General features: G+C 36.5%; 2 protein-coding genes, 1 non-coding gene and 1 pseudogene across 4 annotated transcripts; 2 read left to right on the plus strand and 2 right to left on the minus strand.

The window, feature by feature from the left end:
* Nucleotides 1-2774: 2774 nt before the first annotated feature.
* Nucleotides 2775-12361, minus strand: LOC121978631 (zinc finger MYM-type protein 1-like). The gene is made up of 5 exons (XM_042530951.1): nucleotides 12224-12361; nucleotides 6604-6664; nucleotides 5162-5265; nucleotides 2848-4845; nucleotides 2775-2789 (listed from the first exon to the last, which is right to left on the minus strand). Exons 1-5 carry the CDS (start codon nucleotides 12359-12361, stop codon nucleotides 2775-2777), a joined length of 2316 nt encoding a protein of 771 aa, XP_042386885.1.
* On the plus strand, nucleotides 6299-6370 carry TRNAQ-UUG. The gene has a single exon. It is a non-coding gene; the product is annotated as a tRNA-Gln (tRNA).
* Nucleotides 12362-22330: 9969 nt separating the features above from the next.
* Nucleotides 22331-35081, plus strand: LOC121978632 (annotated as a pseudogene).
* Nucleotides 35082-52104: 17023 nt separating this feature from the next.
* LOC121977912 lies at nucleotides 52105-53292 on the minus strand. 2 transcript variants are annotated; one of them, XM_042530315.1, is made up of 2 exons: nucleotides 52805-53292; nucleotides 52105-52542 (listed from the first exon to the last, which is right to left on the minus strand). In XM_042530315.1, the coding sequence occupies exon 1, from the start codon at nucleotides 53242-53244 to the stop codon at nucleotides 52852-52854; it is 393 nt and encodes a 130-aa protein (XP_042386249.1). In that variant the 5' UTR covers nucleotides 53245-53292; the 3' UTR covers nucleotides 52105-52542; nucleotides 52805-52851. The 2 variants fall into 2 exon arrangements, with proteins under 2 accessions (XP_042386249.1, XP_042386250.1); XM_042530316.1 differs by having other exon boundaries at nucleotides 52106-52537.
* Nucleotides 53293-72089: the final 18797 nt, after the last annotated feature.

Consider the following 72089-nt stretch of genomic DNA (forward strand, 5'->3'; position numbering starts at 1 on the left):
TTAGAGAAGGAGGAGGAGCTTTTGGGTGATGTTCATCTTGGATGATCGTCGCTCACACGACGTCCAAGAGGAGGCGAGGAATTCGGCAGAAGATCAAAAGGTCATTGTATACAAAGAAATGTATAACTAGTAATTATTTTCTGCATCATGCTAGTTTTTTCTTTGTATAAATTCTAAACACAAGAGACATATGATTCTAATTTTTCGAATTTGTAATTCGAGTTTGTATTTTTTTTATTTTTCGAATTTGTGATTCGATTGTTCATTTTGGTTAAACCTAGAGTTATATAAGGAAATTAAATATTAGATTTCTTTAAAAGGCTTTGTCTAGGCGGTGGTGGATGATCACATACCCAAGAAGGACTAGTGCCTCGCCATGCAGTCCTAGAAGTCAATTTTGGAAATTAATATTTAATTGAATTTATAACATATGTGGATTTGGATCAACAATGTTAAGCATCGTTTGCGATCCAAGTCTAAACCATTAAGAACAGATAAGTTAAATTTGGAATCAATAATGTTAAGTTCCGTTTGCGATTCCTAATTTAATTTCTAAAGAACACAATAGGTTATTAGGAAAGGTTCGATACTTGTATAAAAATTTTGTACAGTGGAATCTGTACGATCTTCCTAGGACTAACCAACACCATAATTCTTCGCCGCTTCTAAGCATGCCTTGCGCGCATGCCTATCTCAGACATTTGTCAAGTCTGTCTCTTACAGGACTTGGGCTTGGACAATGACCCATGCATGCACTGCCACATCCTTGTCTTTGCTTGGCATGGTTTGCGTCCATGCCTAACTTGGATGATTGCCAAGTATACCTCCTATATGACTTAAACTTTGGATAGCACCCCGCGCGCGGTTAGAATCCTCGCCATTACTTAGCTTGCCTTGCGTACATGGTCAGCTCAGATATTTGTCAAGTATACCTTCTATATTACTTGGGATTAGGCAGCACCCTGCCACTACCGCATCTGCTGCTTAACATGTTACGCGTTCTATGCACATACCCAATAAACTAGATCAAGGAGCAGTAGTGCACAATCCTAATGTCTAGCGGAGCTACCAAATTAGGGGTGTACCACTTAGCTAAGTGGCAGCGAAGGATTGGGTTTTGTTATTTACTTCATCCGCTCCAAGCAGATCCATTTACGGACAAGAATATTTCAATTTTACTACGGGCTAAGCCTAAGCAGTAACGAAGGGTTGGGTTTTGTTATTAACAATCCGGTTGCAGCCGGTCCATTTACAGGCTCAGCGACCCGGTTCATTTACATAAACGCTTGATCGTATCTAAGGTTGTAAACGAATTAAGATACTCGTGAGCCACTTGTGATCTACTCCGTCAAAGTTTGACTCAAGTTTGATTTTAACCTAGCTCGAGTCGAGCTCGTGCCGACTCATTTAATATTCGAGCTGAGTTTGAGCTCCTTTGTCTCCAAAATCGTCTATCCCTGTGTCCCACTCGTCATCCCAATCCACCGTCGGCGGCCTCCGACCGTTGTTCCGTTCGGCACTATAACTCTTGGAAAAGGTGAAGCAGTTTTGTCATTGGCACGATTGGCGTCGAAATCCGGTAGAATTTGAGAGGGGCTCAGATCGATGGTGGAGAAAAGTTTGCTCAGATCCGGCCGGATTTTGACATTGCTCGTGCCGAAGGTGACCTCTTGGATTCACCTTCTCCAAGGATTATAATGCTGATCGAAACAGAGGTCGGAGCTCACCGGTGATGAGTTGAAGCGATGAGTAAGACATAGGGACAGAGGATCCGATCTCTTATTTTTAAATATTTTTTTGAGATTTTTTTATGCGTATCATTGCTCGATAATAAATATTGAAAATTTGAAATCCACCAACAGTGTCAATCCACCATCAACTTTTCTCTCGTGCTATCAAAGTGATACCGATTTTAATTTAAAGTTGGCTGCTATGGTCATGCGGTCCGGAAGTATTACCTTCGCCATGCATAGTGTCTTATGCTCGTCGTGCCTTCCCGTGTACAACGCCCTGCAGGCTTCTCTACTTCTATTCAGTTTAAGGGTCATCTTAGATCGGGTTGATTTAATTATTAAGATAAAAATTATCTGGTCCTACTAAATCAGATAATACAATATTAAAATCTACATTTAGTCCTATATTCGACGGTTCTTATATATTAGATATCCCAGGGGCGTAGCCAGGATTCAAAGATACCTGGGGCTGACTATAATTGATATAAAAAATTAATCAATTCAAAAATACAAATAAAAGTATGTGAATATTATTTTTTCAAAAACATGACATAAAATATTTAATATTCAGTACATTCAAAAGCATAGAATAAAAATATTATTGAAGTTGTGCTCTTCGATTTTTCTTAGAATCAAACTCATTAATTATTATATCATTATCAATAGTTTCCGCTAACTCCCGTTCAATATAGATGACCATAGAATCTGTTAAAAACTCTTCTTCCATCTTGTTACGAAGAGCTGTTTTAACAAGTTTCATAGCTGAAAATGCTCGTTCCGTTGTTGCTGTAGAGACGGGAAGAGTTAAAACAAGACGAATCAACCTACCAATTAAATAATATACTGTATTCAATATATAAGTAAATGATATAATTATAATATATATAAACTAATAAATGAGAAAAAAATACCTGTCAATCAAATTGTAACTTCCTGATTTGTTTGTTTCAATTAATCTTCGACATAATTCAGAAATAGTTGATAAATTCTGAAATATTTCATGGCCAACAATATCAATCTTATAGTGCTCCAATTGCATTCTCAAGTGGTGTAAATCTTGTGTATCAAAATCAAGAGGATAGAATTTCTTAGCAAGTCGATAGATGTGATCAACATTAAAAAGCTTAAAGTTTTCTTTAGGTTCCAAAGCACAACTAAGCTTAAGAAGTTCCACTGCTTCATCCTTGAATCTACTATTAAGCTCTTCAACTTGAAAATCTATTGCAGCAGTAAATACATCAAATTGATAGTGATGCTCAACTGTGATTGAATCATTTTGTTGACAAGAACGACCTGTAGCAGATTTATAACGAGCTTCCATTTGAGGTATCTCAATGTCATACTTGGCACAAACTTCTTTCACATAAGTAAGTAGAATAGCAAATCCTTCTTCTCTCAAAGTCTGAAGCAAAGTTTTAGTAGTTGAAACATAGTCCATTGCATTTAAAATATCTAAAGATTTCTCTTGCAATGCTCGACAAAGCAGATTTGTTAACCCCATTATCTTTTGCATCAAATGTAATATGAATATGAAATCAAAAGACTTCATCGCTATCAGCAAACCACTAGCTTCACCACGGATGGAGTTAGAGGACCCATCATACACCATGTTTTCTAATACGGTAATCACAGAACTATACATATCAATCATGTTACAAATTGAGTCAAAATTAGAACTCCAGCGAGTCTTTCCAGGCCGTAGTAAATTTCTAATTTGATTACATCCTCTACTAGTATCACGTTCACCAATAGCTACCATATGCGCAACTTCATCTTTTTGAGCAGAAAGTAACTCAGCATGACGTTTAGGAGACGCATTAAAGAGATTACAAATGGAATTCAATTTTGAAAAGAATAACCAAATGGATACCTCTTTTTCAGCAGCTGCGGTTAATGCTAGTTGAAGTCGATGAGCGAAACAATGTACATAATATGCACATGAACAATCTTTCAAGAATAGAGCTTGTAATCCATTCCAAGAGCCACGCATATTGCTAGCACCATCATATCCTTGTCCCCGCATGTTGTGGATATGCAAGTCATAACAGCCAAGAGTATCAGATATTTTTTTCTTAAGTGTTGCAGCAGTTGTGTCAGTCACATGTACAATAGCAAAGAACCGCTCTCGTAAAAAACCATCAATATCCACAAATCTTAATACAATAGTCATCTGCTCTTTGTTAGATGTATCTCTTGCTTCATCAACTAAAATACAAAATTTTGCATCCCCGATTTCTTTACGAATCTTAGTTCTCACTTGATTGGCAAAAATATTCAAAATATCTTTCTGAATATCTGGTGAAGTATACTTTGCATTTTTTGGAGCTTTCTCTAAGACGATGTCCCCAATATTCTCATTCATTTTTCCCATAAATTTTATCATCTCAATAAAATTTCCACGATTATTAGAAGATGGAGATTCATCATGCCCTCTAAATGCGCATGCTTGTAAAGTAAGCCATCGAATGCTTTCAATAGTTGCTGTAAGCCGCAATCTGTTCTTCTGCTTTTCTTCTGAAAATTGTGCATTCATCATTTTATCAATATGATGAGGTATATTCATCAAATTATCAAGATGTTCCATAGCATTATTATGTGGTGAAGTATTGCATCCTATATGCATCAAAAATGCACATCTATCACCATCATTAACTCGCTTCCAATATTTGAATCCATCCGTCGTAAATGCAGGATTACGAGGATGCTTATGATCAAACAAGAAGCATGGAAAACAAAATGCAGCATCTTTTGAAGGAGAATACTCTAACCAAGTAAATTTTTTAAACCAATGACTTTGAAATCGTCGATTTTGACTTCCGAATTTGGTCGGTGGATACTCATTCTTAATAGGCTGATATGGCCCCATCTTAATATAAGCTCGTCTAATTTCATCCCTTTGATTAACAGGATATTTCCATATCGGAGTACGTAATCCTAGATCAGGTTCAAGAGAACTGATATCAATATCTGTTATAGGAGATTTGTTAGATTGTTGATCGCTTGAATTTGATATATCAATATTGGATGAAGAATTCCCTTGACTTGTCAATGTCTCCTCTTTTGCTTTAAAAAAAGAATTAATAGTTTTTCTTTTCTTCATTCCTTGAGTTTTCTGTATTAAAGTGAATAAATATAGAAATTATCATTATCCAATAATAAGAAAATATCCCTTAATAACAAATCAGATACAACATAATACGAAGTCATCTGTTGCTAATATCGAAACATTAATAACTAAAATAACCAAGTATATAAATAAAAGTAACCAACTTAATGATCTAATCTATATGTCATCGAATCATTTTATCTAACCGATTAAACTAAGTATTACTTATAAATCAATTAAACTGATTAATATTTAATTATCTAATTAAATTATCTTTAATTAATTAACTAATTAATTAATTAATTAAAATAAATTCAATTACCTGATTTGGCTGTAGTTCTTGGCAGTAAGATTGGGGCTTCACTTTCTCATCCCAAACATGTTCAGACTTGAAATATGTTACTCTATAGCAACCAAACAAAATTCCTGCAACAAATGATTTTAAATGATATATCGATTCTCGAATAATTTCATATTCATCAAAGTATCTTTCTTGTACCTCAGTTCTAAAATCTTCCCTCAATACAATATGTATATCACGATCCCAAAGAGCCCAAAACAACCAATTTGCAAAACGCAATACAAGCAAATTCTGAGCAAATTCCTTTCCCAGATATTTTGCGCGTTTAGGGAGAAGGGAGGACGCGTACGAGATGGGACAAGGAAAGTGGCGTCGGTGCTGGCGTAGGTTGTCACGCGGCAAGTAGAGAGTTGTGTGTGTTGTAGTTGTGGGCCTGTGGCTGTGGCAACGTCGTTGTGGAGGCAGCGACGTGAGATGGAGCAGTCGTTGTGGGTCTATAGCAGCGTCGTTGTGGAGGCGGTATCATGAGATGAAGGAGTCGTTGTGGAGGCGGTATCGTGAGATGAAGCAGACGTTGGTGTTGCGGCAGCGGCGGCGGCGTGAGATGAAGGTAAAAAAATAGATTTAATTTGATGAAAGCATACTAGCATAGGGCTAAATTTTTTTTTTTTTTGTTTTAATTGGGTGGGGCTGGAGCCCACCCTAGCCCAAGGGTGACTCCGCCCCTGAGATATCCGACGGGTTGTCAATTATTTGGATATTCGACCATATCCAATGAAATATAAAATATAAATATAAATAAAATAAAATAAAATATTTTAAAATGATAATAGACATTACTCATTATACGTTATAGCAGTTTATCGGCAGTAGCTGCTACAACGTGTAGCAACTTATTAACAGTAGTTGCTACAAGTAAGGATGTTCGCGGATCGGGTTACTTCGGTTATTGGAATAAAAAATTATCCGGCCATACTAGATCAGATAATGTAATATCAGGACCCTACATCCGGCTCTATATCTGGCGGATTATTTTTTTTCGGATCAATATAAGCGGGTTGATCGGTTTGACGGGTTGACTGCTCACCTCTAATTCAGCTGATGTCACATGGTTGGATGTACCTCAGAAATATCATAATACGGACAATGTATATCGTTGGTTCTATGGTGTAGTGGTTAGCACTTTGGACTTTGAATCCAGCGACCTGGGTTCGAATCCCGGTAGGACCTTTTTTTATATAAAAATAATTTTCCCATTTTTAAAATACATCTTTTGGCCACTATCTTCCAATTAATTAAAGAAGCTTACAAATCCACGGTGCACTTGTATAATTAATGCTCTCGCTAAAACTATTTTGTTATTTGATTTTCCCATATGGCAAATTGTTATTTAAACCTTCAGGGCTTGATGTTAAAAGTTTTAAGCACTCGTATAAACTATCTGAGATTCAAATAGGACTCACCGTGCGCATGAACAGTAGACCTATGTACATTATAGACTAATGGTGGCGAATCCAAACATATCTATAAAGAGATCACAAGTTAGATTACCGATTAAAGTATATTCTTCGCTAATATGCATTCTAAATATTCTCTCTTAGCATCTCTTTCCATATATTTTATAGATATTCTCCATGTCCTTCAAAATTTTATAAATGTAACTTGTTTAATTTTATGCACAACTTTAAGGCTAACAGCAGATAGAAATTCCTTTGTTGCTGTGGCACGTATCTTGTCGGGATAGAATTACATTGAGGCTAAATATATACACATATATTTAGTGGCCATTATATTTAATGATCGACGAATATTTTATTTTCATGGTTACTATCCATTGGTCTGATGTGCTGTGCGTGCATCTTTTTCATGCTTCCTTCTTTAAAATTATTTGTTCTTAAACGACATGATCCTGACCAAAATTAAAATTAATAAAGATGGTAAATTGCTGATATGACTGTGCAGTTGAACGATGGAGACTCCATATAGTTTTAAAAGATAAAAATATTAGTACCTGATTGGGAAAGGATTATCAGTGTTGACCCTCTAATATTTAAGTTAGTGTTTGATGATCTTAAGCAATGAAGAACTGTAGCAAGTAGATATAAAAGATGAAGTTGTACATATCTTTCGTTGTAGCTAGGAACCTCTTTTATAGTATCAACATGGTACTTGTGCACGTATCTCAAGATATAGATATATTTTCCTAGGTGTTTTGGGAAGAGATAGGTAAAAAAATATCTTTGATATCATTCTTTAAGCAGTCATACAATCCTTTGATGTGACAGTCTAGAAGCTTCTAACATACGATTGCCTGCTGGACATGTCCTATTGTCAGCGGCACAAACTCCCAAAATAATATGACTAAGGTCGTCTCAACTATTCTTAAGGCCCTAGGCGTAAAAAAAAGTAAGCCTTATTTTTTTAAAAAAAAATAAATATTAAAAATCTTATTAGTTGTAGCAAAAGGTGAAATTCACCATCCTATCGATCCACATAGCCGGCCCCATGACCATCTATGAGAAAGTAAATCGGGAAACTATAGTTGGTCACTCCGGGGATAACATTTTTCTTGACTTTGTTAAGATTCGATCCCTTGCCCACTTACAATAACTAAACTCAACCATGCCCCGGGGCGACATTTAATTTTATTAATAAAATTTAAAAGGATAATTTCATAAATTGTTAATGATTATTTTTACAATTGGAAACAGTGGCCAATTAAGTCATGTAACAATAACTTTATCTTGTGCCGGTCACTTTATGTTAACTAATTTGGCAACTAGTAATAAATTATTATAATACTATTAATATACATTTTAATTATTATTTTTTAAAAAATTATCAATCAATTTTAACTTCGATAAAGGAAGGTCTTAACTTAATAAAATTATTGTTATGTTGACCTAAAGGTAATATGTCTGAGTAGTAGATATAGTCACTACGTACAAGATACCCTTCCTCTAGATCTCACATTGACGAGAGATTCATGAAGAAAACTATCTTTTTATCAATTTTAACTTCGATAAATTATCAATCAAATTTATTTAGCTATTAAACATCAATGACGAATTATTAAAAATAAAAGAGTGTGCGTCATGGAAGAGTAAGGACACAATAATAATAATAGTATAAAAATTGATAATGTTGGAGAAGAAAGAAAGGACAATAAAATTTAGAGAAAATGATAATGCAATATTAAATATGTTTTGACTTCCAAAAGAATTTTTATAAGATAATATCAATTAAGTATAACCAATAAATATTTTAATTTATTAACCCAACTTAATTTTGATTAGTAATTTAAATTTTATTAGTTAAAAATTTAAAATTATGAATTAAATTTTAATAAAAAATAAAAATAAATTAACAACCAAATCTAACTTTAACAAATAAAAAAATAAAATTATCAATTAAATCTATCACGAGTAGAAAAAATAATCAAATTTAACTTTAATTTATAAAAAAAATAAAAATTATTAGTTAAATATAGAAAATTAAAAATTATTGATCAAATAAATCGGGCTATAAAAAATAAAAATAAATCTTGAGTAAATTTTATTTTAACTATAATTTTAAATATTTAATATTATATATATATATATATATATATATATATATATAATTTGGTGGACCCCAATATAATTAGGGCCCTAGGCATAGGCATAGGCAATGGCATATGCCTTGAGCCGGACTTGGATATGACAAGATACTTGATGGGGTCATACGTAGTCGATCAGGGTCCGCTCGGCTGGGCTACCTCCCTCGGCGATATTCTCAGGGCCTGCCTACTTGTCTCTTTCCTTGCTTTCTGATTGTCCACGGTTATCCTGTGCTGACCGAACACAAAGCTCGGTCGGCGATGCTGGCAGGCAAGTCCTGCTGGGATATGCTCGATGCAGGTGCGTGTTAGAATACGTTCGTAAACATGTGCAGCGGAAAATAAAACAATAATAATTTCTAATTATTACATCACACACACTACACGCATATAAGGATACAACATGTCAAACATGATCACATAACTAAAATTTTATGAAAACTAAATTTACGCTAGGTATACCTTACAAATGACCTGTAACGAGAAGAGCATCAACTGTAGCGACGTTGTCGAACCTCACCTCTATTCGTAGCCACGCTAAGCTTTTCAAGGCAACTCCTTGAGAACAAGCTTCTCTTTCGGAAGTTATTAGCCACGAGTGAAAAAGATTGATCAAGAGGAAGAAGAAGAGAAGCATACAAGGGAGAGTTTTTCTCCCTTGTGACGGTCACGGTAACAAGAGGGAGCACCCTCTTGTTGGCGGCGGGAGAGAGATAGGAGGGAGAGGAGAATTGGATTTCCAAAAGACAATCAACCAAATAATAAAACTTGTGTCTAATTTTCTCCTCATTACATCTATATATAATCTTTTTTAATGAGTTGGATTAGAAAACTCAAATCCAACCCATTATCTCTTAATAAAAAATTAGTCCATTAACCCCTTGGTTTGGTTCACAACTAAACTAAATTGGCTCATGATTAATTCATGATTAAACCAAATATGGTTCAACTCTACCATAAGAGATGTAGCTCATCCGCGCATCCATCATGACAAATATTTTCATATTTATCTTATGTATGGTCTAACCAAACATTTATCCCTTGATCTAAGAATCCTATTCTTTAACTTGTTTTACGTCTTTTAGAGACTTGTTAGTGTGTGTGACCCAATAGGTTCTCGATTTATCTTGGTCGTCCATAATTAACTACTTAATTATAGAACGATCATGAGTGACATATAGTAGTACATCATGATCCCCAATTAGCCAAAAAGTCATAGTTGATTTTAGAACTAATTCTAAATCTTTCAGCAATTACAATGAGTCTTGCCTTATTCCTTTCACTCGTCTTATACCTACTTGGTTCAAGACATGATCTATGTATTTGCCCCCACTAGACTGACTATGTCACACCTAACCAAAGTAATACTTCCTCGTTCTACGAATTCAAATTACTCGTATATGTGTATAAGAGTCTCGTTCTCTTAACATGTGATGCTTTGGCCAAAAACTTTAAGTAATAATCCTAACGAGTGACCATAGGGTATACGTCTCCTCGCAAGGAGCGATGAATCCTCTATAGGCTACCTAAACATCTTCGGACATTTTGATTTATACCCAATCATCCCGGTCCACACCTCAATAGGTGTCTGCTTAAGATGTTAAAGTATAAGTCTTCATGACCAAAATGACTTGTATACCTCAAGTCGAAGGAAACATGCACTCGAACTGCAGTAAGAGTTTCACAGACATATCCATATATATAGATAACCATATAAAGTCTTACAACGAGTCACTTCAATGAACTAGTTACCATAACTAGCATCTACATTTAACTCTCGACATCCCAATGTCTCCAGCCAGTGAGAAAACAGCTACTTGGCGAACCAAGAAGTATACCCCGTGCTAATCTTACAGAATTGATGATGCCTTAATGCATCAATTCGACGACTAGGGAAATTCCAATACGTTTATAATTGCACATATAGAGATAATCACTATTTGTGATCCAATCACAATTTTTCTCATTCTATAAATTGTATTGCAGACATTCAGTAATGAGTTTAAGATAATTAAACATATAATATGCACTCAAATAGTAAATCTATATTTAGTAAAAACTATAAGGTGATTGTCTTAGGACATCTCTAAAAATTTAACACTCTCATTTGGTCTAATACCAATCGCCATGGTGTCCTAAACCGTAAGCATGGATGTGACTCTCAAACTTACTTTGTGGTAATCTTTGTCAAAGGATCCGCTAGGTTCCTTTCAGTGAAAATTTTCTCGAGCTGTATTTCTTTCCTACTAATGATCTCCCTGATCAAATGATAGCGGCGAAACACGTGTTTTGATCACTGATGAGACCTAGGTTTCTTTGCTTGCGCAATAGCTCCGGTGTTGTCGCAGTAAACAAGTAATGCTTCAACAACGGACGAAACTACTCCAAGTTCAGCAACGAACTTCTTGATCTAAACTACTTCCTTTGCTGCTTCCGAAGCTACAATGTATTCCACCTCACAGGTAGAATTTGCAACAGTGTCTTGCTTGGAACTTTTCTAACTAACTGCACCTCTATTTAATATGAATATGAATCTAGACTGGGACTTGGAGTCATCCTTGTCTGTCTAGAAACTTGCATCTGTATATCCGCGTATAATCATATCATCATCTCCATATACCAAGAACATATCCTTAGTTCTTCTCAACTACTTAAGGATAGTCTTGACAACCGCCCAGTGATCCATTCCTGGATCAGACTAGTATCTGCTCTTAACGCTCAGAGTATACAATACTTCAAGCCTTGTACATAATATAGCATATATAATAGATCCTATTGCAGATGCATAAGATATCTTATCCATTAAAATCCTCTCATCTTATGTGCATGGGCACATAGACCTCGAAAGGTGAATTCCATGCCTCATAGGTATAAAACCTTTCTTAGATTCAGACATGCTAAACCGTTTTAGCACTTTGTCTATATATGTGACTGTTAAAGACCAAACAACCTTTTCGATCCATCTCTATTTATTTTCATCCCAAGGATGTAAGTTGCTTCTCCCATGTCTTTCATGGAGATTGTTTTGGACAACCAAACTTTAACTGACGTAGAACTAACTCATCGTTTCCTATAAGCAATATGTCATCAACATATAATATCAGAAATACGATCACACTCCCACTAACCTTTTGATACACACAAGGATCGTTTAGTTTTTGTAAGAAATTAAATTCTTTAATTGCCTCATTAAAATGGATATTCCAACTCCTAGATGCTTGCTTTAGTCCATAAATGGACTGTTGAAGCTTGCATATTTTATTTTTGTCAATAGATGTGAAACCTTTGAGCTGTATCATATACACGTCCTCGAGCATATTTTCATTAAGGCAAGTTGTTTTTACATCTATTTGTCATGTCTCATAATCATGATGAGCTGATATGGACGGGAGTATCTAAATGGATTTAAGCATGGCTACAGGTGAAAAAGTATCGTCATAGTCATTGCCTTACGTTTGACAATAGCTTTTTGCTACCAACCTTACCTTGTAGGTAATTACATTATCATCCATGTCAGTTTTCTTCTTAAAAATCCACTTGTACCCTATAGGCGTAATGCCCTCAAGTGGATCCACCAAATTCCAAACTTGATTTTCGTATATGGAATCCATTTCCAGCTTCATGGCTGTAAGTCACTTGTCCTTTTCTGAACTATTTAGAGCCTCTTTGTAATTAACAGGTTTCTCATTCTCAATGAGTAACACGTCATTCGATTCTCTTACAAGGGATCCATATCTCTCAGGAACATTGCGTGTCCTACCTGATCTACTAGGAGGTTGTGTCATAATTGGTTGTGGTTCTTGACTAGGTATCTCGTTGGTGTTTATTGGAGTCTCTCGAACTTCATCAAGTTCAACCATATTCCCACTTGCTTCTTGTAATAGAAATTCTTTCTCTAGGAAGGTAGCATGCTTGAAACAAACACCTTTTGTTTCAAAGGGTGATAGAATTGGTAACCCTTAGTTTTCTTAGGGTATCCAATAAATAAACATTTATCAGACTTAGCATCCAACTTGTCTAATATAGTCCTCTTCACATAAGTAGGACATCCCCATATGTTCAAATAAGATATGAGAGATTTCTTACTAGTCCATACCTCATATGGAGTAGTTGAGATTGCCTACGTTGGGACTCTATTTAACAAGTAAATAACTATCATGAGTGCATAACCCCAAAAAGTTCTGGAAAGATTTGCATGATCCATCATTGACCTAATCATGCCCAACAAGGTTCGGTTACGCTTTTTCGATACACCATTATGTTGTGACATATATGGCGGAGTCCATTGAGACAATATAATATTGTCCCTTAAATAATCTTGAAACTCTTGGCTTAAATACTCATCACCTCAATCAGATCGAAGTATCTTGATATTTTTACTAAGTTGTTTCTTTACTTCATTTCTGAATTCTCTAAACATTTCAAAGACTGTAAACTTGTGTTTCATTAGATACACATACCCATAACGAGAGTAATTATCAATGAAAGTAATGAAATAACTATAATCTCTAGTGCATGAGTTGACATTGGTCCACATACATCGGTATGTACGAAACCAAGTAACTTATCAACTCGTTCACCCTTTCCAAAAAAGGTAACTTTGTCATCTTACCTTTTAAACATGAATCGCATGTATCAAATGTATATAATTCAAATGATTCGAGAACTACAATCTTTTGCAATTCGGACATGCGTTTCTTGTTTATATAGCCAAGGCGACAATGCCACGAGTAAGAGGTTAATTGATTATCTAATCGGACGTGTTTATTGCTCGTATCGATATTGAATGCGTCACTAGATATATCTAACATGTAGATATTATTGCATAAAGTTCCAGTGTCATAAAGAACACCATTCAACATTATATAACAACAAGTGTTATTAAAAGTCAAATGAAAACCTTTTCTATTTAAGCAAGAAATAGAAATAATGTTCATTATTAATGCGGGAACAAAATAACAGTTATCTAGTTCTAAGACAAGTCCACTAGGAAGCTGTAACAAATATGTTTCGATGGTGACTACAACAACCTTTGCTCCATTCCCAACTCGCAGACTTGTTTCTCCCTTGACAAGTCTTCTGCTATTCTTTAGCCACTGTATGCCATTACATATATGTGAATCACACCCAATATCCAATATCCAATATCCAAGAGTCTGAGGAAATAGCATGACAATCAATAATGAAAATACCTAAAGAGGATGGAGCATTGGATGCCTTATTCTTATTTAAGGACTCAAGATAGATCTTACAGTTTCTTCGCTAGTGTCCCATCTTGCCACAATGATAGCATGAGCTCTTTTGTGTCAGTTCTACTGTCTTGACCTTTTTGCTCTTCCCTTTAGCCTGATATTTTAGTTTTCTCTTAGAACCTTTCTTGGAGGAGTCTATAACATCACAGTTTTCTATTCACCTTTAATAGAAGGCTCTACAGTATTGAGCATATTAATCATCTCCGGAATGATCGATTCCAAATTATTCATTTGATAGTTCATCATAAATTGTGAATGACTTTTCGATAAACTATGTAGAATTAAGTCAATACTTAACTCATGATATATTATAAAATCGAGTGATGCTAAACACTCTATGTAGTTATTCATCTTTAGTGCATATTGTGTTGCGGACGAACCCTCATGTATCTTTGAGTAAAAGAGAAGCTTAGAGACCTTGAACCTTTCGGATCTAGCTTGCTCATCAAATAGCTCACGAAGATGATAGATAATATCATAAGCATCCAAATGCTCATGTTCTAAAGGGCCAACAATTGGTCCGCAGTTGCATCGACATCAAGACTTGTGGGAAGAGGTTGATCAAGGACATAAGCTAGTTTCTCAGCTTTGAGAACAATTCTCAAATTTCGAAGTAACTGCTTGTATCAGATACTTCCACAGATAGCTACTACACATGTTGTAGTAGTTATATGGATAGGTAGCTGCTACAATGTTGTAGCAGCCACTTTGACACTTACTTGCTACACGTTGTAGTAGACACTTGGACAACTAGCTATTACAATGTGTTGCAGCCAGTTGGACAGTGGGCAGCTACATGGATAGGTAGCTACTACACCGTGTAGCAGCTACCCAATTGATAGCTACTACACGTTGTGGCAGCTACATGAATAGGTATTTGCTACATGTTGTAGTAACTATCCTATTGATAGCTGCTACATGTTGTGGTAGCTACCTATCCAGCAGCTACCCTATTGATAACTGCTACACATTGTGGCAACTACATGGACAAGTAGCTGCTACACATTGTGGCAGCTACATGGAATGATAGCACGTTGTGGCAGCTACATGGAATGATAGCTACTACATCATGTACCAGCTACCCTATTGATAGCAACTACATGGACAGGTAGCTACTACACGTTGTTGCAGTTACATGGAGATAAGGATACCCGTTAAAAAAAAACTTTTTAAAATAAAGGAAGAACAATAGGGGGATTTCTTTTAACATGAAATGGATATTACTATATCTTTCCTTTCTGTATAATTCTGACTCATAGTTATGAGATGATAAAAATATGACAAAAGTTATACCAAAAATTGATTAATGCACCAGCTAACACTTTGTGGCAATGACATGGACAAGTAGATGCTACACGTGATAATAGTGACCCTATTGATAGCTATTACACGTTGTGGCAGCTACATGGACAAGTAACTGTTATATGTTGTAGCAGCTACCCTATTGATAGCTACTACACCATTGTAGCAACTACCCTATTAATAGTTGTTATACGTTATGGCAGCTACATAGACATGTAGCTGCTACAACAACTATGCTATTGATAACTGTTACACGTACCAACTACATGGACAGATAGCTACTACAACATTATAGCAGCTACATGGATAGGTAGTTGCTATACGTTGTAGCAACTACATGGATAGGTAGCTACTGTTGGACCCCGTGGTAGTTTTGATGTGATCAACCAAGTTGGTTAGGTCCTGCTGTGTTTGATCCCTATGTCTGAGTGTGTAGGAGATTAGGAACACAGGAAGTCGAGCGGAAGACGCAGCTAGCGAGAAGGACGGCACGGGAAGGGAGCCGACGGGCTTGGTGCGTCCGAAGGACGAGAGAGCTGCGGAAGAGTACTCCGGTGGGCGTGAAGAGCGTGCGCGGCATTCGAGGGACGTTAAGCCGGAACGGAAGGCTGCTCGAGGAGAAGGCCGGGAATTGGGTTCGGGTGAGCCATATTCCGGTTGGCCGCAGCGTCGGAAGCTGGAGAAACCAAGCTGAAAAATGGAGCTGCCAGCTTGGAGGCGCCTCCATCATGAAGGCGCCTTCAACCCTGTTGAAGGCGCCTTCAACAGGTCAAATTTGACCGTTTATGCTGCGGATAAAGTTTTATCCGCTGACCGAGCTGAAGGCGCCTTGAACCTTGTTGGAGGCTCCTTGGACCCTCGGGATAGACTTTCCAGGAGCTATATAAAGGCCCCTGAAGCTAGGAATTCAACAACAACTCAAGTAATCAATCTGTAAGCAATTCCTAAGCAACTAGTGAGCTTCAAAAGTGTAAAAGGCTTCTCCGCTTTCAGAGAAGGAGATTTTTCTTACTGCACTCTTTTCTACTGTCCTGGATTAACAACCTCCTTGGTTGTAACCAGGTTAAATCCCTGAGTCTTTTCTGTTCCTATTTCTTCTTCTGTTTCATTAATTTAGTTGCTGTTATTTTTATTGCTGATTTAATTCTGAGTTGAAATCCGAGGAGGGTAGTTCTTGTTTTCTTGTTTTCAGCAATTCACCCCCCTCTTACCGGTCTCCGCTGCACCTACAAGTGGTATCAGAGCCTGATCGCCTCAGAAGGACTAACCGCCAACTGAAGCACTACGATCAAGACGATGGCCGGAGCGAACATCCATCCCCCGAAGTTCGACGGAGACTTCGCCACATGGAAGCGCAAAATGGAGGTATTTTTTAAAACCAAATTTGACATTCTTTTAATAATGAAATATGGCTATGCAGTTCCGAAAGATAAGGAGGAAAATACCTGGACGAAAAAGGAGCAAGCAGATTTCGTAGCCAACGGAAAGGCTGAGTTCCACCTACTCAGCGTTCTACCGCCGCAGGAGGTAAATCGGATCGGAAGCTACGACTCAGCGAAAGATCTCTGGGAGAAATTCCTGGAGCTTCACGAAGGTACTTCCGAAGCGAAGCGCGACATCCTCCGGAACCAGTTAACGAACCTCCGGATGAACCAAGGCGAGAAGGTAGCGCAACTCCAAGCGAGAATCAAGAAGCTGATAACGCAACTAACGAACCTTGGAGAAGAGGTAACCAACCGGGATTCTATCCGATACGCACTCAATACCTTCCCGAGAACTCCAGAGTGGGCCTCCTTAGTAGATGCATACTACATCTCTAAGGACCTCGAGGTAAGTACGTTAGAACAATTATTTTCGACTTTTGAACTTCATGAATCTTGAGTTTCAGAGCCAAATGGAGTAGAGAAGACCAGTCAGAACATAGCTCTAAAGGCAAAAGTAAACGGTTCTGACTCCGAAGCCTCAGTCGACGAATCTGAAGCGGCACTACTGGTAAGACGCTTCAATAAGTTTTTCAGTTCTAATAAATTTAAATCGTAGAGGCATCAGCGAAAGAGGAGGACGGTTCGTTGCTACAACTACAACGAAGAAGGGCACATCAAGGAGGACTGCCCAAAATTGAAGAGAAAGGAGAAAGAAAAGGAAAAGCCAAAATACAAGAAACCAGAAACCTCCAAGCACAAGAATCTGAAGGCTACTTGGTCAGATTCGTCAACCTCTGAGTCGGACATCGAAGAATTCTCAGGGTTAGCGCTATTGGCGAACCATCAACCGGAAGCAGACTCAAGCTCAGAGATGAGCATCGATGAAGGGGGAACAGAAGAAAGCAGCAGTGAAGGGGGAGCGTCACCAGATCAGGTAAGTAAGGTACGCAATCTAACCCCGTCTCAGTCATTTCGATTTATTAAATCGCTTTCTAAAGACTTATTCGAAGTAGAAAAAGAAAATAAAGAATTAAAAATGAAATTAGCAAAAGCATGTCCACTTGAAATGTATGTTAGTGTAAAATCAGAAAATGATAAATTAAAATTAGAAATTGAAAAACTGAAATTTGCTGCATACTTAAATCAATTTCCAAATTCAAAACTAAGAATTTATGGTAAATTAAATTGGTATATAAGGAAGCATCAAGGTCAACTTAGGAAAATACCAAGAAACTATGTACCCCCTAGATTTTTGAATAATCCTGTAGGAAGGAACCTCTATTGGGTTCCAAAATCTGTGCTTAATTAATTTTTCAAAAATTAAAAGCTTTCAGTGAGAAAATTAAACATTGAAATTCTTTATGGAAGCTTTGTCTAAGGAAGTGGTTGTTGCTCCAATAACCAAGAAGGCGTAGTGCCTCACCACGACCTGGAAGATAAAATATTGAAAGAAAATGTTTAGTTAACTTTCTGAAAAAGCATTAAACAAGAATTAAATAATGCTTTGAAAGTTTAGCAAATATTTGTTAAAATAAACAAAAATTCCTTAGATTTTTTTTTTTAAATTCTAACTTATTTTTTTTGGTTAGAAATCTTCTTCTGGAAAATTCTAAAAGTTCATTCACTTGACTTAGAAATTTTTGTTGGGAACATTTGAACATTTACTTAGAATTTTTTTTGGAAAATTCATTTTAACTTAGCAATTTTTTCAAAATTCATTTTTACCTTAGCAAATTTTCAAAAACATCAATCTTACTTGAAAATTTTTAAGACCCCATTTTTGCTGTGATCAAAGGGGAGAGAAAAATACAAGTTTAAGGAGAGTAAGAGAAAACTTAAATTATTTATTTTTTTTTTTACAAAAAGTGTTGCAATTTTACTAATTACAAAAATTATTCTTAACTTGTTAGTTTAGTAATTATTCTTTAAAATTACTGTTTATGTAGGGGTGTCAAAAATGAACCCGACCCGATGACCCAACCCGAGTCGACCCGAAAAAAATCGGGTTCGGGTTGGGCATTTTCGGGTTCGGGTCGGGTTCGGGTTGGAGGGTTGGAGAGTAAAAGAGTCTCGGGTTGGGTCGGGTTGGGTTCGGGTTGACCCGGGTTGACTTAAATATAGGGTTTTGTGGATTTTTTTGGGGTTAAATCAAATTTTATTTTAAAAATTTAGATGTTTTTATGTATATTAATATCATGTTTGTATGATAATGATGGAATATTGAGATAAAAGTGAAGAATTAAAGGAAAAATAGCCCAAAAAAATCGTTTTGAACCGGATTTTCGGGTTATATGGGTCGGGTTCGGGTTGATCGGGTTGGTCGGGTTCGGGTTCGGGTTGAGGTGTTTTGGGTTGAACTCGGGTTCGGGTCGGGTTCGGGTTGGGTTAAAAAAAAAAAAAAAAAAACTTAACCCGACCCAACCCGACCCGACCCACCCGAATTGACACCCCTATGTTTATGTCTATTTTTAACCCTAACTTGAACTTGGGTTGATGCACATCAAAAAGGGAGAGATTGTTGGACCCCGTGGTAGTTTTGATGTGACACTACAAAAAATAAGGTATTTTGGGACAAAATTAGGGACGAATTTTAAAAAAAAATTCGTTGCAAAAATTTTAGGGACAAAATTTGGGACGAAAATTTTTTCGTCCCAAAATGGTTGATGCCAACTTTTGGAACGAATTAGGGATTGTTGCAAATTTGGGAACGAATTTGGGGACGAATTTGGCGACGAATAAAATTTTCGTCCCCAAATTCGTTGCAAAAAAGTATACAAATTTGCAACGAAAATTATTTTTGTTGCAAACTTAGGAACAAATTTGGGGACGAATTCACATAAATGTTCTGCCAAATTGTCTCTATTTTTGCAACAAATTTGGGGACGAATTCGGTGACAAATTATATTTTGTTGCCAAATTTGTCCCTAATATTGCAACGAATTTGGGGACAAATTCGGTGACAAAATTTTTTTTGTTGCCATTTTTGTTCCTAAGTTTGCAACGAATAATAAATTTGTTGCAAAACTGGCAACGAATTTGGCAACAAAAACTTGCCAAATTCTTTGATAATCATAAGATCAATTTTCGTCCCAGAATTCGTCCCAGATTCTGGGACAAATTTTGGGACGAATTTTGTAGATTCGTCCCAGATTCTGGGACAAATTTTGGGACGAATTTTCCCAGAATTCGTCCCAGAATCTGGGACGAATTCTGGGACGAAAATAATTTTATCCCAAATTACGATAGAATTGGGACAAATCATTTTCGTTGCCAAATTCGTCCCTATATCAAATATTTTTTCCAGCTTCAATTTATTTCTGCAATACAATCCAAATACATAAAAACCAAATTCAAATAACAAATAATATGCATTCAACACATCCTAATTTAACATTCAACACATCCTAATTTAACATTCAACACATCAACTCATAATTCAAAAAATATAAAGATTTCAACAAAGTTTATAAAATCCATCTTGTTCAACAAAGTTTACAAGTTCAACAACCCAATGTTTTATAAGTCCATCATCCATCCAACAACACTAAGAATACATATAGTCATCTTCGTGTGCCACAAAATCTTTGATCCCCATCAAATCTCCTTTGCCTACATAACAACAAACAAATAAACTAGATTATGTGTAACAAGAAATATTGTAAATAGTATACGATATGGCCATGTAAAAAGAATAATTGGAAACAAAACATAAATGTGAAATTCCTTAAACATTCTAATAAAAGTCCTAATTCTAATAAAAGTCATATTTACCAACGATATGAATCATCCATGTCATAGCAACGGTAAATAAAATTATAAGCATTATTTTGAAGCTAAGTACATGTATCGTAACTATGATACAACCTAATATAATTGGCACATCATATAGAGAGAAAAAGAGAGAGATCTTGTGAAGTATGGTATTAGGGTTCAAATTTTCTCACTTAGTTAACTTTATTTTTCATTTTAATTTGCTGAATTTATAGTTTTGTCTTTGGTTGGTATTTAATGTAAACTAAAGGATGTTTAAAATAATTGTTCCTTTCATTGTGTTAACTAGTTGACAATTTCATATGAATAACTTTAGCACATTTTTAACAACTCTTTGCAAAATATTAAGGTAGGAGGATGCATCGTTATCTAGTAAAGAATTTTAGAATAGTGTGATGTAATTCTAGATGAAATATAGAACTTTTATGTATCTATATAGTTTTGAGACTGTACATAGATCAAATTCAGAACTTTTATGCATCATTATCATTGAAGACAAAACAAGAAAGAGCAACTTATCAAAAGAAGGAACACAATTAAACAACTATTTAAAGCTAACTTTAACATAATTATTTAAAGTTAACTTTATATAATTAAACAACTATAACATAATTATTTAAAGCTAACTGTATATATAGATCAGTAAATGCATATTAATGAACTTAGGAATACCGAAAAGAGGTGAACAAATACAGCTGTCTTCAACTACAGTGAGATCACACCAAATTGAGACTTGCACAAACAACATTATCAAATCAGGACAAAAATAAAGTTAGAGTATTAGAGACTTCATTCATATTGCCTAGTTAGAGACTCCAAACGAACCTCTGGATTAGTAGCTCGAGAATCTCTATCAAAGTGCCTTCCTCTTTTTGTTCCTTTCTTCTTTTTATCTTTTTTACCCAAATCATTGGATTCATGTGCCAAAGTATGAGAACCATTTGATATTATAGATTGCTCCAAATTTATGCATTTCAGATATAGAGTTTGCCAGACAAACATTTTCCTTCTTTGAATTACAATACAAGCATAACTCAAGTAAATAACAGAATATGAAACATAATTGAAACAGAGTAAAATTGAGTTCACATTTTCAAAGAATCAACAAAGCTCCTACAACAATATGTTATTTATTGCTTCCATGTACCACATGAACCCAGCCAAACAATAAACCAATTAAACAACGAATAAAATACAACTGAACCCCACAACTTACCTTGAACCTTCTGCACCTTCTTCCTGACCTATCCTTACAACCTTCACAATGTATACGGACTATAAGAACACATGTCTGCAATTGAAAACATGTACTGATTAATACGCATGAAAGTCAATATTTTCTACAAATAATTCAATTCTCATTTCATTAAAAAAAATAGAAACTAAAAATTAAAAACATATTATTGAAGAAATCACAATGAAATCCTGAACAATGTACTTGGTGTTGATTTCTTAGCAAAGATTTGGATATACCATTTTGATTAGTCATCTCGTCAAAGAGTCTCTGAGTTATCTGAAACGATTCTTAATAAATAAATGGCAAATCTAAAATCATTTAACTGAGCTCTTACTAGTTTCTAGAACTAAAACCCTCATCAACGATCTCTAACCCTTGCAGAATCGAGGACAAATAAAACTAACCTTATTCATTGGCTTTGTAGGATCGAGGAGTTATCTTGGATAGCCATAAACCAGGGAAACAATACTGCAGAGGCAAATCAAGCATAAGAGAAGGCGCATATCAATGGTAAAGAGCAGAAAAGAGATCAATCCTAAGTCAAGTGCGAGAAATCAAACCAAATTTAGGAAAACAAGCATGTTTTTATAGGAAACTTACATCAAGATGCTGCTGCATGATCTTGGGCTTCTTCTTCAACTGCAGAGGGAGACGGCGGTTAGCCACGGCAAGGCCCACGCCGGCGGCCAGACGCCGGCCAGCCAGCGCCTGGCAGTGTCCAGCCACACGCCTGGCAGTGGCCAGCCACACGCCGGCCAAGCAGCGGCCTGGCGGCGGCCAGGTAGGGCCTGGCGCCGTCCAGGCAGCGCCTGGCGCCGGACAGGCAGCGCCGCCGGGCAGGCAGCGCCTAGCGGCGGCCAGCACGCGCCGGAGAGAGGGAGATCCGAGAGAGGGAGATTCGAGAGCAGTGGGCTTACCAATCGAAAACCTTCCACGGCCGGAGATCAAGCGGTCGTCGCATATCACGCCGCCATCGTCGGTTGGAGATGTGGCCGAAACCCTGGAAATCGCAGGTTGGAAGGGGAACGGGGGAGAAAGAAATGGGGAAGAAAACAAGAATCGGAATGGGATATAGACATAGGGTTATTAGCATCAAAATTTTTTTGTTCCCAATTTCGACCCTAATCTGGGACGAATCCTGGATTCGTCCCAAAATCTGGGACGAATCCAGGATTCATCCCAGAATTTATTTTTTTTTTAATAAAAAAGGGAAAAAATCAAAAGGAATAAATACAGACCTAGAGACATCGGAATTTAATGAAACAAGTTTCTATGCGTTCGTATCATTGTCCTGATCGTAAATCTATCAATAAAAATATTTTTTACCAAATATATATATATTTGGAATTTTTTAATCCCAATTTGACCTTATTTGGTGTTAAAAATTCAAATTACTGAAAATAATAATTAAAAATTATGGATGATGACGTATTTACGATTAGCTCAACGATACCAATGCATAGAAACTTGTTTCATCAAATTCCGAGGTCTCTAGGTCCATATTTAAGCCTTACATGTTTCATTTTAATTATTTAAAAATAATTTTAGGTTTGGGACGAATTCTGGATTCGTCCCAAATTTTGGGACGAATCCAGGAATTCGTCCCAAAATTTGGGACGAATCCAGAATTCGTCCCAAAAATTTAATCATTTTATTAAAAAATAAACAAACTTGGACGGCTTAAATACGGACCTAGAGACATCGGAATTTAATGAAACAAGTTTCTATGTGCTCGTCTCATTGTCATGATCATAAATCTATCAATAAAAATATTTTTTAACAAATATATATATATTTGGAATTTTTTAATCCCAATTTGACCTTATTTGGTGTTAAAAATTCAAATTACTGAAAATAATAATTAAAAATTATGGATGATGACGTATTTACGATTAGCTCAACGATACCAATGCATAGAAACTTGTTTCATCAAATTCCGAGGTCTCTAGGTCCATATTTAAGCCTTACATGTTTCATTTTAATTATTTAAAAATAATTTTAGGTTTGGGACGAATTCTGGATTCGTCCCAAATTTTGGGATGAATCCAGGAATTCGTCCCAAAGTTTGGGACGAATCTCTGGATTCGTCCCAAATTTTGGGACGAATCCAGAGATTCGTCCCAAAAATTTAATCATTTTTTTAAAAAATAAACAAACTTGGACGGCTTAAATACGGACCTAGAGACATCGGAATTTGATGAAACAAGTTTCTATGTGCTCGTCTCATTGTCATGATCATAAATCTATCAATAAAAATATTTTTTATCAAATATATATATATTTAGAATTTTTTAATCCCAATTTGACCTAATTTGGTGTTAAAAATTCAAATCACTGAAAATAATAATTAAAAATTATGGATGATGATGTATTTACAATCAGCTCAACGATACGGATGCATAGAAACTTGTTTCATCAAATTCCGAGGTCTCTAGGTCCTTATTTAAGTTTTCGGACACTAATTTACAAACGTTTAGTACACAACACATTTTTAGTTAGTATCAATCTATAGATGTTTTAAAAAATATCTACATAGAGATATCGGAATTTGATGAAACAAGTTTCTATGTGCTCGCCTCATTGTCATGATCATAAATCTATCAATAAAAATATTTTTTACCAAATATATATATATTTGGAATTTTTTAATCCTAATTTGACCTAATTTGGTGTTAAAAATTCAAATTACTGAAAATAATAATTAAAAATTATGGATGATGACGTATTTACGATCAGCTCAACGATACGAATGCATAGAAACTTGTTTCATCAAATTCCGAGGTCTCTAGGTCCATATTTAAGCCTTACATGTTTCATTTTAATTATTTAAAAATAATTTTAGGTTTGGGACGAATTCTGGATTCGTCCCAAATTTTGGGACGAATCCAGGAATTCGTCCCAAAGTTTGGGACGAATCTCTGGATTCGTCCCAAAATTTGGGACGAATCCAGAGATTCGTCCCAAAATTATTCATTTTTTAAATAAACAAACTTGGACGGCTTAAATACGGACCTAGAGACATCGGAATTTGATGAAACAAGTTTCTATGTGCTCGTCTCATTGTCATGATCATAAATCTATCAATAAAAATATTTTTTACCAAATATATATATATTTGGAATTTTTTAATCCCAATTTGACCTAATTTGGTGTTAAAAATTCAAATCACTGAAAATAATAATTAAAAATTATGGATGATGATGTATTTACGATCAGCTCAACGATACGGATGCATAGAAACTTGTTTCATCAAATTCCGAGGTCTCTAGGTCCTTATTTAAGTTTTCGGACACTAATTTACAAACGTTTAGTACACAACACATTTTTAGTTAGTATCAATCTATAGATGTTTTAAAAAATATCTACATAGAGATATCGGAATTTGATGAAACAAGTTTCTATGTGCTCGCCTCATTGTCATGATCATAAATCTATCAATAAAAATATTTTTTACAAAATATATATATATTTGGAAATTTTTAATCCTAATTTGACCTAATTTGGTGTTAAAAATTCAAATTACTGAAAATAATAATTAAAAATTATGGATGATGACGTATTTACGATCAGCTCAACGATACGAATGCATAGAAACTTGTTTCATCAAATTCCGAGGTCTCTAGGTCCATATTTAAGCCTTACATGTTTCATTTTAATTATTTAAAAATAATTTTAGGTTTGGGACAAATTCTGGATTCGTCCCAAATTTTGGGACGAATCCAGGAATTCGTCCCAAAATTTGGGACGAATCCAGAATTCGTCCCAAAATTTAATCATTTTTAAAATAAACTTGGACGGCTTAAATACTGACCTAGAGACATCGGAATTTAATGAAACAAGTTTCTATGTGCTCGTCTCATTGTCATGATCATAAATCTATCAATAAAAATATTTTTTAACAAATATATATATATTTGGAATTTTTTAATCCCAATTTGACCTTATTTGGTGTTAAAAATTCAAATTACTGAAAATAATAATTAAAAATTATGGATGATGACGTATTTACGATTAGCTCAACGATACCAATGCATAGAAACTTGTTTCATCAAATTCCGAGGTCTCTAGGTCCATATTTAAGCCTTACATGTTTCATTTTAATTATTTAAAAATAATTTTAGGTTTGGGACGAATTCTGGATTCGTCCCAAATTTTGGGACGAATCCAGGAATTCGTCCCAAAGTTTGGGACGAATCTCTGGATTCGTCCCAAAATTTGGGACGAATCCAGAGATTCGTCCCAAAAATTTATCGATTTTTTAAAAAATATCTACATAGAGATATCGGAATTTGATGAAACAAGTTTCTATGTGCTCGCCTCATTGTCATGATCATAAATCTATCAATAAAAATATTTTTTACCAAATATATATATATTTGGAATTTTTTAATCCCAATTTGACCTAATTTGGTGTTAAAAATTCAAATCACTGAAAATAATAATTAAAAATTATGGATGATGATGTATTTACGATCAGCTCAACGATACGGATGCATAGAAACTTGTTTCATCAAATTCCGAGGTCTCTAGGTCCTTATTTAAGTTTTCGGACACTAATTTACAAACGTTTAGTACACAACACATTTTTAGTTAGTATCAATCTATAGATGTTTTAAAAAATATCTACATAGAGATATCGGAATTTGATGAAACAAGTTTCTATGTGCTCGCCTCATTATCATGATCATAAATCTATCAATAAAAATATTTTTTACCAAATATATATATATTTGGAATTTTTTAATCCTAATTTGACCTAATTTGGTGTTAAAAATTCAAATTACTGAAAATAATAATTAAAAATTATGGATGATGACGTATTTACGATCAGCTCAACGATACGAATGCATAGAAACTTGTTTCATCAAATTCCGAGGTCTCTAGGTCCATATTTAAGCCTTACATGTTTCATTTTAATTATTTAAAAATAATTTTAGGTTTGGGACGAATTCTGGATTCGTCCCAAATTTTGGGACGAATCCAGGAATTCGTCCCAAAATTTGGGACGAATCTCAGGATTCGTCCCAAAAGTTTAATCATTTTAAAAAATAAAACAAACTTGGACGGCTTAAATACGGACCTAGAGACATCGGAATTTAATGAAACAAGTTTCTATGTGCTCGTCTCATTGTCATGATCATAAATCTATCAATAAAAATATTTTTAACAAATATATATATATTTGGAATTTTTAATCCCAATTTGACCTTATTTGGTGTTAAAATTCAAATTACTGAAAATAATAATTAAAAATTATGGATGATGACGATTTACGATTAGCTCAACGATACCAATGCATAGAAACTTGTTTCATCAAATTCGAGGTCTCTAGGTCCATATTTAAGCCTTACATGTTTCATTTTAATTATTTAAAAATAATTTTAGGTTTGGGACGAATTCTGAATTCGTCCCAAATTTTGGGACGAATCCATGAATTCGTCCCAAAGTTTGGGATGAATCTCTGGATTCGTCCCAAAATTTGGGACGAATCCAGAGATTCGTCCCAAAAATTTAATCATTTTTTTAAAAATAAACACATAAAGATTATGGACCTAGAGACATCGGAATTTGATGAAACAAGTTTCTATGTACTCGTCTCATTGTCATAATCATAAATCTATCAATAAAAATATTTTTTACCAAATATATATATATATTTGGAATTTTTTTAATCCCAATTTGGTGTTAAAAATTCAAATTACTGAAAATAATAATTAAAAATTATGGATGATGACGTATTTACGATCAGCTCAATGATACGAATGCATAGAAACTTGTTTCATCAAATTCCGAGGTCTCTAGGTCCATATTTAAGCCTTACATGTTTCATTTTAATTATTTAAAAATAATTTTAGGTTTGGGACGAATTCTGAAAATTTGGGAAGAATCCAGAATTGGTCCCAAAATTTGGGACGAATCCAGAATTCGTCCCAAAAATTTAATCATTTTATTAAAAAATAAACAAACTTGGACGGCTTAAATACGGACCTAGAGACATCGGAATTTGATGAAACAAGTTTCTATGTGCTCGTCTCATTGTCATGATCATAAATCTATCAATAAAAATATTTTTTACCAAATATATATATATTTGGAATTTTTTTAATCCCAATTTGGTGTTAAAAATTCAAATTACTGAAAATAATAATTAAAAATTATGGATGATGACGTATTTACGATCAGCTCAACGATACGAATGCATAGAAACTTGTTTCATCAAATTCCGAGGTCTCTAGGTCCATATTTAAGCCTTACATGTTTCATTTTAATTATTTAAAAATAATTTTAGGTTTGGGACGAATTCTGGATTCGTCCCAAATTTTGGGAAGAATCCAGGAATTCGTCCCATAGTTAAATAATAAGATCCCGTAAAATTTCAATAATATATATGCAAATAATACGGACCTAGAGACATCGGAATTTGATGAAACAAGTTTTTATGTGCTCGTCTCATTGTCATGATCATAAATATATCAATAAAAATATTTTTTAACAAATATATATATATTTGGAATTTTTTAATCCCAATTTGACCTTATTTGGTGTTAAAAATTCAAATCACTGAAAATAATAATTAAAAATTATGGATGATGACGTATTTACGATTAGCTCAATGATACCAATGCATAGAAACTTGTTTCATCAAATTCCGAGGTCTCTAGGTCCATATTTAAGCCTTACATGTTTCATTTTAATTATTTAAAAATAATTTTAGGTTTGGGACGAATTCTGGATTCGTCCCAAATTTTGGGACAAATCCTAGATTCGTCCCAGAATTTGGGATGAATCTTCGATTCGTTCCTAAATTTGGGACGAATCCAATATTTATCCCTAAATTTGGGACAACTTATTTTTTCGTTCCAGATTTGGGGACGAATTTAGCAACGAATTATTTTTATGTTGCAAACTTGAAACGAAATTTTTTTGTTGCAAGTTTTGTTGGTTATTTGGGTCAAAATTTATTTTCGACCCTAAATTTGTTCCAATTTTGGGACGAATTTTTTTCGTTCCAAATGTTTGTCCCCAAAGTTGTATTTTTTTGTAGTGTGATCAACCAAGTTGGTTAGGTCATGCTGTGTTTGATCCCTGTGTCTGAGTGTGCAGGAGCTTAGGAACACAGGAAGTCGAGCAGAAGACGCAGCTAGCGAGAAGGACGACACGGGAAGGGAGCCGACGGGCTCGGTGCGTCCGAAGGACGAGAGAGCTGCGGAAGAGTACTCCGGTGGGCGTGAAGAGCGTGCGCGGCGTTCGAGGGACGTTAAGCCGGGATGAAAGGCTGCTCGAGGAGAAGGTCGGGAATTGGGTTCAGGTGAGCCCTATTCCGGTTGGCCGCAATCACCCAAAAGAACGGAGCGTCGGAAGTTGGAAAAACCAAGCTGGAAACTGTGCTGCCAGCTTGGAGGCGCCTCCAGCAGGCTTGGAGGCGCCTTCAGCAGGTCAAATTTGACCGTTTATGCTGCGGATAAAGTTTTATTCGCTGACCGAGCTGGAGGCGCCTTGAACCTTGTTGGAGTTGCCTTGGACCCTCGGGATAGACTTTCCAGGAGCTATATAAAGGCCCCTGGAGCAAGGAATTCAACAACAACTCAAGCAATCAATCTGTAAGCAATTCCTAAGCAACTAGTGAGATTCAAAAGTGTAAAAGGCTTCTCCGCCTTCAGAGAAAGAGATTTTTCTTACTGCGCTCTTTTCTACTGTCCTGGATTAACAACCTCCTTGGTTGTAACCATGTTAAATCCCTGAGTCTTTTCTGTTCCTATTTCTTCTTATGTTTCATTAATTTAGTTGTTGTTATTTTTATTGCTGATTTAATTCTGAGTTGAAATCCGAGGAGGGTAGTTCTTGTTTTCTTGTTTTCAGCAATTCACTTCCCTCTTGCCGGTCTCCGCTGCACCAACAGCTACTACACTGTTGTAGCAGCTACATGGACAGGTAGCTGCTACACCATTGTAGCAGCTATCCTATTGATATATGTTACATGTAGTAGCAGTTACATGAACAGATAGCTACTACACATTGTATTATGTGACTCACCATTTAATTCTGTCAAACACATACAACATATCATAATGAAAAAATATGCTGTAATATTGTTAGCTTTCAACCATAATATGAAACATTACAATGTTAGTTAGGGTATAGTAGCTGCTACAGCACAACTATTGATCACGTTGTTGCTTTTACGGTAATGTAGTTGCTAAATGTGGCAACACGTAGGGTTTGACCACTTTGTAGCATTCATTCGGGTTTAACTACATTGTAGCAGCTCTTTTCAAGTAGCTGCTACAACGTTAGCACGATTTTTTTTAAAACCCTATTCCCTGAAACTATATCTTAAAAGATATTTCCTAAACATAGAAAACACCATTGTATCACCTACAAGATTAATCAAAATCCTAACAATTCAAAACCCTAAACAAGACTAGGAGAATCATAACACTAAACTTGTAACGAAAATACTTACGATGGAAACGAAGCTTCGGAGGAGAAAATGCGTCCTCACTGTGAGGTTGATAGACAACGACGCCATCGACTATCAACCTATTTCGAATGAGAATCTTTCAAAATATTTGTCACATACTAACACACCACGTTTAGGTTTTTGGGAGTTATAACTTTGGCAAGTAGCTGCTACAGCATGTAGCAGCTACGTGTACAAGTGGCTCAACACGTTATAGCAGCTACATGTACAAGTAGTTGATACACGTAGTAGTAGATATGTTTCCAAGTGGCTGCAATACATTGTAGCAGCTACCTGAACAAATAGCTGATACACGTGGTAGCAGATATGTTTCCAAGTGGCTGCTACGTCGAAGTGGCTGCTACAACGCGTATCATCGACGTGTCCAAGTGGCTACTACACATTGTACCATCTACGTGTCCATGTAGCTGCCACAACGTGTGGCAGCTACATGGACAGGTAGCTACTACACGTTGTGGTAACTACATGGACAGGTAGCTGCCACATGCAGGTAGCTGCTACACATTATAGTAGTTACATGGGCAGGTAGCTGCTACACGTTGTAGTCGCTACCCTTTTGATAACTGTTACTCGTAGTAGCAGCTACATGGATAGGCAGCTACTACAATATGTAGCAGCTACCTTTATGAAATGTTTGCGATGGCAGATGTTTGGCAAATTCCCTGCATATTATCGAATCAAAAAATGGTTTAAATCGAAAATTTTGTACAGAGCTGAAAAAGAGTTTCCACTTATGATCGAAGATGAAGAGGGGGACTAAGCGTAGCAGCATCGGCCAATATTTGCGGTGGCAGTTCGGGGAGGCTCAGGCCAGCTCAATAACGATGGTGAGCCTGCAATTTATGTTACTAAAAACCCGGTAAGAAAATGTTGATCGGATGTGGTATCCGTTGTAGCAGCTGGAGACTAACTGTTGATGGAAAGACTTATGATGAAAGATTGAGGGGGGTCCCAACCGTCGGCGACACATAAGTTGTGCTGGGCGTCCGATTCTTCCTTTGTTTTGCTTGCCGGCAGGAGGGAGGCGTGACAGAACACGGCAGTGAAGGAAGGAGCGAGAGAGAGATATATATTATTGCATGGCCTTTGCAACCGACTTCGATGCCCTCATTGTTATTGAGCTTTAAAAGTTTACATCTGACATTGATTTTAGTTTGTCTACTCTGTCTCTTGCTTTTAAAAATACTCGCACAAGAAAATATCTATTTATCTGTCAGATCTGATGTCTCAGTATTCTGAAAAGTCAAAAAACTGAAGAGGGGGTTTTGTGATATGTGATGCAGGAAGAAGGGAATTATATTTGTTGCCATTGACCACTTTCAGCTACTTTTAAATCTTCCTTTTGACATTGTTCTCCACAGGGTCAGGTGTTTCCCATGGATAATGACTGAAGTTGTTTTAAATTTTGGTATGCAATGACTTCTTCTATGTTAGAGATTGAAATTATTGAATGTTTTTTTATTGTTATTTATTCATCTTATTAGCAATTTTCTAAAATATGTTAACAAATTAGTGGTCCCAACACTTGTGCTTTGATTTTCCACCTGCTGGAACTGATAATCTTTTGTTTTTTAATATTTGTGCAGTTGACTGGAAAAGAGTGGCAACAAATTCTAGAGGTTAGTGATCACCTTCTGAAATACTAGAACTTCTCTTTAATCACTTATCAGTACACTATCACCTGATCAATTCATTTACTCCAAAGGTTCATACCTTCTTCATCATGCTAGAACTCAATCTATTCATCAAAAATTGAAGTGTTACTCGATGGTTAACCTACAGGGTTCCCCTTCTACTGGTTTTACTTACAGAACTTTTCTATCCATCTGATTAATAAAAGTGAAGTTTAATACTCGTAGCCATGCTTTTCAGTAGGGTTCTAGTGTTGGTATGCCATGATTCAAATTTCTGTTGTCTAACTTGTACATTTTTCTTTTGCAGAGTCTCAGTCCCTTTCTCCAACTATATTGGCCTGAACCCTTTTACAGCAAGTAAATTACTTGAATATTTTTTATTTGCAACTAATAATTAAATTTGATCTAATGTTTCAATTTTAGTTGTTGAAGTTGTCATAATTTGTGTTCCACTCTCTTGATGATTGTATTATGATCTTCTCTATAAGAGAATAATTTGCAAAAATTCATCTTCTGAATTCGCTATGTCAGAGGTATATTATTATTATTTGTCTCTTAATTCTTTGAAGGATTACTTGGAAAAACATCAAGAAATTACTGTACTTGATCCACTAGCTGCCATAAAACATTTGCATAATCGCCAATCAATGCTCCAGGATGTAGCTGATCTGAATATGTCAGACTGCTATGGTAATTTTTGTTATGCATCATCCTGAAAATTGGTTCAGTACATTTCTGTTTGCAAAATCATTGACTATTATTCACCATAAAGCATTCACATGATGAAAACAATCTTATCTGACTTGTATTTTATGCTTTCCAACCGTGAAAGCTCACAATGATACACTATAATGGGACCTGTTTGATTAATAATTGCAGGCAAAGTTGGTGTTCCTAGACAACTGGTTTGTCACAAAAGACCCTTCATCAATTCCAGATGCTGTTAGCAAGGCTGAGCTAAGTTTACCATTAGGTAAACCCTCTGACAACTGTTTCACTATCTTAGCAATGATTCTTTATGCACACAAATTATTGCAACCGATTTTGGAAGCAATGGGATCTCTAGATGTGCAATAGCAAATTTACTCTATGCCATCTAATGATATAGTGTTATAACAAGGATGACTTAATAATAATGTGCACATCCATTTAGTGAAATTTGTTTTCATATCAGTTGTCGGCAATCTAGCTCTTCATACTACATAGGTACAAACCAAAATACTTAGGTACTAATTCCTACCATGAATGAGCCCCAGTAGAAAATATATTTAGGACACCCGCAACCTATTCCCATTATAATATTTACCATTTCATCAAAATGCATGGGGTCTATTGTCAAATACTCATTATAACAACATATCTCTTTCACTCACATTCCTTTTAACATTAATACTTATTGTTTATGGATCCCACAATCCATTTAATCATATTAAAATTATAACATATTAAGTAAATACATTTTAAAATATTTAAAAGTTTAATTTAAATAGCGGTTAAAAAGCTAATCGTTTTATTCCATTTATAATTTTAAAATTTTTAATTTTTTAATAAATAAAATTAAAAAAAAAATACACACATGAGAAGTGGGCCAGCCACCCCATGTTTGCTTGAACATGTTCAAGTGAAGGGGTATTATAACACTTCTTCACAATAGTGTTAATACCAAGGGGGTATTATAACACTCCGTTAATGCAACACATTATGAATGCTCTTAGGAGAAGGCTTCCGAGGTACTATTTCCCATTGTTTCCTTGGGTAGAAAAGATGGGACTGAAGCAATGTGTTGGGGAATTGTAAGGGCACCTATTGTCGTGAAACTTCTCCATGAGCTCTTTCGTTGTCATATCCACGTCACGTCAAAAATAAAAAATCTCATACATCTCTCCATTATAAAAAAAAACCTCCCAACAACATCTTTATATGTCCCACATTTTCTCATAAATTATTATTTTTTAATATTTTATTGTTTTAAAAAACAAAACTTAAAATATTAATTAATTTTAAAAAAAAAATAGAAAAGAAGCGGCTTTAGGGGTGTCAATTCGGATGGGTCAGGTCGGATTGGGTCGGATTGAGTTTTTTTTTTTTTAACCCAACCCAAACCCGACCCGAACCCGAGTTCAACCCAAAACACCTAAACCCGAACCCGACCAACCCGATCAACCCGATCAACCTGACCCATATAACCTGAAAATCTGATTCAAAACGACTTTTTTGAGCTATTTTCCCTATAATTCTTCACTTTTATCTCAATACTCCATCATTATCATACAAACATGATATTAATATACATAAAAACATCTAAATTTTTAAAATAAAATTTGATTTAACTCCAAAAAAATTCACAAAACCCTATATTTAAGTCAACCCGGGTCAACCCGAGTCAACCCGACCCGACCCAACCCGAAAATTTTTAACTCTCCAACCCTCCAACCCGAACCCGACCCAAACACGAAAATGTCCAACCTGAACTTGATTTTTTTCAAATCGATTCGGATTGGATCATCGAATCGGGTTCATTTTTGACACTCCTAAACAGCTTCCTAAACAAGGAGTCACTTCTTGTCAGCAATGAGGGAACTCTCTCTTATATTGGAGCCACATTGCTCTAACCACCTCCAACACATTTATTGGGAAATGTAACTACTCGATCAAACCAATCAAACTCCTAAATTACAAACTACTCATTAAACTCTAAAATAGTACAATTACAGACATAAATTCCGCTATGTGGCATTGTGATCCTTGTGTATGACTTCACCCTCAGGGTATGTCATAGTATGTTGAATTGCTTCTGTCATGCTGCGTGATGGATAAATCAACAAATTCCATGCCAACGTAGTGTTGTCCTGATCATTAGCACGTTATGTCTGAAGGTAAAAGGTTATGACCTCATAATGATGTAGCTCTTTTAGTACAACTAGTCTCCGTCCATGCAAATTTGACTTGGCAACAATTTAACCTTTTGTTGACAGAGTAGTGAATTAGGTACATGTGTGCAGCTAACTCGCATCCCTACTTTTTAACCTGAGCATGGTTGTGTGCTCTTCATGTTGTTATTTTTGTTTCTTTTTGCAGTTGTCAAACCTTTAGTAGCTGATGGAAGTGCAAAATCACATGAACTCTCACTTGCTTTGATGAAGTTTTCTTATCAAAACTTGACTACTATTCTGTAGAACTTCCTCCAAGGCCTTTGCCTGAGAACCTAGCTAGGGAGCTGCGTCATCGGCTGGGGAGATGATTTGCTGTGTGTAAGCACTATCCAATTAATTTGTTGGTTTGTTGAAGTTTTAATCTTGCTTAGAATTGCCTGTAGGGTCTTCGATTATTCAACATAGATATAATCAGAGAGCACGGAACAAAAGACCGGTTTTATGTCATTGATATCAATTATGTTCCTGGTAAATGCAGCCTACTCGTTCAGTTTCGTTGGTCGGAGCTCATTAAATTTGAGTTTTATTCGTATTCTTTTGTTTGTCATTGGTTAGTTTGACCTTTCCCTTTATTGAACAAGCAATATCTGTCAGACAGAACATGACTTGCAGTTAGCTTTTGTCGACATGAAAAAGGCTAAAACACATCTGCGTCATTATTTAGTGGATGGTCAAATGTTCATGTCATTCCCAAACGGTGTGTCGTCCTGACGACGGTGTCGCAAAACACCAAACACTTTGCGGGGTCTCTAAAGCCCTTTCGTCACATGTCGCTGGCTCGGCTGGTTCTGTTTAAAATGATTTTTGAGAATTCTTTTAGTAAAAACCCAAATTGCTTTCCATTTCTTTGTCGAAAATCATTTTTACAACTAACTATATAGTTGGAAATTTTCATCTCCAAGTGCTCATAATTCATCCTTATGCTCCCATACAGAATTGATGAGCGTGTAGCATTCCATTAGCCATGAACAATCACTAGAAATCATCCATCATTATCAGTCTTCCAACAATAAAGTGACTGCTAGTAAACAAAATATTCACTTCCCAAATCAAAACTCGGTAACCAAATCCTGCAGAAACCCAACTCCCAATTGTTATATCTTTGTTTACCTCATCATCTCATACACATTCTCTTCCCCCACACTTAATCTTTGACTGTCCCGGCAAAATAACTCATCAAGTCAATCACCAAAATTTTCAAGGAGAAGATGACACAAAAAGTAATATATGAATTCAGAATATTTTGTGGAACATAGAATATACTGTTTATCATCGTAATGCATGCCAATGTTACTATGGTTTCAAAGAGGAGCAAAGCAAATTCTAAGTTAAAGATGCATAAGTATCATCACTCTTAAACAAAATCAATACTAGGCTTGAAGTAGTACTAGGGATTTTTTTCTAATTCATACTCAACGAGGTGGTTGTTGACGTCGTCGACGGGGTCGGCGGGGGGATTGTTGACGCCGTCGACGGCGAGGCGGACGGTGTTGCCGATGAGAACCGACGAGGCGTAGTAGGCCGCGTCGGCAGATGGGTCGCCGATGGGGTCGTCAGCTGCCGCCGCAGCGTCGGCTGCGTGGGCCGCGACGGAAGCTGCATAGGCCGCGCCGGAAGCTGCAACGGCCGCGGAGGCAATTCGGGGGCCGACGGGGAGGTCAGATAGGCAGGCAGCCGCGGCGGCTGCGCAGGCCGTGGCGGCGTTTGAGAAGTTTATGGAGGCGGATGTGTAGGCCTCGGCGGCGCGGCGGCGGCGGTAATCCATGTTGGTGGACTAGGGTTGGAAGGAACGGGTTTAAATAGATAAGTGGCATAGGGTTTAGAAAGGAATGGAATAATAGAAATTTAAATTGTTTGGTTAATGAGTTTGGGGGTAATAATTTTGGAATGATGAATTCATTCTCATTACTTTCGCGCCTTAATTAAATTAAAGTCATAAATTAAATTAATAAAGTTAATTAAATCCAAATTCTTAAATTAAATTAACAATATATTATTTTTAAAAGACTTTTAAAAATCCTTTTAGAAATTATTTTTAAAACATTTTAATAATTCTTTTAAAATTCTTTTAAAAATAATTTTAATTTGAAAAAACTTTAAAAAAATATTTTAAAACCCTTTTAAAAATTCTTTTTAAAATCTTTCAAAATTATTTTTAAAACCTTTAAAAAATCCTTTTAGAAAATTATTTTAAACCTCCTTTAAAATTTTTTAAAACACTTAAGAAAATACTCAACTAAATACAATAATATGTTTCGAGTTATTAGGAATAGTAAATGGAAAAATAATTACAAAATACTATAAAAGCAATTTTGGTGAGAAAATCTATAAAAAATTTATTTGAATATTATTATTTGTTTTAACGGTAAATTTGATATTTACATTTGTATTCTCAAACCTCTGGTAAATCAAACAATAATATCTTAGTTTATAAATTAAACAACAATATTGGAATGATTAAACTCAAGCTCATTCTCATTCTAGTCTACTATCAAATTCATTCTTATTCTTATTGTTGCACTCAAATCAAATGTCACTTTAATTTCATTTCTTGAATATGGTATCGTTAGATATTGAAGTAAAAAAACAACATAAAAATAATAGAGAAAATCAAAATCAAATATGATGTAGCAAAATTATGCGGCTCCCGTGTGTTCCGCGAGATTAAAGTTTGTATTGAGCTAATGACTCCAAAATAGTCAACTTAGTATAAACGAGACTTAAGTTTGACTTGACTCTTTGATTCAATCTTGGGTCTCAACAACGTCTTCCAGTCTTAGCTCCTGACCTTGACACAAATCGTAGTCTCTCTCAGTTTCAGCTCCTGACCTCGGCACAGGTATCTACCCTGGTTCGATTTTAGGTTTCAATAGCCTCTCTCAATCTCCACTCTTGATCCCAACGCAACCATTCGCCCTAGTTTAGTCTTAGGTCTCAATGACCTCTCCTTGTCTTAAGACCATGTTTTAGGTGTTGGAAATTTTGTGGCCAGCTAAAAGGGGAGTTGAATAAACGTTGCCCCAATTGATCGCTTCTTTCTACAATGTTAGTGCACAAGCGGAAATACAAATAAAGCAAGTAGAAAGTTAAACTAAAGACAAGAAAACAAACCAAACTCGACACGCTCGTTTACTTGGTTTTGAGATAACTTGTTCCTACTCCACGGTTATCCATAAGGTGGGTGATCCCTATTCGTCAGTGGATTACTCTCCGAAATTTCCGACTAGCATAATGCTCCTTATCGGTGGAGAAACCTCGCCACAACTCGACCAAGAACACAAGGATTGCAACGTAGGCTTGGAGACTCTAATTAGATTTTAATCAAGTCCAATTTCGTCAACCAAAACCAGCCACCCCAAGATCCATTATATAGAGCTTGGAAAACAGCCAAGTTGAAACTACCGTTACCAGTCGACTGGTCCTTTGTGAAATTTAACTGTTACAACTCCAATGGCTCGATACCAGTCAACTGGTACTAGGACCAGTCAACTGCTCCACTTCGGCTGAGAGAACAAAGGTATTCTGTTCTCTCCAACTCGATTGCCAGTTGACTGGTACATACACCAGTCGACTGGTATAACCCTAAACCTAGGGCTTCCCTTCCCGAGTAAATGTCTCTCGGCACTCGGACCCTCACGACCCACTTGACTCTTTTTCGTAGTTTTGACCTCTTGTCTTCAAGCCTACTCCCTTTGGCTCTTGTCTCTCGGATGCATTCAAGCCCGTGGCTCGTCCCCAATGTCATCCTTCGCATATGTCTCGAAGTTGCTTCCCTAGGCCCTTGTGCTTGCTGCCTTGTCCATGATCCCTTGGATGCTCCATCCTTCACCGGACTCGAAGCCATCAAGCTGAGTCATATGTGCATCCTACAAACCTGCACACTCATATACACATATCAAATACAAGGGTGAACATAACTTAAATCCTTTGTCTAAACACCAAAATACCAAAACATATGGTCACACGGACCATTGGGATTGCTCCAACAATCTCCCCCCTTTTGATGTTTGACAATACGTTTAAGTTAGGAAAAACATAATAGCAAATAACAATGCAAATAACAAATTGACTTATGTTGCCAAGGATACACACTTGGACTTACACCGCTGAATGGACTTACGTTGTCAAGGTTACACACTTAGACTTATACCACCGAATAAATTTACGTTACCAAGGCTACACACTTGGACTTACACCACTGAATGGACTTACATTGTCAAGGCTACACATTTGGACTTACACTGCCAAATCAATATGCAACATGCATTGAAACATATCACAAGGCTCCCCCTACACCTAAGCTCTACATTGAGCTAAGAATTTTGCCACAGGAATACTTAAGAACCTATCACAAGGCTCCCCTTACACAAAGGTACTTAGTGTGCGTTTGGTTTAAGTTATCATGTATTACCTTGGTTATGTGATTACCAGGGTAATTACATAACCAACTAACCAAGGTTATAGCGAATAAAATATAACCAAATATTGTTTGGTTCAACGTAGGTAATGAAACAAAAATTTATTTGTTTGAAAGTTTTAATGAATAATTTAATTTAATATTTTACTGTATTACCCCCAGTTACCAAATCAACCCTACATATTATTATTATTATTATTATTATTATTAACTTTATGTTTTCTTTTATTTTTTTATATATTTTTTTAGTTTTTCTTTTTCATGTTTTTCTTTTTTTTACGTTTCTTTTTTTCCCATTTTTTATAATTTTTTATTCTTTTTACGTTTTTTTTTTTGTATTTTTTACTTTTTTGTGTGTGTTTTTTAATGTTTTTACATTTTTATGTGTTTTTTTTATTTTTTACGTTATTTTTATTTTTATGTTTTTTTTTATTTTTTTACTTTTTTTTTACATCTTCTTTATTTTTTTTTTCATTTTTTACGCTTTTTTATTATTTTCTTTATTTCCTTTATTTTTTTAACATTTTTTATTTTTTTATTCCTTTTTTCTTTTTAATTTTTTTTAATGTTTTTCTTTTTTTCACGTTTTTCTCTTATCATAGAGTATTTTTAGTAAAAAAAAAATCATTAACCCCATAATCAAGAAAAAAACCTCAGTTTTTCGAGGTTTTATAATTTTGGGTTGCATGTCTTTTTTGCTGACGTGTCGGGCATGAAATATTATTCAAAAATCATGGATTACCTAAATCAAATAGGGTTTTCGTTGATAACTTTAGATGGATAACCAAGGTTATCAAGGATAACCCCCAACCAAACGTCCCCTTAAGGTTTTCCCAATTAAACCTTACTTTCTCCCCCTTTGTCTAACATTAAAAAACTTCCAATAATATCCCAATTGTCAAAAATTTGATCATCAAATTGATCATAAACTCATGTATTTATCCCCCATAGATTTCATACACTTATATGAGTTGTCCCGGTCAAAATCAGTGCTAAAAAATAGTTTCAGATTGATATCAGTCAACTGCCTCCAATATTAGTCAACTGGCCCTATCAAATTCAACTCACAACGGGAATCTGTGTTCGAAAACTACTGTTACCAATCGACTAGTAACTGCACTAATCGACTGGTACCCAATATCCAACCTAAACTGCATTTCTGAAATTTTGTGGAGAGGTCTGTTTTACCTGTATCTACTTGGAAAAAATATATTTAAAAATATACATATCTCGGATCCCAAGATTAACACAAAATCTAAAACTATCTAAATGGTTCAATTGAACTTTGACCTAAAGTCTTAGTTTTGGCTTCCTCTTGATGTATTTGCTCATACCAACCGATAATGCATTCCTAGCATCAGTTTATATGACATCTATACATCCAAACCAATTATCATTAGGGATGTAATCGAGCCGAGCCGAGCCGAACTCTTGGATGTTTGAGTTTGGCTCGTTTATAATCGAGCCGAGCTCGAGCTTTATTTAACGAATATATTCATGGTTCACGAGCTTATTCGAGCTTTTATCGAGCCTAAACGAGCTTAATAAATATAAATTATAAATTTAAATATTCATTAAAAACTAAATTATAAATTTTAAATTTTTTTTAATATTCTTGTTAAAATTTATAATTTTATTCTAATAAATAAATTTAATATATTTGTCTATGATTTTCATAAGTAGAGTGTAAAATCTGTAAATTCAATATCAAAACTATTATTATTTTTTATTTAAAAGTTGATTTATGAGCTTAACGAACATGTTCACGAGCTAACGAGCCGAATATTGTGAAGCTTGAGCTTGATTTGTTTATCTTAACGAGCCTCATTAAATGAGCTCAAACGAGTTTTTATCGAATCGAGCTTCGAATAGCTCACGAGCGGCTTGGTTCATTTACACCCCTAATTATCATGCAATATGACTCCAATGTCATATTTCTAAGCATAAAACATAATCCAATTGTGTCAAATCCCTAGGTTTGAGACTCAAATTCGTCTCCAAAATCCCTTGGTACATTCCATGGCTCTTCTAGACTCTCAAGTAATACCCACTTGAGGTCCATTAGCCATGAGTCCCAAATTGACTCTTTGAGCTCCCCCTAAAGCTCTTAACCTTAGCCACCTCCCTAGGTGACTCAACCACAAATACTAGGTCATATCGGTGCACCTCCGGTGACACTTGGCCTATAAACTTTACCTTCTTAACCTTAGACACCTTGTCCTTGGTTAATCTCTTCTAACCATTAAATGGCTTTTCCTTGCCATTTCTTATTTTCTCCTTGCTATAGTCATATACAACCCTAGTATAAGATTTTCCCTTAGTCTCGGAGATACTAGATCGATATCGCAAACTCGATCTATTATTGTTGGGTCTTTGACTACCCGCCACCATACTTAACCCTCTAGATCCAATATTGAATCTATCTAGGGTTTTCTCCAAACGATCAAGCCTTGTCTTCAAACCTTGATTTTCCTTTTCTAGGTTCCTAAACCTAAAGTCAACTTGTCCACATTGGACATTCCTACACTTACCCTTCCTAGACATGTGTCTCCCCTTCTTGGGATTAATGCCTTGGTTCTCTATTACCTTATTCTCCTTAGGTAATGAGAATCTTACATGTCTAGGTTTATCATGCATAGGTCTCCTAGGGTTATTTCTAACATTTACCCTACTCCTATCATAATATCTAAAACCAAAATTTCACATGGGTAAATAATGATAGTTATTATTTTTCCTAGCATGCATGGAAAAGTAAGAATTTAAATTTGAATTACAATTCAAACAAGGGTATATCTCCCTTATCCTTGAAGCTCTCCCTCGACTTGAGCTTTTGTTCTTCTCTCATTTCCTTAGATGTGCAAGATTCTTGATCTCCCTATTCTTAGGGCATTTGGTATAATAGTGTCCCTTCTCCCCACACGTGAAACATACTATGTGCATCCTCCTTCTTTGAGGTTCTTCATTCCTACAACCTTGTTAGTGTTTAAATTAACTTGAATGAGTTTAAGAGTTACCTTCTTCTTACCCAACGGGCACCTACTCTTGTAGTGTCCATTCTCATTACACCCGAAGCAAATGATGTGGTTCTTTGATTTGACTTCAGTGGAGGTGCTAGCTAAGTTGACTTTCAAGACTTCCTCTTCATCCGTCTTGGCTTCTTCTTCAACCTTTGAGGATATTTCCTCATCCACCTTCTTCTCGAAAGTTGAACACATGTCACATCCTGGATGCTCCTCCTCTACTTCTTGAGCCACTCATCATTTTCTTCGGATTTTCTTTCTTCTTGTGTAGGCATGAGTTTTTCTCCTTGAATCATCTTTACCTTGCTCCACAAATCGTGGGCGTTCTCGTATTCACCTACACGACTCATCACATCATTAGGCAAAAGTTCAATCAATATTGATATTACCTTATTATTAGTCTTTGATAGTGATCGTTGCTCCTCGGTCCAATGATATGGTCGAAATCTCCTTCCTTTCTTGTCTCTTGGGACTTCGAATGGTTCCTCGACGACCATCATTGTGTCCCAATCCGTCTCAAAGAAGTTTTTCATTCTCACCTTCTAAAAGGTGATGTCCCATAAGCTTCCTCATTCATACTTCGACAGATCAATTAAGCTGATCATCTTCTTAGCTTCCTCGGTGGTTAGTCTGACGGAGAACAACTTCGCTCTGATACCACTTGTTGGGGATCTTATAACCGGTTAGAAGGGGAGTTGAATAGACGTTGCCCCCAATTGATAGCTTCTTTCTACAATGTTAGTGTACAAGCGGAAATACAAACAAAGCAAGTAGAAAGTTAAACTAAAGACAAGAAAGTAAATCAAACTCTCGTTTACGTGGTTCAGAGATAACTTGTTCCTACTCTACAGCTGTCCGTAAGGTGGACGATCTCTATCCTGTAGGATCGAAAAGAATTTAGATATCTCCACAATAGCATGATATTGTCCACTTTGGGCCTAAGCCCTCATGAATTTGTTCTTGGGCTCTACCCAAAAGGTCTCATGCCAATGGAGATATCTTTCTCTTTATAAACCCATGATCTTTCCCATTTGTTTTCAATGTGGAACTATATTTACAATTTTGCAACCCCAATAATCCCCCCCTCAAACAAAGGACCACAGGCTTCCCATGTTCGATCCTCAACCCACCAGGTGTTCCTGCCCCTCAGTCCACCCGACCTACTAGGACTTCCTTGCCTAGTCGCAACTAGGACTTCCTGCCTGATGTCTGGTCCTCTTGATCCGAATATAGGAGCATCCACTTTCTTTGTTCGATGTGAATATTATACCCACATGGCTCAATCAGACCGTAGCTCGTGTGCACAGTCGGTGATTAAACCTTCTGACAGTCCAGGCTCTGATACCAATTGTAGGATCGAAAAGAATTTAGATATCTCAACAATAGCATAATATTGTCTACTTTGGACCTAAGCCCTCATGATTTTGCTCTTGGCCTCTACCCAAAAGGCCTCATGCCAATGGAGATATCTTTCTCTTTATAAACCCATGATCTTTCCCATGTGTTTTCAATGTGGGACTATATTTACAACCTTGCAACCCCAACATATCCATCGGTGGATTACTCCCCGGAACTTTCGGCTAGCGCAATCCTCCTTGTCGGTGGAGAAACCTCAACGTAGGCTTGGAGATTCTAATTATACTTTAACCAAGTCCAATTTCATCAACCAAAGTTAGCATCCTAAGGTCCATTATATAGAGCTTGGAAAATAGTCAAGCTGAAAATACCGTTACCAATCGACTGGTGTCAACACCAGTCGATTGGTCCTTTGTGGAATTCGACCCTTACAACTCCAACGGCTCGATACCAATCTGCTGGTACTAGGACCAGTCTACTGCTCCACTTCGGTTGAGATAACAGAGGCATTCTATTCTCTCCAACTTCACTGCCAGTCGACTGGTACAACCCTAAACCTAGGGTTTCCCTTGCCGAGTACATTTCTCTCAGCACTCGGACCCTCACGATTCACTTGACTCTTCTTCACAGCTTTAACCTCTTGCTTTCAAGCCTACTCCATTTGGCTCTCGTCTCTCGGATGCATTCAAGCACGCGGCTCGTCCCCAATGTCATCCTTCATGTATGTTTCGAAGTCGCTTCCCTCAGCCCTTGTCCTTGCTGCCTTATCCACGGTCCCTTGGATACTTCATCCTTCACCAGGCCCGAAGCCATCAAACTGAGTCATATGTATATCTTACAAATCTGCACACTCATACACATATCAAATACAAGGGTAAACCTAACTTAAACCCTTTGCCCAAACACCAAAATACATGGTCACACGGACCATTGGGATTGTTCCAACATCAGGTCCATGTCTCAGGATCATGTCTCAAGATCATGTCTTAGGATCGCGTATCAAGATCATTTCTTTGGATCATGTCTCAGGTACATGTCTCAGGATTATATCTCAAGATAAGACCACCCTGACATCTCTCGATTTCGACAACCGACACTATCTATCCTCAAGGCCACTTCCCACCAACTTCACCCTTTCTCACCCTTAAAACAAGCCTACACTCTATACTATAGGAACCTCGTGTTAGTTTTGATGTGATCAACCAGATTAAGTTAGGCCATGCATTTGATAATTGTGTCAAGTGTGTAGGATCTTAGAAACACAAGAAGTTGAGTGAAAGATGCAACTAGTGAGAATGATGACACGAAAAGTGAGTCAATAGTCTCGGTGCATTCAAGGAATGAGGTGTTGCGGAAGAGTACACTAGCAGACGAGAAGGACGTGCGCGGAGGTCCAAGGGACGAGAAGCTGAGGAGGAAGGCTATCGAAGAGAAGGTCGGAAGATAGGTCCGGGTGAGCCCAATTCCGAATGGTCGAAATCACCTAAGCGATCAGAGCAGTGGAAAAACAAACAGAGTCATTTTGCTACTGCCCAGGCGCCTGGATTGGGTCCCAGTGCTTGGACTCCAAGCGCCCTGCCTGGGTTGAATGACCCAGGTGCCTTTATTTCCTTAGAGGCGCCCTAGCACCTTCATTTCATTTCCTTAGAGGCGCCCTAAAGCCTCTTGTGGGAGGTGCCTCCAACCCTTGGAGGCGCCCTGGACCAAGCAAACAGTAGCCGTTAGGCTATCATTGCGAGAGGATAAAATCTTATTCTCTTGGAGGCACCCTAGACCTCTTTGGAGGCGCCCCAAGCAATAGTAACATTTTTCCAGGGGCTATAAAAAGATCCCTGGAGCTAGAAAATGAACAACAATTGAACTAAAACAACTGTATTCACTTCCTAGTCTTTCTTTTGAGCTATCAATGTCTGTAAGAGGCTACTCCACCTTCAACAAAGGAGATCTTCTAATGGAACACTTTCGAAGTCTTGGATTAACAACCATCTAAGTTGTAACCAAGTAAATCGCTTTGCCACTTCTTTATTAATTATTCAATTTTTAATTATTGCTTAAATTATTCAAGTTGTAGCACTATCGAGAAAGAATGGTTTCTAGAAACACTATAGCATGATGTAGCATTACTATAGCTACTGTAATAGTGAGTATTTCGTAATAGAAACACCGTAGTAGTGTTGTAGCTATTGTAGTAGTGAGCATTTGATCTAGAAATACTATAGCAGTGTTGTACTGTAGCATTTTGAGCACTTAGATTGCTTTGGAAATTAGAATGGGTTCCCAAACATTGTAGTAATACTATTACTGTAGCATCACTATAACATCTAAGAATGTGGTTGCTCAGGAGAACGTGACATTAGCGGAGATAAAATACCAATAAAGACTAGGGGAATAACACTTATACCCTTTCTGAGACTGGGGGTATCCAAGAAAGACACACTTTTGAAACCAGGAGAGAGTTTGTCAATGTCAGGACCAAGAGCATGAGTAAAACATATAGAACCAAAGACCCTAGGTGGTAAAGGATGAAGAGACTAATGAGGATAAATTACATAATGAGGTATCCTACCCTGGAGAGTTGAGGAAGACACGCGATTGATGAGATAACATGCAGTTAGAGTGGAGAAGAAGAGTCTGGATGGTCTTGAGGAGATAGCGATTCTTACGTTCTGCAACCCCATTCTATTGAGGGGTATGAGTGCAAGTCGTGCGATGCAACATACCATGAGATGCCAAAGAGGTACGAAACTGAGTAGATAGATACTCGCGTGCATTATTACAATTCGCAAAGTCCGAAGAAAAATATCAAATTGAGTTTTGATTTCATGGAAAAAAGATTTAAAAATATGAAACAATTTTGAACGATCCTTCAACAAATTTAACCAAGTACAACGAGAAAAATCGTCTATCAAAGTAACAAAATATCGTGATCCCAATATAGAAGAAATACAACTCGAACCCCAAACATCGTAATAAACTAAAGCAAAAGAGGGCATAGCCCGACTCACAGTACGAGGAGAAAAAGAATTATGAACATGAGAATAATTTGTGGACAAACCATATAAAGCCAGAGACATAAAAAAACTTCTTCCGATTTTCAAGCTCTGCAACAGGAGTGGCCGCATGTGGAAGTAGTTCATTGAAGTCACAAAGAAGGCTAGAGACTGAACACAGATAAGCTGACATTGAATCCTTAACCTGATGGGCATTGAGGATGGTTATGGGATCTTCACAAATTTGATAGAGTCGCCGAGAGGTGTTTGTAAAAAGTTGTTGAGTCTGTGTCCAAACAGCTTTACAGGTTTTGTGAGTGCGGAAGATATTCCTAAGAGATAGATGGATGGATGGTGGCTCGAATAATGCAACACAACTGGGCGTCAACCTTTTTCCACAAAGGACGATTGACGACTTGGACATCTTCTTTGGTTTGAGAGAGATATGTCTCATAACCCTGTCCAACAAGCCAAATCTCAATGTGAGAGGCCCAAGAGGACTAGTTCTAGTTCTTACCATCCAACTGCTCGGAAGAGAGTGGTGCAGTGATATGGTTGGTAAAAATCAAAATATCTTACTTTGGAGTGCTGGAGGTAGCCATTGATCAGCTTGGTGAAAGAGGGCAGCAGGACAACTCTTCGGTGATGTCCCAGCTCCCCAGAGACAGGCACAAAGCTTCTCTCTGTCGCTGGACTACAGGAGAGGATTACGGTGTGCGCATTGTGTCGATTCGATCTGTGTGCAGCAGCTCGACTCTTCGGCAACGTCGCAACTCCCCGGAGACAGGCACGGAGCTTCTCTCCATCGCTGGACTACAGGAGAGGACGATGGTGTGCGCACAACGTCGGTTCGATCTACGTGCGAAGAGGAAGGTAGCGATTTGCATGCGTGTTGTTGAAGAAAATGCAAAAAGGAGGGCGGTAGCGTTGGAAAAATTAGGGTTTGCTATGGTGCAAGAAGCGTGCGCAATGGTGCGGCGTAAGGAAGGTGCACGCAGGGAACGTGTGTGATTTGTGCTCGCGGGTGACGCGAGAGGGAGAAGAGGGATCGGGAGAGACGTCTGCTCGTTGAGATCTTCTCCGTCCAGGTGCGACTGATGGCGGCAGGAATCGATGTCGGCGGCACAAGGAAAAATTAGGATTGGGCTCTGATTCCATGTGGAAAAAGAAAAACTAGAGAGGTTGGATAAAACGTTATCCTTGTACGAATACTACAGAATTACTTGTTTTTATAGGGAAGAGGATATACAATATATACAACATAATTATAAAATTATCCCTAACTATATTTACAGTATTCAACAATATACAAAGAGGCAATAAGGAGGAGAAAGAATGTTATCAATTCAAGTAAGTCATTTGAAGATCATGCTAAACCAAGGGCCTCCTGCAGAATGATGTCAAGTTCAGACTGTAGCATGGAAATTGACAGTCCTAGTAGTACTCTTTGCAGACTTACTCCTGATGATTCAAAGAACTCAACATCTCTCAAAATTGAACTTGGTAGTAATCAATTAGAGAAAAATTGTATACCAAGGTTTTTTAAACTGGATGTGGAAGGAATGCTATGATTCACGTATATTGTGTGCTATGAAATATGGGAAGAAGAGATGTCCTGAGTTGCTTCATAGTTGTGGTTGTTGTTTCCAGTCTTTCTTAGGTGAAGAAAGGCATTGTTCTTCTTGCCACAAGACATTTAAGACCTTCCAAAACTCTGATACACTGTTTTCAGAGCACGTGGCTCTGTGTGAACATAATAGAAAGTTAGACACTGACTGGAAACTCCAATTCTCTGATTCTACTCTTCCAATGGGTATCAGATTGCTGAAGGCACTGCTATCCATGATTGAGGTGGGCAATGTTTAAGAATCCTAAATTTATTCACTGTTCCAAAATTTTATCTGTTTATCAGTTTGAATTTTGATATGTAATTTTGTTAACTTCAGGCAGCAATTCCAATTGAAGCACTTCAAACTTTTTGGACGGACAGTTATAGGAACTCTTGGGCTGTGAAATTGCACTCTTCAGCATCTGCTGAGGAGCTGTTTCATGTTTTAACTTGTGCAAAATGTCATTCACCACATAATTGATTTTTTTTATTTTAAAATTAAAATTGGTTATAACGTTTGTTTTTATTTTATTTTATGTAAAAGTGATATCAATTCTTATATTTATTTAGAGTTAGGTTTCGAGATACCTTTTCTATATGTTTTATGAGATAATGAATAAAAGGTAATCTGATGTATAAAATTCTCGTCAACACATGTCCTAAAGAAGGATTAGATCATATTGGATCTATTGTACATAATTTTACCTTATAACAACTCTTTTTGTGATTAGAACCCTTAACTACTATATTACATAATAATAATTTTATCATTGCACCACACCTCCCCTTTATATTTGCATTTTTTTCTATATTATATTTGCAAGCAGATTCTTAGACTTTTAGATTATATTTACATTTTTTTCTAATTCTGAACATCATAATTAAAAGAATAATCGGTGCACAAAACTCCCACTATGCGGGGTCCCTGCTTCTAAACATCCTAATTCTGAACAATAAATACCCTTACTAAAAATTAATCTTAGACTTTTAGATGAAAACTTATTTTGATAAACTCTAATAATTATTATCTTCGAATCCTAATGCTCCTTTTCAAGTATCTTTTGCAGTTGGCAATGGAAAGGAATCCCCCAACAAAATTTGACTTGAAACACCACAAATTGCATCTCAATAAGATTAAATTTTCTTCATTCTATTATTATTATTATTATTAATGGTGTTTCTAAACCAAGTAATTATTGTTTTAGTTTGATGGAAAAGAAATCTAAAGAAGTTTAATTACTAAACTAGCATACAATTTAATTCCCATCAAAACAGAAAAAAATCGTTGACAATAAAAGGAATGGAGAGTTATTAAATTTGGGTCACGAACGCAGACACGACTAGGGACCAGATTCGAGAGAGTACAGTTCAACGGAGTGGCGCCGTCGATCCGGTGACCGATCATGGCCGGCGCGTCCTGCTGCAGGATCCACCTCTTGGCGGCGACTCCGACGCACACCGATGTGGCAGCTATGGAGGAGCGGTGGATGGGACGGCCCCTGCGGCGGCCGGTGCAGACGGGGATATTGCGGAGGGCGCCGCCGGCGATCCAATAGCGGTGGCAGGCCTTGCAAAAGCAGATGGGATCCTCTGTCCCCAAAATGCTGTGTCCCCATGTCCCAGCGCCGATCGGACGGCTATGATATTTTCATGATGTACACTGCATTCTTAAGATATGATTTAGTCCGTCCGATCGGCGCTGGGACATGGGGACACAGCATTTTGGGGACAGAGGATCTCATCTCTGCCGTGGCTGATTCACGTTTTAGTTGTTGAAGTAGCAGAACTTGGCACCATGCGTCAACATACCACCATACAAATATACAATCATACTTGTGTTTGTTCCTTCATCTGAGTTGACTAATATGACATAAAGTAAGTGTTCGAATTTCGATAAAAATGAAGAAAAAACAAAACTCTCCTCTATACTGATTACGACTTCCTGATTCATCACCAAACTGTGTAGGACCGTTGGGTTGCTACCATTGTGTTTGTCACACCATCTGATTGAGACAAATGGAGATAATTTATCCGAGCAGTGTTGAGACGATAGGAGGTCGAGGTTGCAGTGATCTCAAGTGGCTATTGTGAGGATCTGAAATGGCAATTATGGAAAGAAAAGCAACATTTAAAGTTAGTTATCCTTATTTTATTCTCTATCTAGAATAGGTAGTCTGCCGCAACCAATATCCTCATGTTGATAGAAACTGTTAATTTGAGTTTTCTATTTTATTCTCTATATAGAATAGGTAGTCTGCCGCAACCAATATCCTCATGCTGATGTTGATAGAACTGTTAATTTGAGTTGAAAACGAATTAGTCTATCCCATCAAATAATTTAATCGGACTGGACCCACTACCCACTTGGATCGGCTCTTAAATTGAGAAATATATATAAATTATTTTTTATATCAATTTTTTATTTTTATTTATTATAATTTTAAAATAAAATAATACTTTTTATGATAATTCATTTATATTTAAAATATTTATTTTCAAATATATTTGATTGATAAAATTTTTCCAAAATAAAATATTAAATATATAAAAAAATTATTTTATTTAAAAAATTTTATGAATCCATGAAACCCGCCTAATTTCACAATCCACTTCAGATTAAATTGGATTGAAAAATTTTTCAATTTGCTAAGATGATGAATTAATCCATCTGTCCTGCCAAATGGATGGCCCATAACAAGCCACGGATTGACCTGTCTTACATCTGGCAGTCCACTCAAGTCTAATTTTTGAATATACAAGGTATTCTTCAAGGTTGAAGAGAAATCACTTCCTCCACTAGGTCAAACATAAGCGAGATATGAGCCCAACCACCAGCCAAGAGATGAGACGTGCCCCTGGGTCATAGTGCCTATCTAACGCTATTCAAAAAGGACGATGATACTCAGCGAGGAGGAAGAAGGAGAAGAAGTAGAAAGTTGGCCAACATTATTGCTTGCAAATTGTGATTTGGCAGCGTGCTCCATTTGCAATCTACCTGTCATTTTCATGGGTCACAGCTGAAAGTGTCTGCGAGGGGAGACCACATTGGCATGCTTCAACTTGTAAAGTATAGGTATAGTGAAAGACCAGAAGGGCTCAATGCATCGTCAGAGAGTGATAAGCTTACTTTTAAAGCTAGGCAATGAAACGGATATCCAGAACTTTTCAAGTCACAATGTCAGGAACGAGTTTAAATTACAGGAGGGATCTAAATAAAAAAAAAGTTAGATCAAGCAGAGGAAAAGGATCTAGAAGATTCAAAGCGAGAATTTGTTGAAGTGTTGTGGTCGCAAAACTAGAGGCACAGATGTTTGGCTGTTGCTGCAGTATAGAACTACAGTCATATGACTTTGAATGAGTCATAAAATGATGAAGGCTAATGGTTGCAGTTTAAGAAATGCACTAATAAGGTGATAATGATCATGACTAACACTGAAAAACTACAGTAATCAAAATAAATTTAGAGAGAGAACTTTTGGGCACTTGAAAAAAATACTCTGCTCGTCAACAAAAAGTGCCTAGAGCTTGGACAAAGGTTATGGTTTCAACATCTCAAGATTTTTATAATTTGCAATCTTCCTTCCGAAGAGGTAAAATATATTTGCTAAACCCTTTATAAGGGTCAAACTTGTGATAGCTTGTGAAATTAAAACACTTTTAACATTATTAATCAGCGATGCTATAACAGACATTTTTATGAATGTTTCATTAAAACTCTCTTTATATGCATCTGCATCAATATACTTATATCATAATTATATAATCAAATTATTAGATATAGGTATCGACCAAGAGAGTCAGAATTACAGAAGACTAGTAAGTTGAACAAAGAGTGCCAAAATTTATGATACTGAGAAAACACTGATATACCAGTAAAGTATAGCAATGAGAGAATTAGAGATTCAATCTAAACTAATAGTGATCCTAAAACTCATCAAGATTTTGCACAAAACAGTTTCATTTTTTTTCACTGATTTCCAATTCCTGAACAGTTATCCCAACTTTGCTTAGTTAACAGCTCATAACAGAACAACTCAATTCTGGTACTCATTTCCAGAAATTAACTCTTCTTGCATACAACCAACTATATAGTTGGAAAATTTCATCTCCAAGTGATCATAATTCATCCTTATGCTCCCATACAGAATTGAGGAGTGTGTGGCATTCCATTAGCCATAAACAATCACTAGAAATCATCCATCATTATCAGTCATAAATTTCCAAGAATAAAGTGACTGCTAGTAAACAAAATATTCACTTCCCAAATCAAAACTTGGTAACCAAATCCTGCAGAAACCCAACTCCCAATTGTTATATCTTAGTTTACCTCATCATCTCATACACATACTCTTCCCCCACAATTAATCTTTGACTGTCCTGGCAAAATAACTCATCAAGTCAATCACCAAAATTTTCAAGGAGAAGATGACACAAAAAGTAATATATGAATTCAGAATATTTTGTGGAACATAGAATATACTCTTTATCATCTTAATGCATGCCAATGCTACTATGGTTTCAAAGAGGAGCAACGTAAATTCTAGAGTTTAAAATGCATGAGTTTCATCACTCTTAAACAAAATCAATACTAGGCTTGAAGTAGTACTAGGGATTTTTTTCTAATTCATACTCAACCAACCAAGACAAAATCCACCACCATACTCGGCGGCGGCGGGGTTGACGGGATCAGCGGCGGAGGTTGTTGGCGGAGACGACGACGGGGCCGGCGACGGGGTCGGCGGGGGGGTTGTTGAGGTCGTCGACGGGGTCGGCGGCGGGGACGACGGCGAGGTCGACGGCGAGGACGGCGACGGACGACGCGGCGGCAGATGGGTCGCCGAGGGGGTCGTCAGCTTCCGCCTCGTCGTCGGCTGCGTAGGCCGCGGCAGAAGCTGCATAGGCCGCGGCGGAAGCTGCATAGGCCGAGGCGGAAGCTGCATAGCCCGCGGCGGCAGTTTTGCGGCCGACGGGACCGTTAGCTAGGTAGGCTGCTGCGCCGGTTGAGTAGCTCGCGGCGGCGTTTGAGTAGCTCGCGGCGATGGCTGCGTAGGTCGCGGCGGGTCGGCTGCTGCGATCCATGTTGGTGGACTAGGGTTGGAAGGAACGGATTTAAATAGTTAAGTGGCATAGGGTTTGGAAAGGAATGCAATAAAGATATTTAAATTGTTTGGATAATGGATTTGAGGATAATAATTTTGTTTGAATTGATTCTTATCTCTTACGCGTCTTAATTAAATTAAAGTCATAAATTAAATTAATAAGGTTAATTAAATCCAAAATTTTAAATTAAATTAACAATATATTAATTTTTAAAAATTTTAAAAAATCATTTTAAGAATTCTTTTAAAATCTTTTTAAAATTTCTTTAAAAATTATTCTAAAAACCTTTTAAAAATAATTTTGAAAAAAAAATTAAAAAGCTATTTTAAAACTCTTTTAAAAATTCTTTTTAAAATCTTTCAAAATTATTTTAAAAACCTTAAAAAAATCCTTTTAGAAAATTATTTTAAACCTCCTTCAAAATTTTTTAAAACACTCAAGAAAATACTTAACTAAATACAATAATATGTTTCAAAGTTATTAGGAATAGTAAATAAAAAAAATAATTATAAAATACCATAGAAATAATTTTAGAGACAAAATGTATAGAAATCTTATAGGAATGTTATTATTTGTTTTAATGATAAATTTAGTATTTGTTGTATTTGTATTTCCAAATCTACAAACCAAATAATAATATCCTATCTTATAAAGTAAATAATAACATTGGAATAATTAAACTCAAACTCATTCTCATTCTATTCTACTATCAAATCTATTTTTATTCTTAATCCGGTACTCAAACCAAACGTCACCTTAATTTCATTTCTTGAATATGATACCGGTAGATATTGAAATAAAGAACAACATAAAGATAATAGAGAAAATCAAAATCAAATGTGATGTGGCAAAATTATGCGGCTCCCATGTGTTTCGCGAGATTAAAGTTCGTATTAAACTGATGACTCCCAAATAGTCAACTTAGTCTAAACGAGACTTAAGTCTGACTCAACTTTTTGATTCAGTCTTGGGTCTCAACAACCTCTTCTAGTCTTAGCTCCTGACCCTAACACAAACAGCAACCTCTCTCAGTCTCGGCTCTTGACCTCAATACAGGTATCTACCCTGGTTCAATCTTAGATCTCAGCAACCTCTCTTAGTCTCAACTCCTGATCTCGACGCAGCCATTCGCCCTAGTGCCTTAGGTTTCAACGACCTCTCCTTGTCTCAAGACCATGTTTCAGGTCCATGTCTCAGGATCACATCTTAAGATCATGTCTTAGGATCACGTATCAAGATCATTTCTTAGGATCACGTCTCAGGTACATGTCTCAGGATCATGTCTCAAGCTAAGACCACCCGACATCTCTCGATTATGGCAACCAACACTATCTATCCTCAAGGCCACTTCCCATCGACTTCTCTCTTTCTCACCCTCAAAACAAGCCTACACTCTATATTGTTGGAACCCCGGGTTAGTTTTGATATGATTAACAAGTTAAGTTAGGTCCTATGTATTTGATCCTTGTGTCTAATTATGCAGGAGCTTGGGAACACAAGAAGTCGAGCGGAAGACGCAACTAGCGAGAAGGATGGCACGGGAAGTGAGTCAACTATTCGGTGCATCCAAGGAATAAGGTGCTGTTGAAAAGTACACCAGCAGATGAGAAGGACGCGCATAGAGGTCCGAGGGATGACAAGACCGGAAGATGAGTCCGGATGAACCCAATTCTGGATTACTGAAATCACCCAAGTGATTGGACAACGGAAGAACAAACGGAATCATTTTGCTACCGCCTAGGCACCTGAATTGGGTCTAGGTGCTTGGACTCCAGGCGCCCCACCTGGGATGAATGACCCATGCGCCTTCATTTCCTTGGAGTCGCCCTAGCACCTTCATTTCATTTCCTTAGAGGCGCCTTAGCGCCTCTTGTGGGAGGTGGCTCCAACTTTTAGAGGCGCTCTGGACCAAGCAAATATTAGTCGTTAAGCTACCATTGTGAGAGGATAAAATCTTATCCTCGTGGAGGCACCCTAGACCTTTTTGGAGGCACCCCCAAGTAACGGTAACATTTTTCCATGGGCTATAAAAAGATCTCTAGAGCTAGAAAATGAACAACAACTAAACTACAACAACTGTATTCACTTCCTAGTCTTTCTTTTGAGCTGTCAATGTCTGTAAGAGGCTACTCCTCATTCAACAAAGGAGATCTTCTAATGGAACACTTTCAATATCTTAGATTAACAACCACCTAAGTTATAACCAAGTAAATCGCTTTGCCTTTTCTTTATTAATTATTTAATTTTTAATTATTGCTTAAATTATTTAGGCTGTAGCATTGTAGCAGTGAGCATTTGGATAATTACTCGGGAAAGAATTGTTGGTTGATACTTGGAATATCGTACCGGTTCCCCTTAACAAAAATTTTGTACAAGTCCTGAACCATTCCTAACAACCTATTGTGTTTTTTAGAAATTAAATTAGGAATCGCAAATGGAACTTAACATTATTGATTCCAAATTTAACTTATCTGTTCTTAGAGGTTTAGACTTGGATCGCAAACGATACTTAACATTATTGATCCAAATCTACCCATGTTACAAATTCAATTAAATATTAATTTCAGAGATTGACTTCCAGGTTAAACATGGCGAGGCACTAGGCCTTCTTGGGTATGAGAGCATCCACCACTTCCTAGACAAAGCCTTTCAATGAAACTTAATATTTAATTTCCTTATAGTAACCCTAGGTTTAACCAAAAGGAACAATCGAATCACAAGATTGAAAAAAAATAAAAGAACACAAACTCGAATTACAAATTTGAAACCTAGAATCATATGCCTCTTGTGTTTGGTATTTCAAAATCCATACAAAGAAAACTAGTATGATACGGAATAGAATTACTAGTTATACCTTTCTTTGTAAGCAACAACCTCTTGATCTTCTATCATATTCCTCTTCTTATCTCAGACGTCATGTGAGCGACGATCTACTGAGACGAGAACCACCCAAGCTTCCTTCTTCTCCAAGCAAGTTTCAGCCACCCCAAGAACTCCAAGAGAAGATGAGGTTCGGCCACCACCAAGCTCCAAGGGATGCTAAGAAACAAAGTCTCCTATCTCTCCTTCTTCCTTCAGCAAGATCCGACCACCAACCAAGCTCCTTGAGATGAAGATGTCGTCGGCCAAGGAAGAAGAATAAGAGAGGGAGAGGAAGAGAGGGGCCGACCACCAACCAAGGAAGAGAGGAACTAATAGAAGAGATATTGTTATGAGGTGAGACACCTCTACCCTCTCTTTTATATTCCTTGGTCTTGGCAAATAAGGAAAATTTTATTAAAACTTCCTTATTCTCTTTGCCAATGAAAGGAAAGTTTAATAAAATTTCCCCTTCAAACTATATATGGCCGACCACCTTAATTCCTCCAAACAATGAAAGTTTTAAATACAAAATTAAAACTTCCTAATTTGTTTCCGAAAATTTTTAAATAAAAATTTCTCTTTTGAAAATTCCCTTCATGGTTGGTCATAAAAGGAAACTTTTATAAATTAAAATCTCTCTATTAAAACATGTTGGGTCATAAAAGGAAACTTTTATAAATTAAAATCTCTCTATTAAAACATGTTGTTGATTTACAAAAAGGAAAGTTTTCTCTAAAATTAAAATCTTCCTTTCAATCTACAAATAAGGAAAGATATCAAATCTTTTCTTAATCTTTTGTAGAAACTATAAAAGGAAAGATTTAATTTTAAAACTCTCTTTTAAATCATGAGGATGGTTACAAAAAAGGAAAGTTTTATCAAAAATTAAAATATTCCTTTTAACTACAAATAAGGAAAGATATCAAACCTTTCACTTAAACTTTTGTAGAAAACTATAAAAGAAAAGATTTAAATTTTAAACTCTCTTTTAAAACCATGGCTTCCACATAAGAAAAGATTTAAAAAAATAAAATCCTTTTTTTTTTAATGTGGCCGGCCACACCAAGCGTGGGTTCAAGCTAGGGTCGGCCACCTAATGAAACTAACTCACCTTGGTTTGGCCGACCCTAGCTTGGGCTCCAAGCTAGGCTTGGCCAACCACCTTAAGGTGGGTATGGGTGGGTATAATACTTTATAAATAAGAGGTTGCGATAGGGACCGAGAGGAGAAATTAGTTTTGGTCTCCCGATGAAATTAAGTTTCTCATGTTCGCCCCGAACACCCAACTTAATTTCATCAATAATAATTCATACCACTAAAGAATTATTATTGAACTACTACACCAATCCCAAATTACATTTTGGACTCCTTCTTATCATGAGTGTGTTAGTTTCCCTGTGTTTAAGATATAGAATGTCCACTAATTAAATAAGTTATTGACAACTCACTTAATTAATATCTAGTTCCAAGAGTAGTACCACTCAACCTTATCGTCATGTCTGACTAAGTTTACCTGCAGGATTTACATGATAATCCTTATGAGCTCCTCTTGGGGACATCATCAACCTAGATTAGTAAAACACAGTTTCATTCTATAATCAACAACACACACTATAAATAATATCATTTCCCAACTTATCGGTCCTATTGATTTATCGAACTAAATCGCACCCTTTGATAAGTCAAAGAAATAAATACTAAATATATGTGCTTGTTATTATATCAGGATTAAGAGCACACATTTCCATAATAACAAATGTCTTGTTCTTTTATGTAGTCAGTATAAAAAAAATTTACCTTAAATGGTCCTGCTCAATATACTCAGAGTGTATTAGTATAATTTTATAGTTAAAATAAACTAATATCAAATTACACTATAACTATTCTAATGGTTTGTTCCTTTCCATCTTAGTCGTGAGCTTCTGTTTATAATTTATAAGGAATTGATAACATGATCTTCTGTGTGTGACACCACACACCATATTATCTACAATATAAATTAATTGAATAACTACACTTAGCATATAAATGTAGACATTTGATTAATGTGATTCTTATTTCTAAATAAATATTTATACAAAAAGCTAGGCTTTTAGTATACACTTTAACAAGAATGGCTTCCAGAAACACTGCAGCATGATGTAGCATTACTATAGCTACTGTAACAGTGAGTATTTCATTCCAGAAACACCGTAGCGGTGCTGTAGCTACTGTAGTAGTGAGCATTTGGTTCAAGAAATACTATAGCATTACTATAGCAGTGTTGTACTGTAGCATTTTGAGCACTTAGATTGCTCGGGAAATTAGAATGGTCTCCCAAATTATAGTAATACTATTACTGTGTTGGCACAGCGGGGTCAGCAAGAGGGGGTGAATTGCCTGTGAAAAAGTAAAAACAAAAAATGCTTCTTGATCTTTCAACTCAAATTACTAGCACATTTATAAATAGAAAATTAAGCAACTAATAAGTAAAAGACACAAAAGAGTTACTTGGTTACAAGGTAGGTGGTTGTTAATCCAAGACAGAAGAAAGCGCTGAAAAGATCTCCTTCGTGTAGGCGGAGAAGCCTATTACAATCGTTGAACGCTCAGAAGTGTGCTAAGAAAAGAATACAGAAGTTCATCTATATTTCATAGCTCCAGGGGCCTCTTTATAACTCCTGAAAAATCCTATCCGTGGGTCGAAGGCGCCTCCAATAGGTTGGTGTTGATGCAGGAAGCACCAGACGATCAAACTTGTGTTTTGATAATGGCAAAAGATTCAAAAGTTAAGATGTCTTGTTTTCTAATAAGGTTGATTGAGTTTATAGGAAAGACCTAAGTTGTCTTAGGCAAAAGTCCTAGTGGATTCTAGGCAGGTGGAAAACCCTAGGAGGTGGTAACCCTAGGTCCTAGGGGGCATTAACCCTAGGTGATGTAAGTCCTAGCTACGGTTAGGCAGGTGGAAAACCCTAGGGGGGTGGCAACCCTAGGTCCTAGGGAGTGGTAACCCTAGGTTGTGGAAAATCCTAGGGGTGGTAATCCTATGTCCTAGGAGGTGGTAACCCTAAGCTATGGAAAATCTTAGGGGTGGTAACCCTAGGCTATGGAAAACCCTAGGGGGTGGTAACCCTAGGAAGAAAGTCTAGTTAGTCTGGAAGACCGATCTGGCAACAGGTAATCTCTTCTGAAAGGAGTAAGTGAGGACGCGTTCCCTGTTGAGGGAACAGTAGGCATTGGTTCGACCTAGGGTTTCCGGAAGAAATTCGAAGTCAGAACCGAACAACCCAAAGGTTGTCAAAACTTTTATTTACATATTATCTGCATTGTGCTAACTCTGTTTTGTAGGAGTCTAACACTTTATGTAGGGTTAGAATCGACTGGGATTGGTCGACTGAACGTCTGGATCGGTCGACCGAACCTCCAAGTAGCAAGATCAGAGTTCCAACGAGTGGACCGGGTTTGACCAGGGGATCGGTCGACCGAACCTCAGGATCAGTCGACCAAACCAAGGATAAGCGACGGCTAGATCAGGTCGGGTTGATCGGGGCAGAGATTATCGGTTGATCACTTGACCGAACGGTAAGATCTATCAACCAAACGAAGGCTTATCTAAAGCGGAAGAATCTGGACGGGAAGCGGGGCTGATCCAGGCGGGATCAGTCGACCGAAACAGAGACCGATCAGTAATGAATCAAAGATTGATCCCGAGATCATTTGATCTGGATCACATCAAGCTCATTTATAAAAGAAGGGATCGACCAGGTGCTTCATCAACAATTCTGGAAGAACAACTTGAGCTCTTACACGCACTCCAAAAACGTCCAGACGCTACTTTGACGATGATCAAGAAAGAAGTTCTATTTCTCCAAGTCGTCGATAACAAGTTTAATTTTGAGCAATGCTTGTAAGCTTCATATTTATATTTGTACTCAAATTTTGAATCTCTAGTGATTGCCCAACGTAAGTGATCAATGATCGCGAGCCTTGAAGTAGGAATCGTCACAGGCTCCGAACCAAGTAAAAGCAATCGTGTTAGCGATTGCCTTTGTTATTTATCTTTATTCTGCTGTGTTACTTTGAGTTTTCCGAAATGAACAAATTAGCCTCGAGTGCTATTCACCTCCCCCCCCCTCTAGCACGTCTACGATCCTACAATTGGTATCAGAGCTAGATTGCTCTAAATTGGTGAAACTACCAATTGAGCAGAGGGGGCTCCTTTTTAAAAAACAAACTATATATCGTTTTTTCTTAAAATGGATTCTTACGCCTTTTATTTTTTTCCTCCAAAATTATTTTTAAAAAGTCATTCTCATCTTTTCACCATTAGTTAATATTAACAAAATATCAAAGTTACCAAAATCAGTAATAATATTTTTTAATTTTTTATTAATATTTTATTTTTTCCTTTTTCGAAATTAGTATTTTATTTTTTCCTGCACTACTAATCAAGACCAAGTCTTGGAACATTTGTAATTTTCTCTTGTGTATGAGATTCTATATCTATAACCCGCCAAGAAAGCTACAGCACAGCCCTCCCGCCTCTTTTCTCCGACGAAGGCTTTGGCTATTGGAAGGTCGAATGGAGTACCATCTCAAGACACAGGTGGAAATGTGGATAATAATCCAAACCGGATTCACATTTTCCACCGAAGATAGAGTTCTCGTCCCCTGTGACAAATGGGGCGCACCAACCCGCAAAAAGATCAAAGCCAATGCCAAAGCGACATGCACTCTCCAATGTGGATTAACAAAGGAGGAGCTAAACTGAGTTGGCCCGTTCTCAGGCGCCAAAGACTTGTGGGAGAAGTTAATTGAGCTGCATAAAGGGACCTCCGATACTAAGGTAAGTAAAAGAGATATAATTTTGAATAAATTATATAACATAAAAATACAGGAAGGTGAATCGGCTAGTCGACTATACGCATGCATCCAAGACCTTCTCAACGACCTCCATGCAATCGGACAGAAGGTGAAAAATCACGACGTCATCAGGTATGCATTAAATGCATTTCCTAGGAACACCCTGTGGGCATCAATGATAGATGCTTACAAGGTCTCTAAGGATCTTTCTTCGATTAGGTTAGATGAATTATTCTCAGAGTTTGTATTTCCTAATACACCTTTGGTCGAGAAAGGTATTGCTTTAGTTGCAGGTGAAAACAGAACACGAGACTCAAAACTCAAGCGCTATACTGAGCCCGAATCCGAAGATGAACCGAACTCAGAAGACGACGATGAGATTGCTGCTGAACTAGTGAATCTAACCCGAAGGCTATACAAGAAGAAGAAAGGATTAACCAAAAAGGAGATCAAAAGGAAGCAAGAAAAAAGGAAGGCATTGAAGGCAACATGGTCTGAGTCATTGGAAGAGTCGGACGAAAAACACAAGCAAACAAGCTTCCTCGCTCTACCGATACAAGTGTACGTTGCCGAAATTGACTCCGAGTCTGAAACCGAGAGAAAATTGGAAACCGAGTTTGAAACTAGCCACGGATCCATATCCATTTCCGAATGATCAAACATTACTGTAAGATCTTCTCAAGTAGATAAACTGTATAATTTAATTAACTATTTAATGCGCAAGTTAGCTAAGTCAAATATCCAAGTCAAGTCACTCCAAAAAGAGGTAACAACCCTTAAGGAAGTGACTAGCCCAAGCTCCTTGACCGAACCTATTCAAACTGGAACTTCAACTCAAGTTCAACAACTTGAGAAAGAAAATTCCAATATGAAAGATCAAGTCAAGGAACTTAAGGGAACATTGGAACGGTTCACCTTGGGTTCCAAGAATTTTGATTTGATTTTTGGGAAGCAAAGTGTCGTATACAATCGAACTAGACTTGGATACAAGACTAAATATAAATTCAAATCATATTTATCTCTTGTTAATCGAACAAATAGAAAAACAGTCTAAGCATGCGTTCCCAAGTCTAACTTGATTAATCAAATAGGACTTGGTCAATATTGGATCCCCAAGAATCAGATTCATTACCTTGATAGACCCTATCGAGGCTATGATCCTGAGAGAACCAATAGAAAGACCATCCTTATTAGATAAAATTATTTGATGTCTGTTTGACTGCTTTTTCATTATATATGCTTAGACTAGAGTAGATAAGAACCTATGCTTGATTGACACTTGATTAGTTAGACTTAGAAATTTCAAAAAGGAAATTAAATATTCAATTTATTTAAAAGGCTTTGTCTAAAAGTGGTGGATGATCCCATACCCAAGAAGGTCTAGTGCCTCGCCACATCCTATAAGTCAATTATTGAAATAGATATTTAATTGACTAACTGTTAAAACTTAATTTAACTCAAAATGTTAATCATGTTAGAGTGTATACTAAAAGCCTAGCTTTTGGTATAAATATTTATCTAGAAATAAGAATCACATTGGTTAAATGTCTACATTTATGATAAATGTAGTTGCTCAATTAATTTATATTGTAGATAACATGGTGTGTGGTGTCACACACAGAAGATCGTGTTATCGGTTCCTTATAAATTATAAATAGTAGCTCACGAGTCACGACCAAGATGGAAAGGAACAAACCATTGGAAGGTCGTAGTGTAATTAGGTATTAGTTTATCTTAACTATATAATTACACTAGTACACTTAGAGTGTATTGAGTAGGATCATTTGAGGTCGTTCCTTTTATACTGACTTTATGAAGGAACAAAAACCTCAGTTATTATGGAAGTGTGTGCTCTTAATCCTAATATAATAACAAGCACATATATTTGATATTTATTTCTTTAATTTATCAATGGGTGAGATTTAGTTCGATAAATCAATAAGCCCGATAAGTTGGGAAATGATATCACTTATAGTGTGTGTTGTTGATTATAAAAGGAAACTGTGTCCTAGTGATCTAGGTTGAGAATATCCCCAAGAGGAGCTCATAAGGATTGTCATGTTAAACCCTGCAGGTGGACTTAGTCCGACATGATGATGAAGTTGAGTGGTACTACTCTTGGAGCTAGATATTAATTAAGTGAGTTGTCAGTAACTTACTTAATTAGTGGACATTTGTTATCTTAAACACAGGGAGACTAACACACTCATAATAAGAAGGAGCCCAAAATGTAATTTGGGATTGGTGCGGTAGTTCAATAATAATTCTCTAGTGGAATGAATTATTATTGATAAAATTAAGTTGTGTATTCGGGGCGAGCACGGGATGCTTAATTTTATCGGGAGACCAAAATCAATTCCTCCTCTCGGTCCCTATCGTAGCCTCTAGTATATAGAGATTTATACCCACCGCATACCCACCTTCTTACCCATCCAATGGGGCCGGCCAAGCTAGCTTGGAACCCAAGCTAGGGCCGGCCAAGATCAAGTGGATGAGTCATGTAGGTGGCCGGCCAAAGCTTGGGTCCCAAGCTTAGGTGGCCGGCCACAAGAATATTAAAAGGGATTTTTATTAAAATTATTTCTTATGTGGATATCATGATTTTAAAAGAGAGTTTAAAAATTAAAAATTTCCTTTTATAGCTTTCTACAAAAGATTAAGAGAAGAGATTAATCTCTTTCCTTATTTGTAGTTTAAAAGGATGGTTTTAATTTTTGGTAAACACTTTCCTTATTTGTAAATCATCTACATGTTTAAAAGAGAGTTTAAAATTTGAAATCTTTCCTTATTTGTTGATTAAAGGAGGATTTTAAATTTTAAGAAAACTTTCCTTTTTAACCATGTTCATGATTTAAAAGAAAGTTTAAAAATTAATAATTCTCTTTTATTAGTTTCTACAAAAGATTAAGAAAAGACTTGATATCTTTCCTTATTTGTAGATTAAAAGAGATTTTAATTTTTAGAGATAACTTTCTTTTTATCCACATGTTTAAAAGAAATATTTTAATTTATAAAATTTCCTTTTTATTGACCATCATGAAGGAAAAAATTATTAGAGAAATTTTTATAAAATTTCCGGAAACAAATTAGGAAAGTATTAATTCTTGATTGAATTAAATTTCCTTTGCTTGGTTTAAAGTGGCCGACCACATTGTTGATGAGAAAAAATTTTATTTTTAATTAAATAAATTTTCCTTATCAATGGCAAAAGAATTAAGGAAATTTTTATTTAAATTTCCTTATTTGCCAAGGCCAAGGATTATAAAAGAGAGGGTAGAGGTGCCTTCATGGCTAACAACTCTATTATTTTTCCTCTCTCTTTTTCTTCCTTGGTGTGGCCGACCATCCTCTCCTCCTTTCTTCTCTTTGATGGCCGAACCTCATCCTTCTTGTGGAGACTCATATGGTGGCCGGATCAAGTTTAGAGAAGAAGAAGAAGGAGAGAAAGAAAGCTTTGTTTCTAGCTTCCCTTGGAGCATGGTGGTGGTGGCCGAACCTCTTCATCCTAGAAGAAGTTTTGATGGCCGAAACTTGCAAGGAAGAAGAAGGTGCTTGGTGGTTCTCATCTCGGAAGATCGTTGCCCACACAACGTCCGAGGTTAGAAGAGGAATACGGTAGAAGATCAAGAGGTTTTTCTAAAAGGTATAACTAGTATTTTTTCTTTCCGCATCATACTAGTTATTTTTAGAAATAATACTAAATACAATAGGCATACGATTCTAGAGTTTTGAATTTGTTTTCGATATAGTGTTCTTTTGTTTTTCTTTTCCTTGTGATTTGATTGTTCTTTTCGGTTAACCTAAAGTTATTTTAGGAAATTAAATATTAGCTTTCCATAAAAGGTTTTGTCTAGTCGGTGGTGGTTGCTCCCATATCCAAGAAGGTCATGTGCCTCGCCACGTCAGTACTGGGAACCAATTATGGAAATTAATATTTAATGGAATTAATAACTTAAGGTGACTTGGGTCGAACGTGTTAAGTTCCGCAGGAGATCCAAGTCTAAACCTAAAAGAACAAATAGATTAAGTTTTGGATCAAACGTGTTAAGTTCCACAGGCGATCCAAAATTTAATTTAAAAGAACACATGGTAGCTAGGAAAAGGTTCAGACCTTTGTACAAAATTTTTGTACAGTGGAACCTCTAGGTTTTCCGAGTAGCAACCAACAAATCAATCCTTAGATTGAAATTTAAATTGAAGATGAATTAACCATCCCACAAAACTATTAAGGTTTCCTGATTGAAAATCTAGAAAAGGGTGAGATGGATTTAGATTTAAAATATAAAGTAGTTAACCTAACCCAAATTAATTAAACGCAATTAAGTTAACTAAAAATTAATTCAATTAAACTAAGTCATTTTAATTAATAATCTAATTATTATAATTATTTTCAAATCATAATTAATTTTAAAATGTTAATTACTTTCAAATCATAATTAAATTATAATTATTTTCAAAATATAATTACTTTCAATCCTTAATCAAAGTTAATTATTTTCAAGGGATTTAATTTTCAAAATCTTAATCATAATTAATTTTAAAATTCAAAATTCAATTACTCAAATGTATATGTGTTCAAATTCAAACTTAATTATTTTGAAACTCAAATTTAAAATACTTTTGTTTTCAACATTTTGAAATCTCCAAATTCAAAACTTATATTTTAAAATCTCAAAGTCAATATTTTTAAAATCCAAATTTAACTTAAAATATACTTCTATAACATAAATATTTTTTCAAAGTTAAAGACAAAATCAATTTAACTTAACTCCGTCTCACACACACTCATAAACTGAATATACTTGATAATATAGAATGAGTGAGATGGAAAATTAGAAAAATAATAATTTTTATGTTTATTTTACATATTTGGGCTCTAGGACCCTCAAACATTTGTGACATTAATTAAGGGAAAGTGAAAGGGAAGTTAAGACATTAATTTTTATTTATTTTTTTTAAACATTGGTTTTAAAAGTTAAACTTTTCAAAAGTTTAAAATACTTCTGAAGGAGCAATTTTTTAAAAAAAACTATTTTTGAAAAGAAAATAAATTATTTTTGAAAAGACAAAAATTAAGTTTTGGATAAAGTATTTTTAAGTATTTTTTGAAGAAATCAGTTACTTAGCTAAGTATTTTTTATCAAAATATTTGTAAAGCTAAGTGTTTATCAAAATATTTTTAAAAGCTAATGTATTTTTATCAAAGGCCTTTTAAGCTAAGTACTTAACTTAGTTTTTTATCAATTTTTTTAAGCTTTAATCAAAATCCTTTTTAAGCTGTGTACTTTTAACTAAGCCTTTTTTAAAACATCTATAAAGCTAAATTTGTATCAACTTCTTTTGAAAGCTAAGTACTTGACAAAATTAGCTAAGTATTTTCGAAACATTTCTAAATTAGCTAAGTGTGTTTCAAAGCAATTATTTTCAAAAACTAAGTTTAGCTAAGTTTTTTTTTAAATTGACTTACTTTCAAACGCTTAAAAGTTAGCTAAATTTTTTTTTAGTTGCTACCCTTTAGGGGGAGCTTAAGTTAAACAGAGTAAAAACCTTTTTCTCAAACTACATTTTCCTCCCTAAATTGTTTTTGATATATGACAAAGGAGGAAAGAATGCTCAAAAGTTAACGGGAGTAATAAATTAAGAGAACCTAATACTTAGTGAGAAAATGCTATATTTTTTCTTTAAATATTTGTCATTAAACTGCTATATATTTACATAACTTTTAAACCTGATTATCATAATAAAAAATGAGAAGATTGTTGGTACAGGAAGTATCAGACGATCAAACCTGTGTTTTGATAATGACAAAGGATTCAAAAGTTAAGATGTCTTATTGTCTAATAAGGTTGATTGAGCTTACAGGAAATACCTAAGTTATCTTAGGCAAAAGTCCTAGTGGATTCTAGGCAAGTGGAAAACCCTAGGGGGTGGTAACCTTAGGTCCTAGGGGGCGGTAACCCTAGGTGATGGAATGTCCTAGCTGCGACTAGGCAGGTGGAAAACCCTAGGGGGTGGTAACCCTAGGTCTTAGGGGGTGGTGACCCTAGGCTGTGGAAAATCCTAGGGGGTGATAACCCTAGGTCTTAGAGGGTGGTAACCCTAGGCTATGGAAAACACTATGGGGTGATAACCCTAGGTAGAAAGTCCAGTCGATCTAGAGGACCAATCTGGTAACAAATAATCTCTCTTGAGAGGAGTAGGTGAGGACGCGTTCCCCGTTGAGGGAACAGTAGGCGTCGATTTGACCTAGGATTTTCTTAGGAAATTCGAAGTTAAAACCAGACAGTCCGAAAACTGTCAAAACTTTTATTTACATATTATCTGCTACGTGTTAACTCTGTTTTGCAGAAGTCTAACACTTTGTGCAGGGTTAGAATCGACCGAGATCGGTCGATCGAACATCTGGATCGATCGATCGGACCTCCAAGCAGCAAGGTCAGAGTTCCAGCGAGTGGACCGAGTTTGACCGGGGGATCGGTCAACCGAACCAAGGATAAGCGATGACTGGATCAGGCCAGGTTGATTGGGGCAGAGATCATCGCTGATCGGTTGACCGAACGACAAGATTGGTCGACCAAACGAAGGCTTATCTGAAGCGACAAAATCTGAATGGGAAGTGGGGCTGATCCAGGCAGGATCGGTCGACCGAACCAGGGGATCGATCGACTGATCAGTAACGAGTCAAAGACTGATCCCGAGATCAGTGGATCTGGATCAAATCAAGCTCGGCTATAAAAGGAGGGCTCGACCAGGTGCTTCGTCAACAATTTTGGAAGAACAACTTGAGCTCTTGCAGGCACTCCGAAAACGTCCAGATGCTACTCGATGATGATTGAGCAAGAAGTTATGTTTCTTCAAGTCATCGGTAACAAGTTTAATTTTGAGCAATACTTGTAAGCTTCATATTTGTACTTGTACTCAATTTCTGAATCTATAGTGATTGCCCAATGTAAGCGATCAACGATCGCGGGTCTTGGAGTAGGAGTCATCATAGGCTCCGAACCAAGTAAAAGAAATCGTGTTAGCGATTGCCTTTGTTATTTGTCTTTATTCCGCCGTGTTACTTTGAGTTTTTCGAAATGAACGAATTAGCCATGAGTACTATTCACCCCCCTCTGACACGTCTATGATCTAATCTTTGCTTGGTCGAAGGCGCCTTCCAGCAATGGAGCGCGCCTTCCATAGTGAAGGTGCGGAGGCGTGCAGAGGCGCGCGGAGGCGCCTTCAACTCACTTTGAAGGCGCCTCCAGTAGTATTTCCAGCCTTCTTTTTTCTCTTCTGCTGCTCTGATTGCTTGGGTGATCGTGACCATCTAGGATAGGGCTCACCCAAACTCATTTTCCGGCCTTCTCCTTGAGCAGGCTTCCGCTTCGGTTTCTCGTCCCTTAGAACATCGCGCACATCCTTCTCGTCCACCGATGTACTCTTCCGCAACACCTTGTCCCTCGGATGCACCGAGTCCGTCGACTCCCTTTCTGTGTCATCCTTCTCGTTAGCTGTATTTTTCGCTCGGCTTCTTGTGTTCCTAAGCTCCTGCACACTTAGACACAAGGCTCAAACACAACAGGATTTAACTTAACCTGGTTGATCACATCAAAACCACCATGGGGTTCCAACAATCTTTCCCTTTTTGATGTGCATCAACCCAAGTTCTAGTTAGGGATAAAATCAAACAAATTGCAATAAGTATTGTAAATAAATTGCAAAAATAACATTATAGAAACATTAAGTATAATGTTGCAAATGAGTTAGCAAAATTTAAAATTTTGATAAATAATTGATAAAAATCCTAACTCTCCCTAAACTTGTATACTTATTCCTCCTCCTTTGATCACATTAAAAAAAAGGAAAATAACATAAGAAGTTAGAAAGTTTTGGAAATAATTTTTGGGGTACTTAAAAATATTTCCATAAAGTCATACTTTGAATTTGACAAGAAATAAAAGAGTTAAAAACATTTTATCAATTCTAAAAATTTGATTAATTTTTAACTTGTTAAAAGATTATAACAGTAAATCGTTTAACAGTTAGTCAATTAAACATCTATTTTAATAATCGGCTTCTAGGCTATGGCGATGAACTATGCCTTCTTGGATATTGGAGCAACAACCACTTTCTTAGACAAAACTTTTAAAGAAATTAATATTTAATTTGCTTTCTGACATTTTAACTCTTTTAAAAATTAAAAGAATTTTAGAATAAGCATGATTTTGGAACCCAATATAGGTTCCTATTTACTGAGTTAATTAAAAATTTGGGGGTACATACCTTCTAGAGATTTTTCTAAGTTGTCCCTGGTGTTTTCTATTGTACCAGTTTAGCCTACCATAATTTTTTATTTTTTATTTTTGAAAATTACTTAGTTTCAAATATGTATGTTCTTTTTCCAAATCTTTTATTTGTATTTTCAATTTATCATTTTCTAATTTTAAATTGTCAAACAAATCTAAGGGACATGTCTTTGCTAAGTCTAATTTTAACTTAGCATTTTCTTTTTATAATTTTACTAATCTTTGAAAAGAATCTTAATGAAATTAAAAGACTGCTTGGGAGATAGTGCGTATACCTTACTTACCTCATGTTCTGATGCTTCCCCTTCATCGCAGCTTTCTTCTGATGATCCTCTCCCTTCATCGATGCTTATTTCTGAGCTGCTTTCATCTTTTTCTTGGTGGTCGGCCAATAGGGCTAGTTCAGAGAAGGCCTTGATCTTGGACTCAGAGGATGATGATTCATCTCATGTGGCCTTCAAGTTCTTGTACTTTGGTTTGTTGCCCTTGTCTTTCTCCTTCTTCTTTAGTTTAGGGCATTCATCTTTGATGTACCCTTCCCCTTGGTAGTTGTAGCATCGGACCTTTCTTTTACTCCGAAAATGCTTCTTTGCTCGTGACTTATTAAATTTATTAGATTTAATCTATTTACTAAATTTTCTTACCATTAGAGCCGCTTCATTTTCATCAATTGATTCTTCAGAGTCTGGATCATCCGTTCTTTCTTTTAAGGCAATATTTTGACTCGGTCCTTTTCTTTGTCCTACACACCGAGATTCGTGTAATTCGAAAGTGGAGAAAAGATTTTCTAAAGTACTCACCTTGAGATCTTTGAAGATATAGTAGAAGTCTACTATAGATGTTCATTCTAGTGTTCTTGGGAACACATTTAAAGCATACCTTAGAGTGTCTTGATTGGTTACCATTTCTCTGAGGTTTATTAGACCGGTGATTAGCTCCTTGATTCTTCCATGTAGTTGAGCAATTGATTCGCCTTCTTCCATCGAGAGATTGCTGATTTGGTTCCGGAGTAGATCCTATCTTGCGAGTTTGGCTTCGGACATACCTTCATGTAGTTCTAGGAACTTCTCTCACAGTTCCTTTGCTGATTCGTAGGCTCCGATTCTGTTGACTTCTTGCGGAGGTAGCACACCCAGTAGATGAAATTCGGCTCGTCCATTTGCCACTAAATCTGCTTGCTCCTTTTTGGTCCATTGATACTCCTCTTTGTCTTTCAGTGCTACAAATTCATATTTTAATATTAACAATAACTCAAAATCAATTTTAAAAAAATACCTCCATTCATTTTTTCGATGACGCAAATTCTCCCTCAAATTTTGGTCGGTAGATTGTTGGTCCAGCCATTGTTTCGGTGCTTCAGTCAGCGATTAGTCCTTCTGAGATGGCTGGGCTCTGATACCACTTGTTGGCACAGCGGGGCCGTCAAGAGGGGGTGAATTGCCTGTGAAAAAGTAAAAACAAAAAATCCTTCTCGATCTTTCAACTCAAATTAGTAGCACACTTATAAATAGAAAATTAAGCAACTAATAAGTAAAAGACACAAAGGAGTTACTTGGTTACAACGTAGGTGGTTGTTAATCCAACACAGAAGAAAGCATTGAAAAGTTCTCCTTCCTGTAGGCAGAGAATCCCATTACAGTCGTTGAGAGCTCAGAAGTGTGCTAAGAATACAGGAGTTCATCTATATTTTCTAGCTCCAGGGGTCTTTTTATAGCTCCTGAAAATTCCTATCTGTGGGTGGAAGGCGCCTCCAACAGACTAGAAGGCGCCTCCAGCGAGACGCCAAAGGATAAAGCTTTATCCTTTGGCAGCAACTAATCTTTACTTGGTCGAAGGTGTCTTCCATAGGGCTGGAAGACGCCTTCCATAGTGAAGGTGTTGAGGCGCCTTCAACTCCCTTTGAAGGTGTCTCTAGTAGTATTTTCAGCCTTCTTTTTTCTCTTCTGTTGCTCTGATTACTTGGGTAATCGCGATCATCCGGGATAGGGCTCACCCGAATCCATTTTCTAGCCTTCTCTTTGAGCAGGCTTCCCCTTCGGCTTCTCATCCCTCGGAATGTCGTACACGTCCTTCTCGTCCACCAGTGTACTCTTCCGCAGCACCTCGTCCCTCGGATGCTCCAAGCTCGTTGGCTCCCTTCCCGTGCCATCCTTCTTGCTAGCTGCGTCTTCCGCTCGACTTCTTGTGTTCCAAAGCTCCTACACACTTAGACACAAGGATCAAATATAATAAAATCTAACTTAACATGGTTGATCACATCAAAATCACCACGGGGTTCCAACATACTGTAGCATCACTATAACATCTAAGAATGTGATTGCTCAGGAGAATACTTTAAAGACTTGAGATGCTCGGGAATAAATCTGGATACCATCAATAGATATGGTGAGAAATGCTGATTTAAAGTCTCCTACATGAAGTTATAGGTCCATGTCAATTGGTACAAAGTATGAAACTTTCTAAACCTTCTAAGCAATACTGAGAATATTTTATGATGATAACGGATGACATCCTTGGACTCCAAGGAACTATAGAAACTTACAAGTGCTGGAATAATTCCAATCCTAGTCTTGATACATGTAGACGAAGTTATAATTGCATACCAACTAGCATAGACTATGGTGCTGATTTTTGAAAACCAGTACCATAGTGGTGATGATCTTCAGAAACCATTACCACAATGTTGGATGTGGGTGAAGCATGTGAGAAGTGGTGGCCTACTCGATGGTGTTCTTAGTTGCGGAGAGGAGCACGACGACGAGCTTTTGTATGTGAAAAGCATGTGTCATTCCTTAAACAACCTATTCATTTATTAAGATTAAATCGTAT

The sequence above is a fragment of the Zingiber officinale genome, chromosome 4B (assembly GCF_018446385.1).
Source record: "Zingiber officinale cultivar Zhangliang chromosome 4B, Zo_v1.1, whole genome shotgun sequence".
Classification (NCBI taxonomy): domain Eukaryota; kingdom Viridiplantae; phylum Streptophyta; class Magnoliopsida; order Zingiberales; family Zingiberaceae; genus Zingiber; species Zingiber officinale.

Excerpts from the sequence above, each read along its gene's own strand:
- LOC121978631 (XM_042530951.1), bottom strand. The coding sequence starts at position 12,361 with ATGAAGCTGGAAATGGATTCCATATACGAAAATCAAGTTTGGAATTTG. Across the intron at positions 6,665-12,223 it reads ATAATGTAATTACCTACAAG|ATATGTTTGGATTCGCCACC; the intron begins GTAAGGTTGGTA and ends ATCTCTTTATAG. Across the intron at positions 5,266-6,603 it reads GTCTACTGTTCATGCGCACG|GAATTTTGTTTGGTTGCTAT; the intron begins GTGAGTCCTATT and ends CATTTGTTGCAG.
- LOC121977912 (XM_042530315.1), bottom strand. The coding sequence starts at position 53,244 with ATGGATCGCAGCAGCCGACCCGCCGCGACCTACGCAGCCATCGCCGCG.